This window comes from Neopsephotus bourkii, unplaced genomic scaffold (genome assembly GCF_033783945.1).
Source record: "Neopsephotus bourkii isolate Nb327-2 ecotype Australia unplaced genomic scaffold, CSIRO-AGI_Nbou_v1 NB_1638, whole genome shotgun sequence".
Classification (NCBI taxonomy): Eukaryota; Metazoa; Chordata; class Aves; order Psittaciformes; family Psittacidae; genus Neopsephotus; species Neopsephotus bourkii.
In genome coordinates, this window is record NW_026902113.1 from 5,212,786 (window position 1) to 5,275,238 (window position 62,453).

Below are 62,453 nucleotides of genomic sequence, written 5' to 3' on the forward strand. Positions count from 1 at the left end.
CACCACCTTCACATCTCTGTTTCAAACATGCAAATACTTCCTGTATCTAAGTGCTACTTTTGTCAGAACACTTAGAAGAGATCCTAGGAATTACCTGTAATCATCTCTCATGTAAAGCTGCAAGATCTGCGCTTATTTTACCTTTCTGAAGGTTCATTTATCTGAGTTAAGGTTGTTGTTACTCAAAGGAGCAACTAGTCAAGACAAAGCTATGTTCAAGTTATTTTTTACAAGAATGGGTGAAAGTAGGGGGGAGAAATGAGCAGGGTTCAGGAGGAAGCACACTCAGAGACACACACAGACACACAATCATGAAGTCCTGGGAACTGACTGGCCAGCTCAAAAGGTCCCTGTGGAGTCCAGATTCCTGGAGCAGGCAGCATCCTTCAGCTTCAGCTCAGTGTGCACAAGATAAATCTCTCTGGCAGCTCCTGGCTGTGCCTTTTACACATTCTGGGCTGCCAGGCTATTCCTCTGCTGGAAGCCTCTAGGGTCACCTGAGCAAGTCTGTCAGGGCCAGCCACATGTGCATATCACAGCCAGACTCATTCTGGGGCTGGAGGACATGGTCTCCTGACTGGTGCATGCAAACCCCTCTTCTCACTCCACCCTGCATTTGGTCAGGTGAAGGCCAAGGTGCCCTTAGTCTCTCTCATCCATACTGCAAGGTCTAACCGAACTTAGAGGGCAAAACTGACCATGTAACACATTGAAGTAACAACAAAACCAGACTCAGGCAATAAGAATACTCATCATAACAAACTGCTTCTCACAGTTACAAAACAAATGTGGATTCAGGTATGCCCCTAAGCAGCCACAGGCAGTTATGATTTTAGTTGCATCTGTGCCTGACTTTAACAGAGGGAAACAGCAGGCTGTGTGATAAAAAATGTCACGCATCTTCTCTCCCTGTCCTTTCCAGTGTCAAAGTGCCCATTCATATGAGTGTCCACTTGCTGATGACCTGCTAGCAACAACCTACTTCCCAGCTCATCCCAACCTACTCTGCTGGGTTCTCAGGCTCTCTGCCCCCGTGGGGCTCCCTCACCACAGCCCAATCTGCAGAAGCAGCTGCTGCAGTTCTGTTTACCAGAAGTCCTGGGATTTCTGCTTATTTGGCTCTAATGCATTTACCAGCCATCTGAGGGCTGTTAGTGATTGTTATCCCATGTGGTTCTCAGACTTCAAAAGAAATCTGAGGAATCTATTGCTCAGCAGATTTGTCATAACATGATACTTGGCTAAAGCTCCCAGGAGGGGCAAAGACATTTCTCCAGCAAGCATCTCTACTGACAGAATTGTTCTATTGCCATAGATAAAGGTACTTTCACAGAGGCCTGATACATTCACTTTGTTCCACTGGGAAATGAAAAGTGTGTGTCCCTGTCATTTCCAGTATTATGCCTTTTCTCAAGCCACTTTGCATGGTTCTGTCTGGGAGTATCTAGATCACTAACACTTTTCCCTTTCGCCACTTGCCCAGCCCAACTTTACCGTTTGGCACGTTCCTCTGCTTGTTGGTCTATCTGTTTTCCAGCTCGAACTCCAGCAGGCAGCCTCTCCCCATATCCCGGCCCCCGGCAGCTGCCTTTCACCTCCTTGCCCCTTTGTCTCCAGCCGATCTGATTCCTCCACTCCTTCACCAGTACTTCCTTTGGCCTCCCACTTTTCTTCGCAGATCTCACTCTTTAACAGCCCGGTTCTTTCTCACCCGATTTTCCATCTCGGCCTGATCCGCCACTCCCCCAGCACCCCCGTTCTCCTGGACCATCCCTACACTTGTTGCCCGCGGGAGGAGCTGTTCTGCTGGGTGAGCTGGACCCTGGGCACGGGCGGCAGCCGCAGGGCAGCGTCCCCGCCGCAGCTCCCTTCCGCAGAGCCCGCCGCGATGCGGGGCCGAGCTAACCTCGCTGTCCGCCGCCGCGCCGCGGGAGAGGGCCGGGCTGGCCGCGCCACCGCAGAGCGGGAGTGAGGGGCGGGCAGACCGCGCACTCCGCGGCTGGAGCGCCGGGGGCAGCCGGGTCCGGTGGCGGGAGCGGGGCAGCGCGGTGCTGAAGGGACAGCGCCCGCGGGCACCGCCCGTCCCGCCCCGCCCGGGCCGCCAGTGGGAGCCCCAGGAGCGGGGCGGGGGGACCCGGCCTCCGCCCGCCAGCCACCGCCCTGCCCGGCGCGGCCGGCCCCGCGGCCCCGTCCTGCACCCGCGGGAGCAGCTCCCCTGCGCCCGCTGCGCCGATGCCGGGCGTTGGGGCGGTCGGAGCGCGGTGCAGGCACCGGCCGCGCAGGAGCCCCAGGAAGAGCCCCAAGGTGGAGCCGGGCCAGGCCGGGGCCGCCATGGACGCGGCGATTTGGATCTACCAGTTCCGGCTGATCGTGCTGGGCGACTCCACCGTGGGCAAGTCCTGCCTTTTGCACCGCTTTACCGAGGGCCGCTTCCCGGGGCCGCTGCACTCCGACCCCACCGTGGGGGTGGACTTCTTCTCCCGGCTGGTGGAGATCGAGCCCGGCAAGAGGGTCAAGCTTCAGCTCTGGGACACAGCGGGGCAGGAGCGGTTCAGGTACAGGAGCCAGGATTTCCCCCCTCCCTCCCCCCCCATCCTCTACCGTCGCCCCCCAAACCTGCTGGACCCCAGGCACACCCCGTCCGCAGCCTGGCCCGTATCCTCGTCGTCCGGCACACCTCCTGTTCCCAGGACTTCGCCTTGTCCCCGGCACATCTCAGTACATCCACCTGGCTGCTGTGCCCCAACAAGCCCTGCACCACCCCACTGCCATCCAGCCTCACTGCCTGATGGTGCCCCCTCACCCCCAGCCAGGAGCTTCCTCCTTCCCTACCCTTTCCCTTCACACCCACCAGGGAACAGCTACCCTTCCCCTCCCAGCTCACACGAGGGGGTAACAAGTGGCCTTGTCCTGTTTCTCCTTCCCTCCCCCATCTCTGCCCTGAAGCCCTGGACCTAGGGTAGCAATCCCTTCTCCACATTTTCTTCCCTCTTTGCAGCAGGAGGCCCCTGCTTCACTCTGCATTTCTTACTTTGTCATCACCTCCGAACTTGGCCTTCCCTGCAGTATTTCCCTCTGCCATTAACTCTTCCTCCCATGTGATCTGGAGAGAGCAGGTCACCTCCCTGTTCTTACCCCTTCCAGCACAGCCTCCGTGGCCTGGAAACCACTGCCCAGCCAGCTACAGACCATTGTTAGTGCCTTATCTGCCTTCTGCACCTGCTCTGCACTGATGGTTGCCAGAAGCCTTCACTAACACCTCTGTCATAGTATAGCTAAACTACCTCAAATGCTGCACTGAGTATTAAATCCTCTCCTTTCTCCTCACTGTCTCAAACAAACCCTTTTCCTGCTCTCCAAAGAGTCGTGGTCATTCCCCAACATGCAAACTGGTACTACCACTCCCCCACTCTTGTGGCTCTGCTCTGTCTGTGGTGCTTGTCACCTGAGGCAAGTTGTGTGTGGATTTCATTTTGGGCTTGTGGTTCTGTAGATATGAGCTCAGGTGGAAGGCTAATGCGTGGTACCTGACCCACACACTGTCTGGGTGCTAGCAGGAGGGCTGAAACAGGTCTTCTCACTGGCCAGAACTGGTTCTTTCGTGTTCCCTGTGTTCAGTTGCAACAGTTGTTGAACAACTGTTCTCACACTCAGCTGAGGAGGTGGGATTTGGGATTTCACTGTTTTACCAGGGCACTCCAACCTTTTTGTTTTCCAATAACAAGCATTGCAGTGAAACAACAAAAAACTTCCCTGAGCTGGCATGAGTCACAACTTTGTAAGTCTTTTTGTATGAATGCTTTTGCAGACAGGCCTCTGAAGGGTTAGCAAAGTAATGAACGGTGATAATACCAAGCTCTTAGCATTTTTCACCCTCCTTGTGCTTTCCAGCAATGTAAGTAAAATAGTTACAAACAAGTAACTAAGAACATGTGACCTCTTTAGTTTGAATTTGCTGACAAATAGTCGGGGTGGCCAATGACAAGGCACTTGATCGAAAGGAGTTCAAATGTAGAGTTTTGCATACAATTAAAATCAAATGATAGCCATCCTTTAACCTGGGGATGCTCAGGGGATGTGCAGTGATGAGTCATGCAGTCAGTTGCTTTTAAATTTACCATTAGTAAATGGTAAATCATCTGTGTTTTTTTCTAATACCCAGACCCTGCAAACTGAAAGAAGTAGTTTTAAACAATTGTGTTTGTGTTTCTGCCTAGAGTTTCTTGTCAGTTGCTGTATCAAATATCAGCATTTATTGTGTAGTCTGTTTTACACTTAGTCCAGTAAATTATAAAAATTATACTAAGTTACACACCGCAGGTTAAAATATTGCACATTCTCCTCTCTGTTAATGGAGAAAACTACAGATCACCAGCAAAGATGATCTTGGGGAAGAGCTAATTATTCCAAGAAGTAATCTAATTTTGTGGAACACCAGGCATACTGCAGTTCTGTTCCCTGTTCTGCTCTGCTACTTGCAGTGGGACTTCATAGGAGTTAAAAACTGGCTTTAAACCTGCCTGTGGAGTTCCTTGCATCCAGAACAAGCTACTGGCTGCATAATAACTCCCTTCGTTTGATTCCAGGCATTAGTGACATTCCCTGGGGACAATTAAGGTGTGACACACCTGCCATCATGCTCTTGAAAGAGTGCACTTATTTCCTTGGAGAAATTGTTTTGGAAAAATTCTTACATGTGTGTAGTTCATTGCTGGTGCTGTAGTTGAACTTAGTTTGGTCTTAGAAATCATCTTTAACACATACTGTTTACGTTACTTCTCAAACAAGGTCATTCTCACCACTTCCACAAGAAGGATGAGTAAGCTGCAAATGCTGGTGCAGAACAGTTTGTTTATTGTGAGCCCAGACAGGGCAGTTAATGACTGTATTTACTTTGGTATGGGTAGACATCACTAAGCAGCATCTCCCATTGGGCGAGGTGCCATATGGACACCAACAACATAATCAACAACTTAATCAAACACCTTTCTAGAATAAGAACCTGCAGATTTGCTTAGTGCAGACTTAGGTCAGCAATGCAGGCTAAGGTAAATGAGGGGGATACCCTATGTTTCTTTCTGTCTTGTGGTTAGCTGTCATTGAGAGCAATCTACTGCTTTGGCTGTGTTCCACATTTTCTACTTTGCTGTGATTTATTTGTTTGTTTATTTTCCTGTATTTAAATTCAACAATATATTTAAATTATAAAACTCTCCAAAGGCTATGAAGTGCTTGGTAGTGATGCTAAGACTGAGAGCTCATTTCAAGAACACAGGGAAAAAATATTGTGGGGATGCCTCAATTATATTAACTAATAGTAGACTGTGATATTGGGTATGTTCCGTTCTAAAACATGGCTTGAAAGTAAAACACTGTCCTTATTCTTTTGGAGTAAGCAACATGTATTATCAAAATTGTTACCATTATGATGTAGTCTTTAGTCATAGTACAAAAATAAGTCTTCAAAATTAGATAAAGCTTTTAGTGAAAGTTTGATTCATCTGGTAAAGATCAGCAAGGTCATATCAAGAAAGAAACACTGTGACTGGTTTAAAGTCACCCTCAAGCCACAGGCTGATGTGATTAGTACACCTTCATTTTCAGAAACAGTTGTTCAGTGGCCATCACTAAGGCTTTTCTTGAGAGTATTCATTAGGGTCTTACATCTTGAACCTGACATTAAGCTAAAAGGATGACTTCTGTCCTAGACAGTATTTTCCCCTTCCATAATGGTAGTTTAGGCAGAATTAATTAGTGGAACCAACACGTACTCTGCATGGAAAGCCATAATTTACAAAAGAATTTAAGATCTGCATTTAACAAATATTCCCAATTAAAGGTAGAGACTTCAAAGCTGTCCTTTGGAAGAACGTTCTAAGTATCATTACTGCACATCATAAAGTACAACTTCTTAAGGACCAGTCTCACCTCCAGCAATTTCAAATATAGAACCATCTGGAGGAACCTCACAGCATTCAATATCAAAGTGTTGTTGTACCCTCTTAATACTTGGTGCGGTCTTACCTTTTTAGCATGTTGTCATAGGGAAAATATGATTTTTTCCAACCCTTTATCTGTATTTACCTTTCATTTATTACAAGTGCCAAGCATTATATGAAATGAGCAAAAATGTTATTTATACAAGTATCCTTGCTGAAAATAAAAACTTAAGATGGTCTTAAGGATGCTGGGACAGTCCATACTTAACAATATCTCAGGTAAGGAGATTTGTAATCTCTATTTATGTGGAGTAGCAGAGAAGATAAGAATTACCTTTTCAATAATGCTTACGTCAGTGTTTGTGATTTTCAGTCAATGATGTATAATAGTTCACATATTTAGTGTGGACATGCTGGAGGCTGTAGCACACCCATCATCAGTTGCTCTCAGGACAGCTGAGAAGAGGAGCTGCACAGGCACTGTAGGCCTCTGTTTACAGTCACCTCTATTAAGTAGGAGGATTGTTTCCCTTCATTTAGTGTAGCAATGGGAAGTAGGCAAACTCCCTCCTGAAATACAGTGTGCACCTTAAACAAAGGCCCAGGCAGATACACTGGTTTGGGCACTTCCATTAGCTATAGTTCAGGGTCTTCTGTGAAAGAGTGGCTGAGAGAGGAGGCAGCAAGAAAGTACTGGGCACAAAGGAATAGAAGAAAACCAAAAGTTTAGGCAGAGGTGTGAATAAAGACAGGTGCAGGGATGGATTTCATAGCTCAGTCCCCCTTTCATTCCAGGTCATGGACAGGTTTGCCAGGTTCTAAATCTGAACAAAGTTCTGCTTCTCACTTCCAGCCAGCACCTCCTCTGAACAGTTTCTTGGAAGGAGATGGCAGGCTTCATTGCTGTCTCCCCAGTTTTAGAAGAAAGGCTGCTCTCTGACCATTACTTCTTCACCCCAATCCCACCCTTTCCCTAACTTAATGTTTTCCCTCTTTAAAGGAAGTACTTCTCTCTTCCTCCTTCCCCACAGAAAATAAATCATGCTGCTGCAAGTAACACATTCCCTTCCATAACGCTAGCCTAACAACAGTAATGACCTGAATCAAAGGTTACAGAAGAAGCCATTGTTTCACAGGAATTTAGGATCTGCATGGGGATGATTTATAAGTGGAAATTTAAATATCCTTTATGAATATGTTGGACTACATCAAACCTGACCCGTCACCAGTTCCTCATCCTGACTTGAAAACCTTGCAGGACCCTAGGATTGTTTTCCTTCTGTTCAAAAAGGGACAACAGTAAAGGAATTAAATGCTTAATTTTACTTTTAGAGTCCGATCTTGCAACACTTCCAAAGTGTGTATGAAAATGCAAGTAGATTCCCTGCTTGTGAAAGAACACAAGAAAGGCCAATCAGATTTTGTGTATGGTCCATGCTTGGATATCTTGTCTATGACAGGATGTTTGAATTTGTTATCTTCTACTTTCACTTGAGGGACTTCTGGAAATTGATGCATTTTGTCTATTTGCTAGAGTTCAGCCAGTCTCTTGTTCAGGAATTGTTCAGTCTTCCATGGAATAGTGATAAACTCTCTATTCATAACATCTTTCCTCAGGAGAACTATAAGTTTACCAGCTGTTGCATGATGAGCCTTTTACAGCTAGTTAGCCTTTATCTCCCGTTGGCCACCATGCACTCTTATCATCAAGCTTTGCAGTGAAGACATATGCCTGTAAAGTCTATAAAGCTTTACGTCTTCTGAGCAAAACCCCTCAAGCAACCTCTTGTACCATGGGCTCCATGAACACTGACTTGTGCCTTGTGAAGTAGCGTACAAGGAATCTGTGTATAGATTAGAAAGATAGGTACCTCCACTGTGCTAAGAGAAAGTTCTGCATTTTGTGAGGAGCTTGAACCCATCTGAGCGTGCTGACATGCTCTTGGGAAGCCCTCTCAGGCAGAACCCTTCCAGGCACTCACCTGGAGCAGTGGTTTGTTTTCAGCTGAGCTAAGAGGGAAGGCAGGGCTGTCCCTGGTGAGCAGCTCGCAGCCTGCACAGGGCACAGTGCTCAGGTCCCAGCGGAACTTGTTCAGGCACTGAGGTTAGATATGCAACTGAGTGGGGCAAAACTTTAGGTGTTGGTGTTACAGTTATGCCTTGTGGAAGACACTTAAAAGCCCTATAATCTTTAGCAACCACCACATTCACAGGCCCAGATGTTTTTCCCAGTTGATGGGCAAAATTTTCTGCTTCAAAATTTTGTCTTATTTGTCAGGAATATGTTCTTTTAAAAATATATTTTATTATTTTTTAGCAATAAAACTGTTGACATATTTTTCAATCATATTTTAATAAATATCATCCACAGGGATCTGGACAGGCTGGATCGATGGGCTGTGGCCAATGGTATAAGGTTCAGCAAGGCAGAGTGCCAGGTTGTGCATTTGGTTCACAACATCCCCATGCAATGCTACAGGCTTGGGGAAGAGTGGCTAGAAAGCTGCTTGGTGGGAAAGCACCTGGAGGTGTTAGTGAACAGCAGCTGCACATGAGCCAGCTTGTTCCCAAGTGAAAACCAACAGCATCCTGGCTTGTATCAGAAATAGTGTGTCCAGCAGGTCCAGGGCAGTGATCATCCCCCCCGTGCTCAGCACTGGTGAGGCCACACCTCGAATCCTGTTTTCAGTTCTGGGCCACTCAGGACAAGAGAGACATTGAGGTGCTGGAGCGGGACCAGAGAAAGGCAATGGAGCTGGTGAAGGGTCTGGAGAACAAGTCTGATGAGGAATGGCTGAGGGAACTGTGGTTATTTAGCCTGGAGAAGAGAAGACTCGGGAGACCTTATAGCTGCCTACAACTACCTGAAAAGAGGTTGTAGCAAGGTGGGTGTCAATCCCTTTTCCCAAATAACAAGTGATAATATGAGAGGAAATGGCCTCAAGTTGTGCCAGGAGAGGTTTAAATTGGATATTAGGGAAAAATTCTTCTCCAGAAGGGTTGTCAAGCATTGGAACAGGCTGCCCAGGGAAGTGGTTGAGTCAGAATCCCTGAAGATATTTAAAAGATGTGTAGGTGGTGCTTAAGGGACATGGTTTAGTGGTGGACTTGGCAGTGCTGGGTTAACAGCTGGATTTGATGATCTTAAAAGGTCTTTCCTAACCTAAATGATTCTATGATTCTTTTCTCATATTAGACAATCACATAACTGGTATCATAGGTATCGTAGGTTTCTTTAAAACTTGTATGTTTTGCTGGTTTTCTTTTCTTACTGTTTTCTAAGGCCTCTCTAGTTTATCAAGCTTCTTTTTTTGGTAATGAGAAAACTGGGTTCAAATTATACATGCCAAAACCACAGAAGGAAAAACTGCTGTCTCTTACATATATTCATCCAGTTTTTGTGATGTACAACCTGAAATTACAAATACTTTTTAATCATCTCTGTTACAGGCAATATAATGACTTAGATTGTAAGTTAGTGTAAATTAGCATATCTCTGCAGAAGTGAGTTACAGCAGGTGAGGCTACTGACTGCTGTGTATTAGCACCCAGCAACACACGGAGTGCTGTTTTTCAGTACTTCAGTTCATAGATACATGATATAACATTATTCTAGATAGATATGCTTGGTAAACGATGGACTGCATTTTCAATATTAACCTACTTTCTTCCCTGGATAATGCATTTCTTTGGCATAATTGTTTTCAGGATTATTTTTTTAATGCAAATCAGTTGTATTAGCTTCCACTTGTCCAAATTGAATCCCATTTTTGTCACCCACTTCCACTCTTTCTAGAACCACTTGAATTATTTTAATGTACTCAGTTATGTTTGCAGCTGCCCTACAGGAAAAAATGCTTAAGAAAACCCAAAGCAGATATTTATGGCAGCTTTATTTAATACTTCACAAAATGTGACACCCCTTATTTATGGTCTTAAATAATTTTTCAAAACCATGTGTCATTTTTCATATCCAGGCTACTTGGATTAATCTGAGGGTAAGATCCTGTTATCTTCACTTTCAGACTGTTCAGAGAAACACTCCATGGACTTTATTGCTGGGAATGTAAAAAACATCTTTCTAAACATTAGTACAAACAACCCCTCCTGTTATCTAAATAAAACCATTTCAAATGTTGTTTGCTGTGGCTAGATGAATTTATATATGCCAAGAAACCTAAGGCTTATCCAGCTGTCCACTTACCTATCTGTAATATGATGACTACTCCTAATTATATTTCTGTGTTGAAACTGTTATAAAACACTATATGAAGCATGATGAACTATAAATCAGAAGGAGCTACTGCCATGGAAAAGTATGTTACTGTGTACAATTCATCAAAAAAAAAATTTTGAGCCTGCATCTTCTTCATAATCATAAGATGAAATGCTAAATTGGCTAAATTAGAATTTCAAATAATGACTGTAATAGAGACTGTGCATATCATTTCCACTGGAGAATCATAGAATCATAGAATAGTTAGGGTTGGAAAGGACCTTAAGATCATCAAGTTCCAACCTCCCTGCCATGGGCAGGGACACCTCCCTCTAAACCATATCACCCAAGGCCTCGTCCAACCTGGTCTTGAATACTTATGGATACACTGGCTATCTGTGCTAGTAGTGAGTGCTTGTGTCCATTTGTTGGTAGGCTGTCACTTCCTTTAAAATGCCTCTTCTCACGGTAGAGTAATTTTTTAGTCCCTGTATCTCTCTCTATCTCCATTCTAAGAATCACTTTGTCTAGAGCATATTAAAAATCTTTTCAACTCTTCCAAAATTCCTTCCAGTGGATGCTCTGAAATACAGAGGGCTCAAAAGTAGAAAATACCTGTTGCCAGTCCTGGAATTCTCATGCCAAAAAAAGAGTAACTGCAGTTATAAAGGGCTCTTGGACCTCTGTGTGAGATTGATTCTAGAGGTAGAAGTGTTCCTTGCCAATGCTGTAAGTAGTTTGTATTTGCCCAGCTCTGTCCCTCTTGGATAGTTTTGTTTAGGGAATTTCCTTTCTGAGTCTGTTATTTGTTGATTTCTGCAAGCACAAAGAATTATGATCATCCTTACAAGCTTTTCTGTCTAAGAATTTTTCTGCAGGGAATGCAAAAGGATATGCTTGTACATTGGCAAGCTTAGGCTCCAGGTTTCTCATTATCTGCCTCCATATTTTGGTTTGAAATAACTGATTATAACAAAGCAAAGTACACATTTGTATAGAACTGAAGGACTCAGACTTCAACACCAACAAGTATTTGACAAATATATATTTTATTCTGTGAACATATGCCGCAGTTTGCTAATGCAGAGTACTTTGCAGAATAATTCAGCATTCAGAATTTGCACTAGAGGGGTTGGCTTCAAGAACATTTAGAAAGTGACTTTTGAATGTACAAACAAAATGAAAAAGGAACATTTTGTGTGTAGAAGGTAAATTAATAAAGTCAAAGTAGTTTTAAAAAAGCAAAGGTATTCATAAAACTTATAGTAGATAAAACCACATTGCCATTTGGAAAAGTGATCCATTTATGAATAAAGTGAAAATGTAAATCAATTTTCACTTTTTTTTTCTTCACAGATCGATAACACGCTCTTATTACCGCAATTCAGTGGGTGGCCTATTAGTGTTCGACATCACAAATCGACGATCTTTTGAGCACGTGAAAGACTGGCTGGAAGAAGCAAAAATGCATGTGCAGCCCTTTCAGATTGTGTTCCTGTTAGTAGGACATAAATGTGACTTAGTGTCACAGCGTGAGGTTACAAGAGAAGAAGCTGAAAAACTGTCATCTGACTGTGGTATGAAATATATAGAAACTTCAGCAAAAGATGCCACGAATGTTGAAGAATCCTTTACAATTCTTACACGAGACATCTACGAACTTGTAAAAAAAGGAGAAATCTCAATACAAGATGGATGGGAAGGTGTCAAGAGCGGCTTTGTTCCAAATGTTGTGCATTCATCAGAAGAAGCTGTAAAGCCCAGAAGACAGTGTATCTGCTGAATCTGTAGCATGCCAAGGAGCACGTCACGTGTTCAGAAAATGATGCTAACCTAAATAACAGAATAATAATTTTGAAACAATATTAGATCATGACATAGCTGAATCATAGAATGGTAATCTGTTTTTTTTTAATCCGTCTGACTAGATCATCATTTCATAAAACTTTAAGTGCTTGCTTTCTTTTCAGAGTATAATAACTTCGTGTGGTCTTCAGGAAAAGAAATTATATCTTACTAAAGGAAAAACTAATCCTACAGCAAGACACTGAGAAGTGCAATAATCATCATGACAGCATCCTTGCCTGGGCTTTGTATTTTGAATACTGTTTAAAATCAAAGCTTGCTAGGTGAGGATCAGAGGAGCTCATTACTTTTGTTCATCCTGCCTTAGTTTTGAACAAAAAAATACTGTACCTTATACTTTTTAAATGTGATTCTTTACTCAAGTGCAGGGTTGCTAATGACCATTGAAGTTTAGAATGCTGTAGAATTTCATAATAAAGGTAACTCTAAAGAAAGCAAACTGGAAGACTGCTCCAACAGCAAACACTTTTGATATGACTATGAATACGAGCCTTACTAAAGAAGAATGTTTCAGAAAAGATGACTTTTTGTATATGAAAATGGGGAATAGATGCAATGAAATTTGTTATGAAATATTTTCTCAATTGCCAATGAAACTAGATGTAACATTACATATGATCCAACTCTTGTGTGACTCATGCACAGAACAGATTTCCCAGCCACTGGACTGGACTCTCAGCTGGAGGTGGCCGGACTCTCAGCTGGGCAGTTATCACAGCCACACTGATGCCTAAGGGCTTATGTTAATTTACACAAACAAATTCCATATTAGCTTTAAAAAATAAATCTACTTCTAACAAGAAGTAAAAATAAGTCCAAAAGTGCTGCAACCAATGGGGACCCAGGCCTTAAATTTGACTAGAGCAAGGACTTGTTTATTCTCAGGCAGCAAATGTTAAACTGTTGTCTCAAAAATGAAGGTTTTAAAAACCAAAAGTGTTATGAATAGAGAGAAGAAAATTTCTAAGATTATGCTTGGCTACAGTGGGCAAAGTAGGAGCACCTCTATTGTGAGAAAGCAACATATAATAGCTTTTAATAACAATAATAGGAGAAATCTGTGATCATGTAGCATTTTATTGGGCGTGAGGTCATCTTCCTACTCCTCTGAATATAACAAACACTAGCTTTATGCAAACTATGCCCTATATGTTTAGCACTTAAATACCAAATAAGTCTATTTCTTTTATTGTAGTAGTGTAACAAGATGACTTGATCTCCAGAATTGGTAAACATCTACAGTTTATCTGGGCATACTCACAGCCACCAAACATCAAGCCAGTTATCTTCATACTAAGGTGTGTTACCATGTTACAATTCTCCATTTTCAATACCAGGCAACAAGTCTGTCTAATCTAACTTTTTCTTCTTTTTTTTTTTTCCCTACAAGCATGTAACTGGTTTTCCCTGAGGTTACTTTTAGGAACTTTTACAATATTTTTTGTAAGTATTCCATAGTTATTCCAGTTATTTTATTCATTTAGAACCACTAAAATTATTTATTTCAAAGGGAACTGAAAAGTTAATTACCTCTAGCCTGAGTCTCACTTGTACTGAGGCACAGTTAACACTGTCATAGAAGGATTCAAAGGCCTTAATATAAACAGGAGTCAGCCTTAATTCAGTTAATTCTAGTCTCATCATGTGACAAAGCAACAGCTGTGAGCCTGATTCTCTATTAAACTACATATATTAGTCATTTACACCAACTCAGTTTTGATTTGAGGGCATTTTAGGCCCTATTTACAATGTAAACGTGACTACAGATGCCAAAGGTAGTGCAGAATCAGGCTGTGTGCTGATTCCCCCTATGATGCTAGGCTGATGTTGCATATCTCAAGATCTTCTCTTAGTTGACAAGAGGACAAAATGGGTCAACAAATAAATTGGTGGCTGGGGAGTCAACAGCCCTAAAGTCTGCCACTGCTTCACTGTGTGTTTCTGAGCAAGGCATTTGTACTTTTTGTGCCTCACCTTTTTCTGAATCTCAAAAATAGAGATTATCATTCTTCCCCAAATTCGCAAAGACTGCTAAAACCTAATCTGACTGTATGATCTTCAGTCTGGACTCTTTTCTCTGTGTGCAACCTGTTGTAGAGTGTTTAGCATCCTGGGATGTGGATATTAATTTCCTCTGCCACACCAAAAAAAAAAAAAAATCAAAAATATTAAAACAGCTTTGTAAGTATCAGGTATTGCTATTACTGTGAACCTGCATTTCATTACACATTTCAGTACTTTCAGGTTAAAATATTTTATCTTAAACTTTTCTTCCTGAATACTATGGAACCAATGAGCTTTTCATTTTGTATGAAAACAAAATCTGGTGTGTTGAGTGGGAAGGGACTGGGAGAAGAGGGGAATGGAGGGGAGGTACACACAGAGAAATAAACAGTCACCAGAACAGGGCCTTAATCATCTCTGCTGTCAATGTTGTACCTACAGTGTCACATTTATTACACTGGAAACAGAGCTTTTAACCAGATTCAACTGTGTAAGGAACTGGTATTGTCAATGCAACTAGAAGACAAGTTCGTTGTACATATAGTTGTCTTATTTGTAATTCATAAAAATGTAGATTAACATGTATATTCAAACATTGTCTGTCTTCATGATATATTAAACCATTACTGTACCTTTTCAGTACACACTTGCAGTTAATAGAAATATCTGATAGATGGTTTGATAAAATATATCATTTTGTTCTCAGATACTTTGCAGTACAATATATAAGTAACAGCTCAAATAGGCTGTAGAATGGATTATATTTCAGTGCATGTATATTCTTTTTTAACTCAATGAAGGGCAAATACTGATACCAGAATGAAATTTCCAGAAAACACAGAAGTTAGAGAAACCTCTTCAGGCAGTCGAATCAATAAGTAGAAATTATTTATTAAGAAAACACCACAGCTTTGCAAATTAAAGTTTGGTAAATCCCAGTTAGAAAAAGGAAAAGCCTGTTGAAATAGTAAACAGTTTGTATTTGGATTCATAGGCCTGACAAATGGATATTAAGTACTGGTTTGGACTCCTAAAATGTTTATTTTTAGTTTGATAAGAATAAATATCTTCCTCTACTCATTTAAATATTTACACATTAAGATAATATTTGCACATGAAGAAAGTCTGGCTTGCTTATAATTGCATCTGTCCTGTACAAGAAGCAGAACCAAGATAAAAACTTGAGGAGCCTATCACAGAATCATAGAATGGTTTGGGTTGGAAGGGACCTTAAAGATCAGCTAATTCCAACCCTGTGCTATGGGCAGGGACACCTTCCATTAGACTGGGTGGACCATATGTTCGTACTATTCATTTCTACCTTTAGTATGGCATAGATTTACGCGTCAAGCTGGTGACTGTCCTGTGCTCACAGAAAATAATCCAGGTTTGACTGATCATGCAGGTACACTGCAACTGCTCTCTTCTGAGATCCCTTCTGCCACAGCCAGGGTGTTAGTACCCAAGTTGCCTATCTTAAAGCAAAGATAGGTGATGCATGATGCTCACAGGTAGTTCAGTCTCAGTGTGCCTTATAGAATACATGCTTCATTTCGTCTTTTGACATCATTAACATCCATCTGTAGATCAAAGCACATGCCATCAGCTCCTCCAAGCCTTGCCTTTCACCTGAGCTGGCACAGCAATCTGAGCAGCCTTTATTCAGCCTAGGAGAGAAAGAAGGAAGGCTGAGGGTTTATTCTGTACATGAGCATGGAACCATACCACAAACATGCTGGATTGTATAAGAAATCATTAAATACCACCACACAGTTGTCATTAGCGAACATTTACATTGCTCATTTCTCAGAGTCCAAAGACAATCTTCTTAAAAAAATGAATGAAATGAAAATTCTAAAAGAGGAATCTGTAAAACATAGATCTGTCTAAGAGCCCTGATGGGTAGGAGTGCAAACAAAATAAACAGATATGAAAGAAAAAAAGAAGGAATAAACTCCAAGTATTTGCATAATGATCCTTCACTCTAGGCCTTAGCTGTGGAATGATCCTTTGCTGTAGCACACAACTGTATGCAGTAGTACCTATAATGCCTGAGTTTCTTAAGGATAATAATGGTATCATTGAATGTGCTTAAAATTAGAACAATTCAATAAAAAAATCATCTGCCTGATCCTCTGAGGGAAAAAATTAAAAAAAAAAAGAAAAAAAGACTGAATCATATGTACTTGCTTTCCAGGTCATTGCTAGTAGTAATTCTGTGTCTGGGTTTAGTGTTACATATCATGAGCCTCTCCTCTGAAAAACAACCACTACATATGTAGTCATTTTACTCTGCACTATTTTCTTCCCTACGAAGTGAATACAGCTATGGAAAAGCTGAATTTTACTTTTGAGTACAGCAGGATTGTTTATTGCTTTTCATTGCACGTGCAAAGCCAATGAAAGTAATGTGATTAAGGATGTGCCAGTTGAGCATAATATAAAGACTATGGAGTTGTACAGGTTCTTGAAGACAATTTGCCTTGCGTAATACTTCATTAGTGGGAGTGTAGCCTATGTGTGAAGAAAACTAAGTTGGTTCTGCAAACCCAAAAAGTCTTTGCTAAGCAGCACTTCTAACATGGAAGAGCCAGCTCTGAAGACACAGGACTCCATAGAGCAATTGTTTTTCTTCATGGAGTTGCTGCTTCCATAAGCAACCAGTAGACCAGCAAACACAGCTAAAATGAATCCAGGAAAAGAACTTGATAGCACAAATCCTCCAAAATATAATATATGCTCTGTGGGCTTTTTGCCCCTGGGGAAACAGGAACAGTTGTTTGGAAGCAAACACCACCACAGCACTTGCATGACATCTCTTCCCATGACTGCCCTTCGCTCACAGAGGCCAGCAGGAATGGGGAGCAGCAAGCTCTTTATGTAAGGGTAGGTAAATCTTCTTTTAAACTCAAACTGAGGAATCTAAAATCCCAGTCCCAATCTGCTAGAATGGATTTGATATTTCATTCACTCATTTCTCTGAGAAAGTCACGTTTTATGCTGGGCCTGAGCTACACAGGTATGGACAGTCCGTATGTAACCTGCTGAGAGACTACTCCATGGCAGCAATGCTGTAAACCAGCTGACATCAACTTTCAGCAGCCTCCCAGGCAACTCAAACTAAGAATAATCCTGACTGCCTTCACAGGCTGCTAAAGGCCTAATTGCACCTAAAGAGCTTCTACAGAAACGTAGAAGTAACAAAAAGAAATTCTGTGTAGTATGAATGAAATCAATGCTTAGGTAAACAAGATGAAGTTTCAGCTATAGTCCAATTGCTGTGATGCCTTATTGCTGTGGCTTCAAATCCGCCTATGTGCAAACTGATTTTTCCTGCTCCATGAAAATTGTGGAGGGACAAACTGAGCCTCCAGTAGCAATAAACTCAGTCACCAGGGAAATGAATGAAAAAGATAAGGACAAAAAGGAAGACACAGATGATTTCTTCCATCCCTACCCAGCCCCAGGGGAGCCATGAGACCAACCATTGCCAGAGGCCTTAAGACCCTACAGAAATTTCCATCATTGTTATGGGACCTGTGGGATGAAGGAAAGCACCAAGGACCTGGAGTCAGCACAGCTTCTCAGGCTATTGACTCCCCAACTTCAGCAGCTTCCCAAGGGCTGGTTGATTCAGTGGGACAGCTGCAGAAGATGAAGTTTGCTGTACCTGAAGTTTTGCTGGCACTAAATCTACACTGCAGGCTTCCTCCCCTTTCACCTTCTCCCCTGTGTGGCAGGAAGGGACTGCCAGAATTCATATTTGGCACCAAGGTCTGACAGTGAGCAAGGCGATAGTTTAAAATGTTAGTGGTAGTTGCTAAGTATTAAGGTACTAAAACTGAAAAGAGGAATTCTGGAAAATATTTCAGTCATAATCCTAGTAATAAAAACCTTGCAGGGCTGGCACTGCTCTGCAGCACTTTGGAGAATCGTATGTTTTGGTTTTCAAAGCTGAGCAAACACTCAAGCTATTTAGTCATAACTTATATTAATTGGCTATTTTTAAGTAATTACTGATTATTATTCAGGGGGGAAAGCCTCCTCTGTGCAGATCATTTTTCTCATTTCCCTGGCATACACCCAGTGTTACATGCATTAAAAGAGCAAGCTATGCCAGGACATAAGTTTAGAAGATGTAAGTCTCAATTCCGGTCAGTCAGACTATTGACATCCACAGTAACACTGTTCATTTTCTTGGGATTTTCCTCTGCCCAGTTCTCTGTGGAAAAGAGAGTCTGACTCTCAGAGAAACTTTTAAAACAAACAAGAGATAAGACTTACTGCACATGTGAACAAGTGTCAGAAAAGCAGAACACTCATTTTTCATGTTGTAGACTCTTTCACTCTACCATGCTTTGCAGACCAGCTATAGCTTCATGAGTACACAGAGTGAATGGAACAGTAAATTTCTAGCTGTCAAAAAAAGGCTAGAACAGGAAAAATTAGATCAGATGTAATTCGTCGCAGCAGTTCTCTGCAGCTCTGTGCCTGGGCATGGAACAATGGACACATTTTGCCTAATGCATGCCATGTGCTTCTCCGTGTCCCAGGAGGAATTTGGTCTCAGCAAAAACTCTCCTGCAAGTTCTGCCTGCAAACTGTTGCCCTGCACCACCCCTCAGTGGAATTCAGGGCAAAAAGTGCAGTTTTCCAGCTAGGAAACTGTGAGGGAATAGGACTGTTCTCTAAAAATACATCAGAGAATAATAAACACTGGGGAGAGAGAAGTTCTTTAAGCTAAAGGACAATGTTGGCGTAAGAACAAACAGGTCATCCTCAGATGCACAGGATAGGCGGATCTGGTGATGCTAAGATACCAAAACTTTAAACAACTTTAAGTGAAGTTACTGTAATTTTCACTCCCATACAGAGGCAATGTCTCCAGAATGCGATTGTGACTTGAAGTGAGGGTGACATGAAGCCCAGACAGTAAACACCAGAAATTTAGATGTTTGCTTTCTTGTTGAAACAGAAATAAACACAAAAGTTTTGTGTGCAAAGTTTGGTCACTGACAGTGCTTCTTTCTTTAACTACAGGTAGATGTCTGTGTGTCCTCACCCTTTTAAATTGGTTGTCTTTAATGAGTCATGGCATGGTTTGTGCATGCGATCATCATGACTGCCCAGGGCAGTAAATAAAAGAGACTTTAGTGTTGGTAACCCTATTGAGTATATCTAGTTTGATTGGAGAGCAGTCTGAAACTGACTAATCAACTATCACATGATTTTTCCATCATGGACAAAGTGAAGATTAGAATAAACTAAACACATCTTATTTGCACCAGGTGTTTCATTTGCATTAAGAAGATAGCAGCACATATTTCTGTCTGAGGCAACTCATTCAAAGCCAACAGATTTGCGCCCTGAATCAGTTCACTCCAAGACAACCAGGATATTATGCATGGCATTAATTTCACTGATCATCCAATTCTGAATGAGCTGTCTCTTGCAAATCACTTTGAACCCACAGACAGCTCTGGGATTAAATGTACACTCTGCCTTTTAAAATCCATGCAAAGGATATAAAATGTGGGCCAATGTAGTACCATATAATATATGTAATATGCTATACATAACATATATATCTTCATTACCATCACAATTTGGTAATAATCCATTTGCAATAGAATCAAAGCAAATAAAACAAGATTATGTAACACTGTGTACTGTCAAAGCACCCTGAAGCGGTGCTAAAATATTACAAAACCTTGAGGCTCATGGATGTCTTCCCAGAAAACTAATGCACAGATCTTCAGCAAATATTAGAGTCATGCAAAGCCATGTAAAATGCACATTACTTTTAATGTCAGTAAAAAGTACCACTGTTTCCTTGTCTCACTGCTTCTCAGGTGCTCAAGTACCTTATTCCTTGGCTAGCACTACTCACAGATGCTGCACAAGAGCATATTTGGGCAGGATGTAAAAACTCACATACTCAGTACTTCCATTGGTGACACTTCCAGGCCGACTGCACAAATGTTACAGCAGTGCTACTGGGTGCTTAAGGATACTTAGATAAGACCATGAAAGGTGCTCAGGTACTGCTGCGTCCTGTGTATTCTTACATTTGGTAGGTTTGTGTGGAAAGTGCAAGTATAGGTAAATCCATCATTTCTAAACAGCACTTTAAAACATGGCCCAACTTCTTTGAGTTTAAATGCTGGCTAAGCAAAATCTGCAATTATAACGTTCTGATAATGTGTGTTGTGCTTTCGCACTCTCAGCTTTGCATTAAAGGGAACTGAGATGAAGTTCTCTACAGTTAGTTTACTTTCTGGATGAATGATGTCTATTTCTCAAAAGAAGTTTTAAAAAAATCACTGAATTGTGGCATTAACAGCAAGCATATATCAAAAAATGAGTGGATGCAGAAGAATTGAAAAGAACAAAAGGTCTCAAATAATTTGAAATAATCACATTTTTAAAGGGTTTAGGAAAAGAAGGATAAATCAGTTCATAGTGTAGTGGCTTCCAGAAATGACTGCCTCTGTATCATAGTCTATCAAATGTTCACCTGTATCTCAGTTTCTCTAGTAGTTACATACCTGTAACATAACAAGCAGGCTGTGGAGTGGCCAGTGCACAAATACACAATGCACGTTTTCTAACCCTGGTGGAGGCCTTGTAGCTTTAGCACTATTGTCAAATACATACACAATGGACAGTACCTAATGCAATTAGATCCATACTGCATAATTATGTGGTATACATACAACTGTATAACTGCATGCATATTTGCAATTAATAGAAGCATAGAAGTATAGAATGGTTTGGGTTGGAGAGAACTTTATGATCCTCTAGTTCCACCTTCACACTAGACCATGTCACCCAAGGTTCTGCCCAACCTGGCCTTGAACACTGCCAGGGATGGAGCATTTACCACTTCTTTGGGCAGCCTCACCAGTGCCTCACCACCCTTACAGTAAAGAGCTTCTTCCTTATATCTAACCTGAACTTCCCCTATTTAAGTTTTAATTCATTACACCCTGTCCTATCACTACAGTCCCTAATGAAGAGTCCCTCCCCAGCATCCTTATAGGCCCCCTTCAGATACAGGAAGGCTGCTATGAGGTCTCCATGCAGCCTTCTCCAGGCTGAACAGCCCCAACTTTCTCAGCCTGTCTTCATACAGTAGCTGCTCCAGCCCCGTGATCATCCTCGTGGCCTCCTCTGGACTTGCTCCAACAGTTCCACATCCTTTTTATGTTGAGGACACCAGAACTGCACACAATACTCCAAGTGAGGTCTCGCGAGGGCAGAGTAGAGGGGCAGGATCACCTCCTTCAACCTGCTGGTCACGCTGGTTTTTTTTTTTATTATATACTTAAACATAGCATAGAGCACACAATATATAATAACAGCAAAGAAAATTATGAACTAATTTAAGCATTCAGAAGCTGGAAATTTTGTCAACACAGGAAATTATTCAGTACCTCCTTTTTACTGTTCAATTAAGGAAAGTTTTTAATATGGCTAACCTAATTAATTAATACAGCTGCAGACCATATTTAGTCAGCATTATCAAAACTTCTATAGTGTACAGATTACTTTATTGTTTTATTACAGCTTTTCTAACACCTCAGGATCCCTATCCCCTATAACGTGAATTGATCTTCAGACCATGTCCCTCACCGACTACCTAGAAGAGATGTGGGAGCACTGTCATCCCCAGCGGCAGGCAGTAGGGCTGTCCACCCAGGTGACATGCAACAGGGCAGGTAAATTGGATGGCATCACCTTGCAGGTTTCCTAACCTGTAAGAAAAAGCTCCTTGGAATGCTTTCCAAGACATATTTTAGATGGAGGCTAAACATTTTAATAGAAAATTCTTTTTTTCCCTATATAAATCCTGAAAGTTTCCAAATCCCTCCTAAAAAGTACCTAAACCCAAACTTTTCTTACTAAATTGAAAACTTGTGTGAACTGGCAGGAAAAGTGATGTCTTAGCTGGAGATTTGGGTGTAGGGAAAAGACTTGGTGTCACAAAACACAGATCTGTGCCAGTGAGTGTTTGGTGCTTTCTGCTGGAAGCACTCCCAACAGCCAGGCAGATGGAGCAGGTGTGGCATCAGCCGCAGCCTCACAGCAATGGGATCGGTGAGCTGGGGTGGGGGCCATGCTTGCCAGCCTCTGGCAGCGAAGAGATTTATTTCGCTGCTTACAAACAACATTATTCGGCCACACTGAATTTCATAGAATCATAGAATGGTCTGGGTTGGAAGAGACCTTAAACTTCATCCAGGTCCAACCCCTGCCACGGGCAGGGACATCTTCCACTAGACCAGGTTGCTCCATGCCCCGTCCAACCTGGCCTTGAAGACTGCCAAGGATGGGGCAGCCACAGCTTCTCTGGGCACCTGTGCCAGTGTCTCAACACCCTCACAGGAAAGAATTTCTTCCTTGTATCTAACCTAAATCTCCCCTCTTTCCGTTTAAAGCCATTCCCCCTGTCCTGTCACTGCATCCCCCTGTGAAACCTGGACCTCTGCTCACGTCTCCCAACTTCCCGTGTGTTTGCCGGCAGGAGGCACTGGGATCAGATGGCGCCGTTGGCGGGGGGATGTCTCTGAGGGGGGCAGAGCCGCCCCGCACGGTCGCCGCCCGCTGTCTCCCAAGGGCACTGCCCGGCGCCCTCCGCAGCTGCGGGGCTCCGCACCAGGGCGCGTCCCCGCGGGGCCCTGAGGGCAAAGGCCCCCTTGCGGCTGGCCGAGCTCGGCAGCGCAGGGCGGGCCGTGACGGCGGCGGGCCGCCAGGGGGCGCTGCAGCCAGAGCCCTCAGCGCGAGCGGCCGCTCTTGGCGGCGGGGCTGGCTGTGCGGCGCCGCATCATGTGGGCCGGCCCCTTCCATGGAGTCGCGGTTGCTGCCGAGCGCCTCCTGCGCGGACTCCGCCATGAGGCTCTGAGGGGCGGCTGCGTGCGGAGCAACGAGCCGGTCCTGCTGCCGAGCGCCCTGAGCCTGTCACCGGCCTCCTTCTCGGGCAGGGGAGCCCAACGCTGCGGCCGCTGCTACTGCCGCCGCCGCGGGTCTGGCCGGGCGGGCGGGCGGCCCGGGGCCATGTAAAGCGGCAGCGGCCGGGGGCAGCCCAGCCGAGCTCGGGGAGAGGAGCCGCCGCCGGCCGGGGAGGCCCCGCGGGGGGGATCATGGCGACGTCTAATCTCTTAAAGGTGAGAGCGGGGCCTGGCCGATCCCTTCCTGAGGAGGGGGGCGGGCTGCCAGGTCTGCCCCACCGCCGGCTGGGCCCGGCGTGTGGCTGAGGCGGCCGGGCTGGGCAGACCATAGGAGGGGGACAGGCCGCGGGCGCCGCTCCCCGAAGTTGCCGCTCCCGGGAGCGGGAGCCGCGGCCCTCCCTCAGGTGAACGGCCTCGGCCCCGCGCTCAGTGCGGGACCGCCGGCCTCGGCTCGGTCCGGTCCGGTCCGGCCGGTGGGCTCTTGGCTGCCGGCACCCCGCACCCCACCCCTGCGCTCTCCTCCCAATCACGCGTCGTTGGGAAACAGCGTTGCGTCGTGCAGTTAGACAGGGTACGGAGTCGTCCCTTTGTTTATTTAAAAGACCTGGGTGTACGGAAAATGAGTTTTAAGTTTAACAAAGAGTTGAAAAATGTCTTCGCCGCTGGCAGGTGGTGGTGTTTGGAGTGTCACCGTATTCCATCGGTTATGTTAACTACTGTTTTTTCTCCAAAGGAGAACTCCTGGAGGCCTTTCGCTTATGTTAAGCAGCTTTGCTCTTATAGTCAGACGTTTTGAAGCACTTTCCCCACTGTCGGTGCCATATCAGTCACCTCCAGTAGGTTTGAACAGGAGTTTTCAGCAGGACAGTCCAGCACTGGAGCTCAGGACTGCCTGTCCTGGTATTTGTGGCATGTGTGTGGAGAGGACTGTATGTGGCCTTTGAGGCCATGCCGGCATATGGAAGACAGGCCTACTCTAAACAACTGTTAACTAGTGCATGCAGAAAGTGTTTCTAGAACATCAGGTTAAGGTGAAGAGCCTTGGGAAGGCTACCTGCTTCCCTTTATCAGTTAGCAATTTAAAATATGTGCGAACATAGACCTATCATGTGGTCACCACTATGTTTTGTAGTTAAATGTGTGTCCGAAGGAGTGCTGCTTACATTTTAGCAGTCTGACCTATATTGAATGTACAGCTTTGGCCTGAAACTGCTGGTTGTGTTACTCAGAGATACTCAGTGTGAAGAAATGAGAAATAATTGATAACCTTCTTTCTTCCTGGTATCCAAAAAAAAGGGGTTAGTATTAGTAAGATATTAAAAGTCTTTACCGAAATTGAAAAGTAATTGAAACGAATTTAATTTCTCCATATTTTTATGTCTAAGTAGTTCGATTTTTTAGGAGATAAGACTTACATGAAAAAATAAAATTGAAGAATCCAAGAACACTGGTGAAAAGAATAATTTCCCATAAAAAGAAATGTGCTTTTTGTGGAAAAGCATGGTTTTGGAACAGGGAACAGACAGTTTATCTACTTGTTAATGATTTAGTCCATCTCTTTGCTATCTGTTTAAGGATCTGTGGAGACAGCAATGAGTGCTTTGACCAGACACATGTAGTTGTATAGCCCATAGGAGACAGAAGAAACAGGCCTGGAGATATGTCAGCATTCCACTGCAGCTGTTTTGAAAGAATAAGAAGCGTACACTGAGTGAAAATAGAGTCAAAGTCCTTGATTCTGTGAGATTACTCTTGGTGAACTCTTGCCTTTGTGTTGACTAGCCATGTTTTTGCAACTGGCCTTTGAATCATGAGTATTTTATGTTGACAGCAATATATATATGCACAGAGTGTTTTGGGAAAAATGCCACAGGGATACCTATTCTAAAACAGGGCTTCCCGGTCACTTGGGGTGTTTTAAAGCACTATAACTTACTAATTAGTGAGTTTTCTAGCAACATTAATGTATGAACCCTGCATTATAAAAGGAAAGATTTTACAGTGATTTGACTTCATTTATAATGACACAATAAAGCAGTGCATTCGAACTAGATGAAGTCTTTTGTTCCCTAATTCTGCTCATCAGAGTGCTCTCAGAGAAGCTGTTGATTCCAGGTTGGTGTTGATTGGCAGTGCTTCATGTGTTCTGCTTTAATGTTTAGGGAAAAAAAGCAGTGTCTCAGCATGTAAAAATCCCTGGCTGAGAAAGGAGAGGTGTTAAAATCTGTAACGTTTATAATCATTTAATATAAGGTTTAGAATCATATAATTTACAAATGAGCCTGCATAATCAAATCTAAGTTTGGTTTAGACAAGTCTTGGTTTTGCTAGGATAAACAGGAACTAAGAATTTTCTGGTTTTTACCCATCCTTGTTTGACTTCCTGCATAGTTGAGAAAATGAAGTGTAGTACTCTTCTTATTCAGGTAATGGGTACTAGCTGAATCCAGACCTGACTGATGTTATTTTAAAGGGCATTGTTTGAACTCCACTAGTGCGTGACTTTCCTAATTGTAAATTTTTTTTTTAGTGAGAAGCGTATTCTTAGAGAACATTCTCTTAAATGCAAAATTAAAATGACCTATCATATGCTGAATCCTGGTGAGATACAACAAGTTGTAATGTGGTGAAAATGTTGAAGTAGTTAGTAAGAGCTAGCTATGACAAGGTAAGCTAGTGTGAACCCTACTGTGCAGAACTGTTCTCCCACACTGAGGTCATGGCTTTCCTGTAGATGAGCCATTATGAGGTGAGTCCCCCAGAGTTTCTTCTCTCAACATACCTTTGACTTGGGCACTTTTAAAGTGGGGTACTTCATTCTGGGAGGTGTGTTGGATGAGTAACCTGTTGTGTTTGCAGTGGCAAGGTAGTCTAAACCAATTCACTCATGTGATGTGAAGATACATGAGTGTTTCTGCAGTTTGTGGTACGGAGCACCTCAGTTTATCGCAGCACAAAGAAAAGCCATAGTTGTATCCATGCTGGCTGACCTTTACATGTCTGTAAAGCTTTACTGGAGATGCCAGCAAATGGAAGAGTCTGTCCTTGCAAGATGACTTGCAGCTTGAGCCTGGCGTTAGGAGGGAAGCAGCAGAATTTCTGTAGGTTTAAGTGAAATGAGAACAGTTATTTACCTCTGCATTGGTTTAAAGTGGGTTTGGTGGGATTTTTTAAATCTCATATCTGTGTCACTGACAACTGGAAACAGATCTGAAGTTTCGGAATTCTTCAACTTAGAGTAAGTATTCCAGATCTGTGTTTTAACATTGTCTGCTTCTTCCTGGCTCTTTCCAATTAGGATATCTGCTAGAAGTTGCACACCGGTTATTTAAATAGCAGAGCTTTTTCTCTGGAGTTTTTCTGCTTTGTGTAGTAACTTCAGTGCTATCATTACACTGACGTTAAAGGTGCTGGTAGCAGAGATTAATCAGACAGTGATTTTTCATGCTTATTTCAGTCTAGGGCCTCATACTTCCTGTTTCATCCCTCTGGAATTAATCTTAATATAAATCTATCATCTGTAAATGGTGAAGTAGTAACGGTGAAGATGTAATATATAGATAAGATGTATAACAAGAATGTTTGGTTTCTTACAGTACGGTTTAGAGAATCTGATGGGGATCAGGGCTGAATTTGTATGTGGCCTGAAAGTGTACTGTGTTCTAGAGTATACACTGAAGAGACCTGAATGTCCAAATAGACATTTGAAGGTTCAGAGGGACAGTGGCTTAGAGGCCTCATCATACTGCCTTGCTTTATTACATTCCACGTTTATTTAGGCTCTTGTAGCATATTCCATGCCTGCTGTGCTGCTTTTCAACTTGCTTACAGTTAAGGTGAGGAATTTTGTGTTGTGCCATAATACCCAAGTCAGAAAAACTGGTTAGTGGAACAATTCCACTTGCATCATTGTACTAATTCTATGTAATACGCACCAACAGGTTTCTTACCTGCTATCCTAAAATGCTATGTTTAGGTGCTTCTGCATAGAAGTGAAGAAAAGGGGAAAAGTAAGTTTAAAGAGTAAAGTTGTAATATATAGTTCAATGTAGTGTTTTAAGTAGTATGTATTTCAAGTGAAGTTTAGTGTTAAAATTGAACTTTAAATCTCTTTGATCCAACTTAGTGAAGTGACTTTGGAAACATAAAATATTTACTAAGTGGAATTATTTTGCAAAGGATTACATTTGAAACACCTAGAAATAGTCACTTAGCAAGGGTATGTCTATCAATCATCATCCTTGTTTTCAGAGAAGATTGGGTAAGTGGAGTAATTTTATTTTGTTAAGGTGTGAATTCCTTCCTTTGGGAGCTGCGGTTTGAGGCAACAAGCTAAGAAAAACAAATTACCCAGGAAATACAGCTCAGAAGTTGCATGGGTTTGCAGGAACCCATGGGTTCCTGGTGTTGTCTGTGCCACTGGTGACTTTGGTCACAAGTAAGAGTTACCACTGTTTGAATTCCTCTGCCGTTATAAATTCTGTTTTCTGATGCACTACTAGGGGTAGAATTAATGAGTGTGAGTGGCACACAGTAGGTGGTACTATGCACTCTTTCTTTTGTAATTTCAGCACAAGAATGGGAGGTCAGGGAAACTTGAATCTTATCTAGAAGATGCTGAATCCTTTATTGCCCATAAGTAATAGTTTGAGTGGGATTTTTAATCCATTAGTTTTATTTCCTCTTCTATGTAATATAGAGGGAAGTGGAAAAAAAAAAATATTTACTCCAGTGTATAGAAAACAGTTCTAAACTTCTCTAATGACATTTTCTGCAAAGTTTTATTTGAGGAATTCTTTTTAAGTAGGTACATGCTCATTACAAGTGCACATGGAGTTTTTACAACTGAAACAAAGTTTTATGTGTGCCTCTTTAGAATGAAGTAGAAGACACCCTAATGTCTCCCCCCCTCCCTTCATGTTTTACTAGTCTTATTCACAAAGAGAATTTAGTTTTTATCTTCAGCTCTTTTCAGCAAAGGGCTGGATTGCACTTCTCCATAATTGCAGAACAGGCTTTTTACCTCTTTCAGAAAACTTACGGGATCTACTCTGAAGTTTCACTCCAAAGGAAAACTTTGGAGGAAGTTGGTTTTACTTATTTTATAACGTCTTTTCTACAACTTCTAACTGTACAGTAGCTGGTCTTTCAAGTTCATTATCCTGCAAAAGGGGACTGGGAACAGAAGCATCTACAAGTAGAAACTAACCATCTTCACAGGAATAGGAAAGATGAGAGCAACTCCTCAAAGTTTAGGGAATAATTGTAAAGCTGGCTCTCTGGGGATGAAGCATGTAGTTGAGCATTTTCAAAGATAATGCATTCAAATTTGTTTTACAGTGGAAGGGAATAGGCAAAACTCTCTATTTGGAAAACAATTTATTTTCTTTTTTTTTTTAATGTTAAAAGAATTATAAGCTTCATCAAACTGGGTGCTTCTGTGAAGCCCATGTTCAGTACCTACTGAAATGGTACCATAATGCTGTGAGGCCTCCAGGTGATGTTGCTATAAAAATTGTTACTGTAATGCCTGTTGCATCTTTTTAACTGAAAGATGAGATATCTTTGCACTTCAGAGTAGCAGGGGATACAGTTTCCAAACTGTGCTTATTCTGAATACTAAATAGCAGATTTAATTGTAAATTTCCATGTAGAAATTAATCAGAAGATGTTTGAGAGAACGTGTGGTGCTGCTTGTGCTTGTTTATCTGAAGAGCTGTTAGTGGCAGAACAGCACACTTGTCAGAATTTCAAGTAGTTAGACTGTATTATTTGGTGCCTGTGAAGTGAATTGTGTCAAATGTAGTAGTACTAGCCAAGACAATGATCTGTTCAGAAGTAAACAGTGCATTGGAAGATAACATTGCAGATAACCAGTAGTATTTCTGACACAGAGCTCTCAATCAACTGTTTATTTTTTAATTGCAGGTTTTTTCTTTTAAAAATGTAGAGCTGTAAGCAAATAGTGATTTTTTTTTTTTTTTTTTTAAAGCTGTTGGTTGGGGGGGGTTGTTTATTTTTTTTTAATAACGGAAGCCTGTCTACTACAGTGGTACTTTTTTGAAATACTCAGAATTATATTGGAGCATTTAATTTCTGTAGTTTTGCCTTAATTTTTATCATAAGATTGAAAAAAATCTACCTTGGATTAGAATTTTCAGAATGGTGGAAACCATTTTCATCTGCATCAGCTGTAGTCTTGGCCATCAAACTGCCTACGGCCAGTTAACCCACAGGAAGGGAGTCTGTAATACAACAACTCCTACATCACTCTGCTTACTTCCTCCCCCTTTGCTGCTGATGCCAAATGCACAGCGGAGAAGAAAGGTACATGGCAGCATCCACAGGTGCTATTCCTGATTCCTGGCTGCCATTTTGGCAGTGATAATTTATTCAAGACAGATTTCCAACTCTGCCTCATGACTTTCACTGCATGTATCCAGGCTGGGGCAGTGAAGCTGACTATCGTTTATGTTGTCCATTTATAACTCCATTAACAGGTGAAGAACACTTGCTAGAACTTGTTGCATTGTAGCTAGTGCAGTGAATAAAGCAAAAAGTTGGCAATCTGGCTTCTGTAAGAAACAGGTAATAGCTCTGTCTCATTTTAAAGTAATAAACACCATGAGAAGTGCTGTTCAGCTGTGGTGGTGTAGCTCAAAGGCTGGCTTATGGGAGCCACCTCAGAAGATATTTTTAAGCTTACCATAGGAAGTGCAATCCTTAGAGATAACTTTAAGAAAATGTTTTATTAACAGTTTTTTTTTGTTCTTTCCAGAACAAAGGTTCGCTTCAGTTTGAAGACAAATGGGATTTCATGCGCCCTATCGTTCTGAAACTTCTTCGTCAGGAGTCTGTCACAAAACAGCAATGGTTTGATCTGTTTTCGTAAGTAATTTTTTAGTATTATCTTTCTGCATAACAGGAATACAGTTACGGTACTTCTTCTGATACAGCAGTTAGGTGTGTCATGGTCTATGTGGGAACACACAGAACAAAACCATGAGTTTAAGTTCTGTTAAGTGGTAAGTGTGCCTGCATCACTGTAACTGTGCAAAAGTAGAGTTTTTTTGAGATTCAGATCCTTGCAAACAAGTTGGAGAAAGAACAGCAGAGCTCTTGACTTAAGCTGATCATAGTAAACAAGTTTTGTACCTACCCACAAACCTTTTGTTAGTTTTAGAGAGAAAATGTTGTTTACTGCTTCGGCAGTTAAGTTCATTTAAAGGCAGTTTCCTGAATGTCACATTATTCTGACTTGAATGGCTTTCTTCTAAAATAAGAATGCTACTGAAGTAGCAGGGCAATGCAGTTTAACTGGTATAATTTGAATAGCCTTATACCCTAATAATATATATAATATTTTTCAGACAGTGTTTGCATTATTGTACTTTGTAAAATCCCTCTCATTTTGCTTCTTCCAAAAAGCGAAGTTGCTTCCTGATTTTTTTTCTTACAATACATCTTGTGACCTTTGCCAACATAATGTGGAAATTAACAACATATATTGAAAGAGTATCTAAAATAATCTTTTGTCTCAACGCATAGCTATTTTCCCTCAGATACACTTGTAGCTTAAATCTGCAGCCTCTCCTTCTGCTTTTTAAAATCTGTCACAAAAGTGTTTTTTATTCAAACACAGTCTGCTGCAGTCAGCCTCTTTATTGCTCTTTTTGATGAGGACAGTGCAGTGATTCTTTTTACACCCATCCTGCTGCACCTGTCACGCTTCTATGCCAATCAAAAGGAAAAGTAGTTTATCATGTAATGAGTTTTAATATCTGATGATGTGTCAGCTATAGTAGTTGCCAGGTACATGGTATATTTCAGGTATAAATTCAGTCCTGAGCCATTAGTTTCATTTTTAATAGCAACTTCAGTAATTCTGCATTGGTATTGAAATTTTCAGTTTATTTTTCTTGTAGCTGAACTATTCAGCATAACTGAAGTAACTCTGTGGCTGAATTCAGGATACAGAAGGAAAGGATCCCACTCTCCTAGGGTTTTATTTTTGGACAGTGGTGTTTGTTAAGCTCTTTAATAAAAATTCAAATTAATAGGTGTCTTCTACCTGCCATTTGAGTATCCAGCATTTCTTTTTCCACTCCTGTCAGGAAACAATGACATTCTAAATACAGTAACACCTTCTCTGCATGTGAACATTGCGTAAGTCTCACAATTTAGGTAGACCTCTGTAAATCCTGGGCCAGCACCAGGAACTTTCTACCTTATAAGTTTTGTCTTTTCAATTAAAAAAAAAAAAAGCTGCTTTTAAATTGAAAAACTGTATTGATTTAATTGGAACAAAGTTATGCCTTTAGATTATGTAGTTGCTTTTCTGCAAAGATGAGGCCTTATTATTGAAAGGAAGAATAAAAACCAGAGGAAGGTAATGAGTCAAGAAATGGCTTGCTAGTCCACATTATGTATGATGTGTGGTTAGAAGTGTAGCTTGCTTTATTTAGTCTTTAGTAGGGAAAGAAAGTAGGAATTAAGTTACTCTTGCTGAGCTGTAAGCTAGGAAAGAGATTATTTGGACGTTGTTAAAACTCATAAATAGAATTTTGCTTTACGCTGCTGTTTGGGAGCTTTTCTGCAGTAGGTTTTCACTTTATAATGCTGTCACTGTCATGAAACATTTCAGTGATCACATTAAACTAATTAAAACATCTTTTAAATTACCTGATGCCCCTGAGCTCAGATTTCTTATATGTAAGGTCTCTTTTCCTCTGTAGCACAAGAATGATGTTGTGCTTGGATTGTAAAACTGTGAGTGAAGGCTGCATTGTAATAAAGAGTATTTTAGAATAATACAGGCTGAGTAGTAATGCTTCTACTGGCAAGTGGTTTCTGTCTTTGTCAAAGAAAAGCTTTAGAAATTGTCCTTAATATAAAAAGGAGTATTGAATGGATATTGAAACCAGGATTGGCTTCTACATCTCTTTTGTGATCATACTATCTCCTAGATAGGTTGCTGTTACTTGGTTCAAAGACTTTCAGTCTTAGCTTCAGTCTCTTCTCCAAGCATGTTTTCTAGCACATGTCACTGGGAACTAACTGTGTGGTTTTTAACAATGATAGATTAAAAGTGTATTAATCTCTTAGACATAGTGAAATTATGGCTTTTTAAACCTCATGGTCTACAGCATTAAACTTTGAGTAGCTGTTACTAAAAGATGAATTGTTTTCTAGAGATGTACATGCAGTTTGCTTGTGGGATGATAAAGGTCCAGCAAAAATCCATCAGGCTCTGAAAGAAGACATCCTTGACTTTATTAAACAGGCACAAGCAGTAAGTTCTTAATGTTTCATAACTTCTATTCATATTGTTAGAAAAATAACCAAATAGTTTTGACTTTCATTGGATCTAAATGCATAGCTTTTTTGTTCGAAATTTCGTGATGTCCTGGAGATCTTAATTACCCTGTGATTTTCTATTGACAAAAGTAAGACTTAGCCTTGGGCATTTGCCTTGGCTCATTGTTTTCTCACAATCCTTGAAATTGGGCTGGGCAGTGATTTTTTTTTTTTTTGTGGTGTACTAAAAAACAAAACAAAACCCCAAAATCCAGCATTATTTTTGTTTATCCAACAGTACTTATGGTATCTTCAGCCACTTGAAAGGTCTTGAGGCAAAATTTTATATAAGAAATTACTGTCTGAAAAAGAAATGTTGTTTGTCTAGCTTCAGTGCAATGCTGACATGTTCATGGATGGCTTTAAAATAAGCCATATGTGTGGTGTACTAGAAATAGCCCTGCTATCGACTCAGCAAGCTGAGCTGTCCAGTTTTATGGGCTTCCCCCCAAACAGTTGAAGTTGTCAATAGATTCCAAGGAAATATTTGTGTTTGTAAAAAGTAGAACAAAATATGTTTTCTGTAATAATGGATTTAAAAGAGGGGATTGTTGAGAAATAAAAAATGAAAATAAAAAAGAATCTTATGACATTGGAAAGGAAAAAATGAGAAGTCTGTAAAATCTTTCATGAGGAGACTTACACCACTGAGGCTTTGCTTAAAGGAATATAATTTCTTACAGAGGCCTTTGTATAACCAGGCTTATACATGTTGATTTTTAAATTCCATCAGCTTGCTTACATACATAAATGCTATGCTGAACTGAGGCCTTCGGCATGGTCTGCATTGGCTATTGAGAGGCGTCTTTTTAGGCATTATGATAGCCATTGTACAGTGTAGTTGTAGTTTCCAGGCTTTAATAAAATATACATGTTAACTAGTTGTCTGGGTCTTATGAAAAGTTGGTAGGTGCCATTGAATTAAACTTTTCACTGCATAGAAGAGAATGTAGTGCTTACAGGTTACTTATTTTATTTTTTTGTATACATGGCTGTAGCAGGACATGTTTTTAGACCAAAGGTGTTTCAGTCTTTTTGACCTGCAGATGGCTTAAAAATAAAATAAGGTAAAAAAAAGCAGTTTCATTTAGAAAATTTAAACTTACTACTACTTGTTGTTACCATTCTTTACCCTTTAGAAATGGTCCATAGGGTATGGGTTGATAACTGCTTCCTTGAAATAAATGGTACTTTCTTATTCTGATATATCTGTACATTTGAATTTTATATGGGGAGTTATTTTCACTATAAGCAAAGTATTGTATTTTGTGCAAAAATTTGTTTATGAATTCCATCCTCTTCTCCCTTCTCCTCCAGAGAGTGCTGAGTCATCAAGATGATACAGCTTTACTAAAAGCTTATATAGTGGAGTGGCGCAAGTTCTTCACGCAGTGTGATATTTTGCCCAAGCCATTTTGTCAGTTAGAGATTACTTTAATGGGCAAGCAGGGCAGCAACAAGAAATCTAATGTAGAAGACAGTATTGTTCGAAAGGTAAGGTATAAGAGTTTAGTTGCACGCTCTTCTGCCTGCAGTAGTAGTACAGAAGGGATTCTGTAGCTGAAGATGAAATAGCACCAATCACGGAATATGATGTATCACTTTGCTTCAGTGTGAGGGTAAAAACAACCGTACAACTCTTCTCTCCAGAATGGTTTCACTCTTGTTTCTCCAGTTCTGCTTTGGCTATTAACAATTTTGTTCAGATGATTAAAGCACTTCTTTACTGGGCTTTGGGTTTGTTTGCGGGCTTGCTCAGGGTGTTTTGGTTTTGTCTTTGGTTTTGGTTTTTTGCTTGGTTTTAATTATGCCTTGAATCCTGGGGTGGAGGCAGTTGTATATTCACCTACTGTTTCTGTACTTCTGAGTAGCAAGTACTTGTATATATAAGCAATTAGTTTTCCTACTCCTGTTTTATTTGCCAAGGATATTTTATTTTAACGGGGGCACATCTCTGCACTTTATAAATGACCAATCAAGTGCTGTCGAGTTAAATATAGCTATTGGTCTCTTAATTTCCCCTTTCTCCTCCACATTGTCAGCATACCTATGAAAAGATTGGTCATGTATAATCTTGTGAATATAATCTTTTTACTATTTCATATCCACATAAAGAAAGTCTAGGGTTTTGAGTATGGAGTGCTCAGTGTCCCAGACCTCATGAGTAATGGTCCTTGAAATTGCTTTAGTCTTTATTCTAAGAAAAACGAAGCACATCAGTTGTAAAGTGTTCAGTCCTTTAGTTTAACGTCATTCATTATCCCTTTCCATTGCAGATAGTATCTGTAAGGAAATTAAATTTCTTTAGCAATCTTTCATTTGGTGGTGAAAAGCATCTGAACTGTCCCCCTGCCTCCAGAATGGGAAGAACAAAATAGATTGAGTGCATTACTTTGGGCAAGGTTTTTTTTCTTCACCCTCCTGTTTTGATGTCTGATCCTCTATTCCTGTTGAAGAAAGGGAGGCGAGAATAGCAGCAAAGAGAGGAATCTCCAACTTAGCTCTTTTGCTTCCATTGTTTGTTGGAGAAAGCATGTGAAAAATTACTTGACTACTGAGGACTGTAGGAATAATACAGAATTATGGAATTAATATATGAATCAAACACTGATTAGCTGTCTGGTTACACTGAGTAAGCTTAGAATGTAAGCTGAATATTACTTCCATAACATGTTCAGAGCAAGATCAGGTTCTAAGGTAGTTGAACTGCTGTATATAACCTGAGAAGTGCATTATAAACTGCTTGATTTCTGTTTCTGATTCCCTGTATTTCTTTTGCACAAACTGAGATCTGCATGTACCTGTCTCACAGGATTTTTTTTCTTCCCAATACACAGCTTATGCTAGATACGTGGAATGAATCCATATTTTCAAATATAAAAAACAGACTTCAGGACAGTGCAATGAAGCTAGTTCATGCTGAAAGGCTAGGAGAAGCTTTCGACTCTCAGCTCGTTATTGGAGTTCGAGAATCATATGGTATGTTGTACACAGACCCATCTATGTTGCCTCCTCACTTTACTAAATGAGTTTTCATCATGCAGAGTTGACAGTTGTGGTAGGGTTGGGATGCTTATCTCAGCATTTACATTGATGTTGATATGTGATACCAATTCAGTTTCAAATCTAACTTCAAAGTGGCTTAGCTGTGTATCAGTTACTACAAAATGGGTGTTTTCAAAAAGCAAACTATTCCTTCACCTTTTGGGTTTGCAGATAATGACTTTGTGCTTTGTACTGTTCCTGATTCTTCAGGCAGTTTGGAGAAAAAGTGCTAAACAGGCTGTATCTAAGACTTTCTTCTTTGAAAAACACATCTGTGTATCTGAAACTTCTGTGACGTTTCACCATTGCCTGGTGCTTCTATATCACTTTGCAGCCTGTTGAATTAAACTTGTGGCTAATACTCTCTCAGATGGTTTTATAGTGTCCAGTTCTATTTTTTTTTTTTAACATACTCCATTTAAAGTCTGTCTTTATTCATCTGTAACAGTTGAGAGGAAGGGGGAAACTTTTTTCCAAATAGTTCTAGCAGTGCAGGCGGCTCGCTGTCAACATTCTGGTAAAAGAGGGAAAAAAGCCTTAAGACACTGGGAGTCTAAGAACAGTGTCTAAGAAAAGCTGTTTGCTCAGTCAGGCGGAGAGTTCTCACTTCACTAGGCATTATGCTGAACTGCCCTTATTTGTTTTTTCTTTTCTTTCCTATTTTGCAGTTGTATGTGTATTTCTGGTTACCATGTTTGAATGTCTCTAATGTTGGTGATAACTATGAAGTTCTCTCCAGTTCCTTATCATTAATCTAAGTATTTTTAGAGCAAGGACTGGACAATTTTGGTTACCTTTAGGGGTCAGAGTACGTTTATAGGGTACTTCAAGTTGTTCAATGCAACCTTTTAATACAAGACTCTCCTTAATGAGAGAGATTTGCTTATTATTAGCCACTTAAGTTTCCAAGACTTGAAAGTAAGTTTGGACTTTCTCTTTGCAGTTAACCTTTGTTCCAATCCCGAAGATAAGCTTCAGATATATCGGGATAACTTTGAAAAGGCATATTTGGATTCAACAGAGAGATTTTATAGAACACAGGCTCCTTCTTATTTGCAGCAAAATGGTGTACAGAATTATATGAAATATGTAAGTAAAACTTCTGTTGTAACTTTATTCTGGAAGTGTTAGTACTTAAAATGATTGCTGTTCTACTTTTGCACAGGCAGATGCTAAACTAAAAGAAGAAGAGAAAAGAGCATTACGATACTTAGAAACAAGGCGTGAATGTAACTCAGTAGAAGCAGTAAGTATGATGTGCTGAAAACTTTAGTGTATTTTGTGTTCATATAGTATTACTACATTGCAGGTTTTAATTTTGTGTGTTAAAGTATTACTTAGCAGTAGATTGAGATGAAACTGTTGACTTTATGTTTTCTAAGAATCCACTATTTTTCCTGCAAAAATCTGTATTCCTTTCCAATCTGGCAATTTAAAATTTCTGCAGATATTTTAATAGTAAATGTGGATCAGAAGTTCAGATTGAAAGGCTGGGGTTTAGGTAGGTTGATTTTTATTCTTTCATTTTAAATCAGGTTTGGTTTTCTTTTTCTTCGTACACTTACCAGTGGGTGAGAATATTTGAAAATAAGTTGTCTAATCCATTAAGTAAAGGGTTTTTCAGTTCTCATTTAGAATACCTGAAAGAGGTACTGTTCATTGCAGTCAAAAGGAGCAATAGAAGTTTCACTAAAACTTCTGTAGCTTTCCTCTTAGGCTGGAGTATGTTCATTTAATATAAAGGAGGATGCTGCTTTTTTTAATCCCACCCCCCCGAGCAATATTTTACACAGTTAAGATTCTGGAGAAAGATTTAACTGCAACGAATCATTCATAATAGTGTGTGTTGAAATTGGTTCAGGAAAAGGGTTATTTTAAATACGCTTTAAATCTGGGAGTTTTGTTTGGGGTTTGTTGTTTTTTTTTTTTCAGTGGATCAAAATGTGTTCTATGTCTTTCGTTGTTATAGACCATTCATTTTGAACAGCTATAAATTGTGACCCATATCAAGAGGCTGACAAAAGAGACAAGCAGCTTCTGTTCTAGGTCTAGCCATAGTGTCTTGTTCAAGTAAACCAGCCTGGTCCAAATAGGGTATGCTGGAATGAGAACTATTCTTAGCTCTTGGATATATATTTGGAAACTAAGTAGGGTAGTTGGTGTTCTGAAAGTGGTGGCTCCCTTGAGAGAAAAGAAGCAACAGAAATATTAAACTCATTACTGGTTTGGGAGGGAGTTTACCATATTTACTAACTTATATGTGTTGAAGAAATATGGTTTCCCATATAGATTTTAATCAAAGTACACAGATTTTTATGAATCAGTGGATGAATGAGTTATTTCATAGAGCACAGTTGTTGGGAGCAGGCTAGACTGTGTGTCATGGCAAACTTCAGACAGATCAGACTTTGGTGGTCAGCTGGCTAATGGAGCTAACTGTGTTTAATGTGTTTCAGCTAATGGAGTGCTGCGTCAATGCCCTGGTGACATCTTTCAAAGAGACTATTTTAGCTGAATGCCAAGGCATGATCAAACGAAATGAAACAGAAAGTAAGTGAAGCTGCAAGACCAGTGCAGGATGAACTCAGCATCCACTGTGTAAAAATAGATTTGTTTGTAGATGTATCAAATTACTGTTTTAAATAGATGGTGACAGTGTTACGTAGACAAAATATTACTGCATGTGGGCAATTTATATCACTTCTGAAATCTGTATGTACAACACCCTGATTTGAATAACTGGATAGTTCTCATCTTACTTGAAAGAAAAGAGTATTTTATTTTGTTTTCTTTAGTTTTCTTACAGCTTATTTTCCTTGTGTTGAACAGCTCTGTTAAGTTTTGCATATGTATTATTTTCTGTTTGAATAGTTCAGATACAAACACTGCCCCTTCATTCTACCCCCACTATGCCCCTTTCCATGAAAAAAGTGAAGCATCTGTTTGCAAAGCTGTGTGTGTGAAAAGCAAGGAGAAAACTTTCTTATTCTGATTATTTGTGCAGGACCAATAGGTAATGAACAAAAACTCTGCAAGTTTTTAAGCTGGTTTTATAGCCAGTATGTCAGCTGTGAGTATTAGGGTTAGCTCTGCATGCCTTGGTAAAGTTTCAGGGTTTTTTTAACTCTGCTTCCATAACTGAGAGGTTAGTGTGATTCAAAAGTCTTGTGTTGGTCCTGTATGATAAACCAAACTAGATAAATCATTAAATTGTCATAATTTAAGCAGGGAAACTAAAAACAAACAAACAGAAAAAGCTGAAATCACAGGTTTTGGGGCTGATTTTTCTTTTTCCTCTTTTTTAAAATATCCTGCAGCCAGGGAATATATACTAATGTCTGTATGAAGTTTTCATTTCTATGTAAATGTGAAAATTTTTTTATGACTCAGAACAGTGTAGAAAATACTTCTAAATGCTAGCATTTCAGAAAATATTTGACCTCAAAGCTATGTCCTACTGATCTGTTCATCTAGCAGCGTGATTTCTGGCAATAGTCCAGAGCTAAATCTAGAAAGCCACCAAACTTCTTATGAGTATATGTTACAGCCTTAGGGAGAATACAGGAGGCTTATTGAAATGCAGAGCTTCAGAAAGGTTCATCTCTGTAGCATCCAAAGCATCTGTCTTTAGAAACTTGGTGAAATATTCACACAGTCCTCTCTTTCTTTGTGGCTATGTCTGCCCTGCTCAGTTGCAGAATACTTCTGTTTAGTGTATAAGAGCTCAAACATCAATTTCAAGCCTTTTTGTATTTTCCTAGGCCTACCTGTGCTCTTTAAAATGTTTTAATAGAGGATGCAGGTGCAGGTGATTAAAAAAAATTATTTAAAGATTGGAGATGTACATGTGAATGCATACATCTAATAGTATCCTCTGCTATTCTTCACTATTGTATTAACCAGATGGGAAAACACCTTTGAGATCATCAAGTCCAACCACTACCCCAGGACTGCCAAGGCCACCACTAACGCATGTTGCTGAGGGTCTCATCTACACAGTTTTTGAACACTTTCAGGGATGGTGATTCCACCACTGCCTTGGGCAGACTGTTCCAATGCCTGATCACCCTCTCTGTGAAGAATTTTTTCCTAATATCCAATCTAAACCTCCCCTAGTGCAGCTTGAGGCCATTACCTCGTATCCCAAAGCTCTTCAGGACTGGGTTTTTTTTTTATTAAACAGCATCTGTCAAAAAAAGACTGGTTTTTTTTTGTTTTTTTTTTTTGTTATGAGCTGGGTACTGCTTTAAAATGTTCTTAAATATTAAGGACTTAAAATTTTCATGCCATGCAAAGGAAGGAAGGCATCATGTTTTCCAGCTAAAAACTATTGAAGATGTCATAACTTGCATACACTCTCCAGAACTGGCTTAGTGCATTTTTGTTGGCTTATAGTAATGGGGATGGGAGGCCTAAATTTTATTCTTGAAGTACTTCATGACATAAACAAAAAGTACATTTGGCTTTTTTGAATACAAAATGAAAACAGGAATTTTGAAGTGCCCCAACAACAAACAGGATGGGTTTCTTTATTCTCAGTGTCGTGTTTTCTGAATGAAGTTTCAGTGAAATCTTCCTTTTGCTTTTGTTACTTTGAAATCTGTCTTTGAAGAATCTGGGTTTTTGGGTTCTGACAGTTTTAGGGGAGGCACCTGAAGTCTTCCTTTGCCACCATTTATTAAGAGAAACCACTGAATTATTTTTTGTGTGAATTATTCACGCCATTACTAGTTTACAGAAACAGATGTTGAACCCTTTAATATATCATTTTCTTCTTTTTTTTTTTTTTTATCCCCACCATCTCTTTCTCCTTCTTACCCTTTTTAAAGTACATGTGGAAAGATTCAGTAAATATTGAGTGAGATTTTTGGACTTATCCTGTGGAAAACGGTGCTGCCATCATTTATGGTACTTTTAAATTGCACTGAGAATACCTCTGTCCACATTTTCTGTCTGGTTCCTGAAATCTGAGAAACACAGAGTGGTTTGAGTTGGAAGGGACCTAAAGATCATCTAGTTCCAACTCCCTGCCATGGACTGGGACACCTTCTACTAGACCAGGTTGCGCAAAGCCCCTTCCAGCCTGGTCTTGAACACTGCCAGGGATGGGGCAGCCACAACCTCTCTGGGCAACCTGTGCCAGTGTCTTACCACCCTCACAATAAACAATTTCTTCCCGATATCTCAGTCTCCCCTCTGTCAACTTAAAGCCATTCCCCCTTGTCCTGTCACTGCAGGACCTTTTAAAAATGTCTATCTCCAGATTTCTTGTAGTCCCCTTTAGGCACTGGGAGCTGCTCTAAGGTCTCCCTGGAGCCTTATCTTCTCCAGGCTGAGCAAGCCATCTTCGTGATGTCCTCTGGACTTGCTCCAGCAGGTTGACATCCTTCTTACACTGGGGGTTCCAGAGCTGAACACAATACTGCAGGAAGGGTCTCAAGAGAGCATAGTAAAGGGGGGAGAATTACCTCCCTCAACCTGCTGGTCACGTTCCTTTTGATGCAGCCCAGGATATGGTTGGTTTCTGGGCTGCAAGTGCACACTACTTGGTTATGTTGAGCTTCTCGTCAACCCGTACCCCCAGGTCCTTCTTCTCAGGGCTGCTCTCAATCCATTCTCCACCCAACTTGTAGCTGTGGCTGGGACTGCCCCGGCCCAGGTGCTGGACCTTGCACTTGGCCCTGTTGAACTTCATGAGGTTTTCATTGGCCCACATATCAAGTGTGTCAAGGTCCCCCTGGATGATGGCCCTCTAGCATGTCAACTGTAGAGAACTTGCTGATGGAGTAGTGAGTCACACTTCTAAGCCATTTTGTGTGGTCTTTAGTAGAATTGCAAGTTCTTATTGAGGGGTTTTTGTAGTTTCCATTCTTAAATTTGCATTGTTACATTATATACATTTAGATAAACATAGAGTAGATTTTTTTTTTCTTGTTCTTCTGTGTGCATTGCTTTTCTATTTGATTCCTACAACAGTTGTTGGGATCCAGAAGTTGATAACATCTATTTCCTCTTCAGTGGGTTGCTGAGAAAAGTATGGCAGAGGGTAAAATAGATGGGCATCTGGCTTTTGTCTCATTTCACAGTAGATAACAGCATTGAGGAACTAAGCGAATCCATCACTTTTCTTTTTTTCTATAAAAAAAGAACCAAAGTCCATGATGTGTTTGTTCTACTTCATTAAGCAGAGTCCTTTGCTGTGTTTAGTTCAAATGTCTGCGGTCTTTCTAAAACAATCTGGTGACCTTAATCCAGGTGTTCCTTTGTAAAAAGCTCTTATGAGATGATTATTGATGTTTCAGTACTTTTGAAAGGGTTTTTTTAGCAGTCTTGAAATACCAAATACCTCCACAAAAAGCAGACAAATAAACCAAATCAGTTTTTAAAGTCTTTGAACTGGTAACTTTCAGAAAAACTAAATAAACTCTTTGGGAAAAGAGAAAGGAAGAAATGTTCTTTACCTTAGTTTTGGTTACTTTAGAATTTGGCATGCTTTTAATTAAAACGTTGTAGGTGGCATTGAAAGATATGGAAGACAGCTCTGTTGGCCCTTAATTAAAAAAAAAAAAAAAAAAAAAAAAAAACTTGAATCCATACAATTTCCTTCATACACTCCTGTAGGCTTCCAACTGAGACTCCCATTTTGCCAGGGTTTTTTAAGGCAGTTATACTGAGAACCTGGAGTAAGTCCAAATTGCGATTGACTTTAGTGGGTTTTATTCAAGCTTATGATGATGCATGCATAAGCAAGTATTAATGTTGTAATAAATACCTCTTTTTGCCTTCAGAAGAATTTCCTTGTGGGTCCAGATTTAGAACACTGTTCAAAGCATCTTTCCTTTTAAGGGATGAATTGGATTATCTGTTGTGTACATGTTCAGTGTTCTGCTTGGGAGATGCTTTCAGAAATGCAGTATGTTTGGTTTTTATACAGGTCTTTGACTGGTGGCTTTATCAGTATTTGTATCTTCCAGAGTTGCATTTAATGTTTTCACTGATGGATAAAGTTCCGAGTGGCATAGAGCCTATGCTAAAAGACTTGGAAGAACATATTGTTAGTGCCGGACTTGCAGATATGGTAGCAGCTGCTGAAACTATTACTACTGTAAGTGTATTGGTTTTTAACAAAATAACAATGAAAAACCAACATTTCAGAAGTTAAATACTCTCTATTTTGGGGACATAATGTGAATTGAAATATTTTTTTAAGATTTTATGTTTTAACTTCAGATTTTGACCTACTGAAAGTTTTAGATGTCTGAAGAATCATCCTTTTGTTCTCAGTTGTAGCTTTAAAGCATGAATCAAATTTGTAGTATAGAAAAGGTTATAAATGAAGCACATGTGATATTTACATAGCAGGATCATGTCAGCATCTTAATTAAAAGCATTCTAACTTCCTGATGAAATTTGCAATTTACCTTCAATGTTCGAGAGGTTGTTCAGTGTGGGTATTAGACATTTTTTCCTTCACTGTTCTTTTTCAGCCTTTTATCATCTTTTTGTCTGGGTCTAGGAGGCCTGAGTATGTACAGTAATTAGGATATGCCTTTTATTGGTCTGTGAAAACAAGCTTTATTTTAGAAGTCATTACAAAATATTTGAAAATTACATATTTTTTATATATATGCTTGTATGTTGGAATACTATCCTGAAAGCCTGTGTTGACACTTAGATGCTGTAAAGCTCTTCAATACAGAGAACCAAGATAAAACGCTCATTTGTAGTACGCAGGCCTGAGGATACTACGTTACTACAGATTAGGGCATTATATGAAAGCTCACCCTGAATTCTCTAGAGCTTGTTTTTTTTAATTTGATTTTTGCCACTCTAGGATTCTGAGAAATACGTAGAGCAATTGCTCACACTATTTAATCGATTTAGTAAGTTGGTTAAAGAAGCTTTTCAAGACGATCCGAGGTTTCTAACTGCAAGAGATAAGGTATGTGTTCCTGCTGTTCATTTGTTTTCAGTTTAAGAATTGGTGTAGTTCATATTATGATGTCTCTGAAATCCGTGTGCCCATTCACTGTTAAACTTCATGCATGAAGTTGCATTTGTGTTCAGCTTTGTGATGTTGTAGAGCACAGCAGATGACCTTTATGTTGAGCACTTTAATGTCTGATTCAGCAATATATTTATGTTTAGAACTTACTACATGTTTGGGTGTAGTTTCATGACTTCAGATATGCAACCTGCTCTATGCAGTCACTTCCTAAGTTGTTCCTTAAAGGGAATTGGATGTTAATGGAAATGAGGAAAACACAGAACAGCATTTAATAGGAAATTAAGTCAAAAGATTTAAACTCTCATGTTGAAAATTAAATCTGCAAACTTTGAGCTAATTAAAAAAAAGTAATGTTATTGTAATCTAAAAAAGATATAAAACCTTTGTGATTTGTATATTTAAGAGAGAAATTGAGTGAAGCACTAATAATCTGTAATTACTTTTCAGGCGTACAAAGCAGTTGTGAATGATGCTACAATATTTAAACTTGAATTGCCATTGAAGCAAAAGGGGTAAGACATGCAAACTTCAATTGAATCGAGATTTTAAAGTTGTTAAAAGTTTGAGCTTCTCTTAAAATGCCTTCAGAAAGTAACACTGTGTTTAAAAGTGCTTTGTGGTTTTTATGTTATGGAATTTCAGATTCCTTATTAACCTCTGGTAAGACTCTTCACACAGCAGTGGATCAGTGAATAGCAGCCTGTTTAAACTCAAGTTTATTTGCAGTAACTAGGGATCTATTCTTTTATAGTAGAGTAATAAGTCAGCTTATTAGCTTAATTTAACAATACCTTCCCAAGTTATGAATTCCAAAAACCTGAGCTTTATAACTGCTGCAACTTCAGTAGAAGTCCGAGGGAAAATAGAGGCAGTAAATTTTATGGGAATAAATATAGCTGATAAAGCTGTAACTGTCCAGAAGCTGTTTCCTACCTCCTCTTACACCAGCTGTGAGTGTGGCCTGGCTGGGTGTTACATTTTTGTTTCAATGCAGGATTAACCAGGTTAGCTTAAACAACTTGCAGTAGATTAGCAGGCTCGTGAGACTCAAAAAGGAAAACCATTCATGCTCTGGCCACTCTTCTAACTCAGCCAAGAGAACGTAGCAGATGGTTATTTAATTGTTAACATTTAGTATGTGGTGTGCACTTGGGTAAGAATTTGTACATATTTAGGTGGTTGGGGTTGCTTATATGTATAGTCTGATTTGTTCAGAAATCCCTGGGAGCACAGTGTTTAAATGAGGGCTCTGACTTGTATTAACCAACAAGACCGGTGATCTGCTTTTACTCCAAATGGTATTTAGGAGGGCAGAAGTCACTAGCCTGCAAGCTGCTTCATGAATAAAAGGACAGGTTGTCTGAAGAGATACAGCACTGTCTACACTAGTTGATGGCAGGGTGGGAGAATGAGCAAGAACACCAGTTCCTGAGAATCCCTACAACTTGCCTATGATCTTACTTGCTGCCTTTGGTTTGGGTCCTTGAGAGCAGCAGTGTAGTTGGTGCCATCTGACTCTAGAAATAGTGATTGGTTCTTGGCACTGTTTTATTCACCAGTCTAGACACAGGTGCAGAACACAACCTTGTGCTTGCATGCATTTTGAGGAACAAGTTTGTCTACTGTAGCATCTTCTTGTTTAACTTTATCCTGCTTTTAATTTCCAAGCAGCCAGCCCGCTCTTATACCTGTTCTAAAACAGTTTTATCCTGTTACTATATGATAGCTGTGTTGGGCTTTGCAGTCTGTGAAATGCAATGCAGGAGGCTATTCTTGAGACTTTCCTTGGAGCATACTGACAGCATGATGCGAACATTTCAGTGCAGCATTTGTTAATCCTTTACTGGAACACTTACTACCATGCAATGTTTAGTTGTTTCAAACTGTAATTTCAATGTAATCCCTCATTGTTAGAGTTCTAAAATTAAAAGTTGTCTGAAAATGTTTGGTAGAATTTATTCTTTCAAGAAGAAAAGGGTGTTTTCCCTATTTTTTCATTAGTTTAACAAGGATATTAGTTCACCACCAGGATCCTTGCCAAGGTGATCAGTAAAGAGTGGTCTGTCTTGTTGGCAGTGTGACTACTCTAGAATAGCAAGATTTGATACGTTTTGAAGATATGTTGTTCTTTTTTTATTTAGTGTTGGATTGAAAACACAGCCTGAATCCAAATGCCCTGAGCTTCTTGCTAATTACTGTGACATGTTGCTAAGAAAAACACCACTAAGCAAAAAACTAACCTCTGAAGAAATTGAAGCAAAGCTTAAAGAAGTGGTATGTTTTTGCTTTCTACTTCTTGATTATTCTGAAGAATGGATTTGGGTTATTTCATTGTGTGGGTGGAGGCCTTGATCTTCAAAAACAGTTATGCAATGTGTAATAACAGGGGAAAGAGATTATTATGTCATTCAGCGTATGTGTGTTTAAATCCTGTAATGCAGGCAGTGTTTCATGTTGCTGCCAGTTCACAAACTGAATATGCTAAATTAATGCCTATATCAGACTGTCATGTATTACAGTAACTAATATTAGTCTAGAAAATAATACAGGAGACTTTTACATACCAATGTCAATGTCTTTTCTGATTTAAGAGAAGGCTCTTGATGGTTGGCAAATGAAGAAATTGGAGGTGTGGTGAGAGATTCATAACTGATGTCTCTGAAAAGTATTAACACAGTTGCTCTTAAGGCAACGTCAAGTAGCCTTTTTCTTCATAGTCTACAGTGGCATTAGATCAGCATTCAAAGATTTGTCTGATTGATAACACAAATATATTAAAATCTACTTTTTTGACAGCTTTTGGTCCTTAAATATGTACAGAATAAAGATGTTTTCATGCGGTATCACAAAGCTCATTTAACAAGACGACTGATATTAGATATATCAGCTGATAGTGAAATTGAGGAGAATATGGTGGAATGGCTCAGAGTAAGTAGCCTGACATCTTTCTTTGGTTGTGCCTCTTATTGTACTAATTCCCACTCTTGAACTCTGGATATCCCTCTTGCTTAGGCAAGTTCTATCTTAAGCTGCAGGCTACTTAGGACTACTTCTGTTTCACTGCAGTACTTGCTGAAAGCAAAAGTTTAGCTCTTTTCTAAAATAAATGCTAATCCTAATAGTGGTAGTGATAGATTTTAAAATATTTCACATCTGATTATCTGAAGGCTTTATATATTCTGTATGCACATGAGCAAAATGCAGAGTACTTGTGTAGGTGTGTAAATTAATTGGAGATGTGTTCTAATTGTGAAATTGAATGTAAATCAGAATGATTTGCATGCCTCATGATTCCTTCAAATCTCTGAATTCCTTGATTCCTTAATACATGCAGATGCTTTTCAGCACTTGGATTTCTTTAAAGGAATCATCATATGCCCTGAAGGGGTAACTAGCTATGACCCATGGGAAAAAAAAAGCCCTTTATTTTGCATTTCATTTGTATTTCTATTGTTGATACCTTTGTACTTTCATGCTCTTCATTTTTTTCGAGTTTATTTTTCAAGTAAAGCTTTTTGTTCGTAGTTGTCTGTGTCACAGTTCAGTGTTCTGTTTGTTTGTACAGGAAGTAGGAATGCCAGCAGACTATGTAAACAAGCTGGCTAGGATGTTCCAGGATATCAAAGTGTCTGAAGACTTGAACCAAGCCTTCAAAGAAATGCACAAAAATAATAAACTTGCTTTACCAGGTATGGTTTTCACATGATTTGCTAATTTTCTTTTCTCTTAGTGAAAAATAATTCTGTTGAATATTGAGTTAAAAATTAAATCAACCACAGGTTGACCGTAGCCTTTAGGGCATTGTTGCCCCTAGATTGTGAAAGTGTCTGTAGACTCTACTTTCTCTTACAGTTGACACTAGAGCTATATCATCATTTATCAGTAAGTTACTGTGGGTTTTCATTATAAGCAGTCTTGTAGATAGATTCCCTACTCCTGTAAATAAATTCCAAGCAGGGGCTTGAATCAGTATCAACCAGGTGAATGCCTGAACTACTCCCTTCTTTTATGCCCTCATCATTCTTCATGAGTGCTTCATGCTGTGCTCCTCCTTTATCTGGCAGCAGGAGACCTGAATACATGCTATGAAGAGCTTAAATCACATTTCTGAGATTAAATTTCCCTGATGAGAGAGGCTGAGGAACATCCAGGTTTGGGCCTGCTACTGCTGAAAACCATTGAGCAGTGCTTACAAGCATCAGCTATAAAGCTGCTTCAGGGCTTAAGGAGCTCTGCAGAGGCAAGCCAAAACAACAGAGATTCCAATCAGTGTTGCTGGCAGAAAGCCAGCAGTGATAGATGGAGTACCCTCATGTTTTAAGTAGGTGACACTCTGCGACTTTCTGAAAACTTGGTCCTCCATAATTGTATTTAGAGTAGGAAAAAAATGCATTTAGTTACTTTGTTTTGTATGTCTGTTATACCTGGAGAGTCACATCACCCAATGTTGTCTTACAGCTGACTCTGTGAATATTAAAATCTTAAATGCTGGCGCCTGGTCCCGAAGTTCTGAAAAAGTGTTTGTCTCACTGCCCACGGAGCTGGAGGATCTCATCCCAGAAGTTGAAGAGTTCTATAAAAAGAATCACAGTGGTAGAAAACTGCACTGGCACCACCTCATGTCTAACGGAATTGTAAGTGTGTAGGTTTTGGTTTATCAGTCTCAATGACTGTATTTTCTGTGTATTTATAATAGTAAGAAAGCTTGTGATCCAGAAAGGCTTATGTGTAAAATTGTCTTTCTGTTCACAGATAACATTTAAGAACGAGGTCGGCCAATATGACTTGGAGGTAACAACATTTCAGCTAGCTGTGCTGTTTGCATGGAACCAAAGACCTAGAGAGAAGATCAGCTTTGAAAATCTTAAACTGGCAACTGAACTCCCTGATGCAGAGCTTAGGAGGACTTTATGGGTATTTCCCTTTCTCTTCAAACAGATTGCTGCTTGGTTTTGGAGTTTTTTTCCAGTACTATGAAATACTGGATTAGTATTTTTAAAGCACTGTCAGATAACACTTTGAAACTGAAATGTGAATGCCTTTCATGCTAATTAATCAGTTGTGACAACGGTTCCTCACACTGCTGCTGAGCACACACAGCCTTTACATTAATGTATTTTCTCTACCCAGTATTATCTAACTTAAGTTTTTGGAAACAAAAGATCCTTTTGACCATATGCTGACTAAAGCGCACAGTTATGATTGTGGCTTGTGGAGTGGGACTGGTCTAACTCGGGGAAATCAGCAGCACCTTATAAATGTATGTTGCTTTAAAATAACTTCAGTGTTTGCTCTCTCAGAATTCTAATAATTTAGCTCAAAAATAAAGAGAGAAATCACATAAGTCAGACTTAACACCACTTCTGTAGCTGTGAGTTTCTGCATTTTGCTGCTTTTTGTGATTGTAATTTATGCTAACCTATTTCAGAAGGAGATTGGGTAAGCTGTGTCTGCTGTCTGGTTTTATCTTCATGTTGCCCTCTAGCAGCTGCAAACGGAGTTATGTGGTTTCCTCACTACAGTCTGCACAGCAGTGATCTATTTTCTTAAAAAGTAATTTTTCAATTTGGAAAGTCTGGTGTTTTATTTTCATTCTTTCCCCTTCCCTTTTCTCTGTAGTCTCTTGTAGCATTTCCAAAGCTGAAACGTCAGGTTTTATTGTATGAACCTCAAGTCAATTCACCCAAAGACTTTACAGAAGGAACCCTCTTCTCGGTGAACCAGGAGTTCAGTTTAATGTAAGATGATGTTTGAAAAGTAAAATAACAATGTATAATTTTATAACTAGAGGAATTCACTTAAAGTTAACCTTTGCCCTTGACATCTTCCAAGATTCAGGTAGACACACGCTTTGCTGCCCTGTCCTCGCTTAGTTTTGGCAGTAGTCATGCTTCAAGTAAGTGGCTGGACTAGCTGACCTCCAGCAGCCCCTTCAGACACGTGGTTCTATGATTCTATCTCTGAAATAAAATGTCTTTTAGGGTCACGTAGGGATCAGGTGCAGAGTTGGAGGTTTTGCTATCTTCCTGTTCTAATGAGTTTCCAAAGAAAATGGTATGTTAAAAAAAAGGAGTGAAACTACATAATAATATTTTATGCTGTCAAAAGCCAGGTTTTTTGGTGTGGCTTTCACTAGAGGAGTGTCTTTATTTCGGTGAGAATTGCAGTGCTCTCTTACTGGTGCTTTGAAATCCCTCAGAGCATAAGATAGCATAAAGAGAGAACATCTGAATGGTAAATACTACATTCAGCATGTTTTACTTTGATTTTTGCCTCTCTTTACTATCAGTGACTATGATTAGAACTGGCTCCTTGCTAGTAATCTTAGAATCTGGGCCTCATTCTCAGTAGCAGCTGGACCTCTGGATCTGTGGGGAGAGAAAGGGGTGACAAATCTGCTTTCTTGGGGTTCAGTTTCTTGCCCAGAGCCATTATGTTTGTCCATGTTATCAGGATCATGAGCTTTAGGAAATGATGGGATGGAATGACAGAAGAGACAGGCAGTAAAAGAAAGCTTGTGGGTAACCCCACAAGAAATGGTGTCAGCTCTCTTTGTTACACCTGCTGGGTTTTGGCCTTTTTTTCTTCTAGACAGACAGTTCTTTTGATGGACTGTTAACCAGTTCATTTTACTAAACTTGGTTTTAAAAACTTCCTCCAAAGAACCCTAGTTTTCTATCATTAAATCTAATTCTCTGAAATGTTGCCCTTTAACACAGTACTGGTAACTTTTCCACTTTACGTGCTGTCATTTTCAGCTGATGGATTGATAACTGGTATATTTAGGTTTTATCATCAGAGATGCTGCCATTGAGCTGTGATCCAGCCATCTGACAGTGGCAATGCCGATAACCTGTAAATATCTTACGTGTGATAGCACTTCTTGCTGCTACAATTTCACTTTGACAGGAATTCCTTCATTGAAAATGTATTTTTTGCTTATTTCCATACAATACAACTCTTTTCAGAAAAAATGCTAAAGTTCAGAAAAGGGGCAAGATAAACTTGATTGGTCGATTGCAACTTACTACAGAGAGAATGCGGGAAGAGGAGAACGAAGGAATAGTCCAGCTAAGAATATTACGAACACAGGCAAGTAAACTGCCAGAGGAATATAAAATGACCCTGTTTCTTTCGTTGTGTTATCATTCCTGCATGCTGTCCATGTTTGAATGTTGATGTATGGAAGAAATGCTTTTGAATCCCTTTGGAACTTACCTTTGCCATTTGGCTTAGAGCCTTTGCGAATACCAGATTTTTGCCTGTGTGTTTGTGCACTTGTAGTTGTCAGCCTCTTGCTCTGATGTGTGAGGGCATCATTTTTAAAGAGGACAAAGCAGATTCAAAGCAAGCTGTACAGCTGTGTGTGGTAGTGGGTGTCAGCAGCAGATGGTAAAGTTGACTGACCTGGGCCACCAGCAGGAGCAAACAGTCCTCCTGGTCTTGAGATCTCTGATTGCTCTGTATGAAGAGAGTCGAGTCATCTGAGGGATGGGATCACACTTTATAGTAGCAGTATGAGTCTTTGAGAGGCCCTGTCTTTAGAGGGAGGCTTTACAAGTCCATCTTAGACATAAAGACTGCAGCTTCCTTCTCCGTGGTTGGTTGTACTTGAGTCAGGTCTTTTGAGCTGACAGTTCTAAAAAAATGATTAATTTTTTTTCTAGACATCAGAGATTATTACCTACACTGGAGTCTCAAAAATTCATCTTACCTTCAAATGCAGGTCTAATCAATCAAATCAGATTCCAGGCCATGCACTGTGTGGATTGTACCACCTGAGTCAACAACTTGGCCATACTTGATGGAAATGGCTACTTCTGCTCAAAGAGTGAATTAACATTAGGCTTTAGTTGAGTAATTCACGCTCTAGGTATAAGATTTAACTGCAGATTTGACTGCACTTACATCTCTTGCATCTTGCAAGTGTTCATTTCTTTTCCTTTATCAACTTCTTTGAAAGCATATCAGTATCTACTTAGGCTAAGAAAGGCAGCATATGTCTGATTTTTATGGAAAAAATACAGATTTCCTTGCTTCCTTGCCTTACCAGGAGCTCTCTGGCAGTGTTCAAGGCCAGGTTGGACAGAGCCTTGGGTGGCATGGTTTAGTGGGAGGTGTCCCTGCCCATGGCAGAGGGGTTGGAACTAGATGATCTTACGGTCCTTTCCAACCCTAACTATTCTATGTTGTGGTCACTTTGTCACATCACCCAGGCATTTTGAAAAGCATTACTCATTTTTCCTGTTGTCATTTCCCCCCCCCCCCCCCAGGAGGCTATCATCCAAATAATGAAAATGCGGAAGAAAATTACTAATGCCCAGCTTCAGACTGAACTGGTAGAAATATTGAAAAACATGTTCTTGCCACAGAAGAAAATGATAAAAGAGCAAATTGAGTGGCTTATAGAGCACAAATATATCAGAAGAGATGAGTCGGATATCAACACCTTCATATATATGGCATAATTGGAGGACTCTGCGGGATGCTGAGGACACAGCCGGAAGGGTGCTTGGACAGACAGCCGCACCAGTTGTGCTGCAGAAGGACTTGTTTTGACTTTCGTTACGCATTAAAATCCCTGCCTTACCTTAAAGAGGACTATATTTTGCCAATCTCATTCAGCTAGCATGATGGCATTCCCTTCATGTTGCACACTTTTAACAGCATGCTGTTTTGTGGGAAACTTGCATTCATGAAGAGCCCATTGTGAACTTTTTAAAGTAGATTTGATTTACACCCACCAGGAAGAATACAGGTTTGGGTTTTTAGATGACCAGTACTTGCACAAGGAAAAACTATTCAAATATTCATGCACTGAGGAACTGCTATTAGTTTTGTTTTGGGTTTGGTTTTTTTGGGGGGGTTGGGGTTTGTTTTTGTTCTGTTTTTTTTAATGCAAATAGGACTAGAAGTAGCACTTTCACTTTTGTGTTTGGATCAAGAGAATAATGTACTGTCTACCTTTGATCCTTTTTATGTAATAACATTTGAGAGACACAAACACGTGCATCACAACTGATATGTATTTGTTACAGTTAAAACCTGTTGGCTAGAGCAGTGCTTCAATCTAGTAACTGGATTAAAAAAATTGACACAGAAGTGACATAAAAGTAATTCCAAGTCATGGGTGATGTTTTTCCTTAAGCAAGAGATTGTTTTTAAATTGTTTGCTGTAAACATGTGGATATACATTATTTGTCACCTGATTTGGACAGATATTTGCTACAGTCCTTTTTTGGGAAGGTAAAACTTTTTCTCTTCACTCTAAAAGCAGTTTTCATGGGTGGGCCTGCTATACCGAACAGAAATATTAAGTGTATTTCCTTGTACATTTAATATTTGTATTTCAGATATTTAAGTATGACTACATATACCTGAATGCATTAAAGAGTAATTGATGCACAACTACCCCAGAAAGAAAGTAACACTTGAAGATCTCTGGACTAATTCCTCATTGGCAACTTTATATACATGCAAGGTTAATGCCGTTGGGCTGGTTTCTTGCTTAGAAGTCAACATCTTTATATGAAAAACCCTCTGCCTTTTATTTTTGAAACTGGCAGGGTAGGAAATACAGTTCTAATGGAAATGGTAAAAAAAAACAAGGAAAAATACCTTGTTTAGTGTATGCAGAGAGAGTGCCAAATATGCATCAGGAATTTCAGGTTTTTAATGTTACCTCTTCTATTTTCAATCATCTGAAGTAGTCGTTTGGCACTGCCTTGCCTCTCTGCTCCTCTGAAATGTCCCAGCATGTACTGGACTGATAACACAAGTCACTGGAGCAGAGTTGCTGTCCTGGGACAAAAGGTAAGTTTCACTCTACTCAGTTCTGTATGAATATTCTTCTATAAATCACAAGTGTGCAGAATGTTTTTTAATTAACCAGTTCAAGTACAGTATCTAAAAGTCTCATCTTCTTCAGTGGAAAGGAGGAAAAGGATACCGTTAACTTTAGTCAAAAAGGAAAACCTTCCCGTTGGTTAAGAGGAGTTTTGCTTTTACATGGTTTCATTAAAGTGTACAGGAAGAGTGGTTGGACAGCAGATTCCGCAGGGGTGGCTGTTTGGACCCTTAAACAAGCTACACACTCCACTACTAATGTAAATGCTAGTGTGACTGCCCAAGAGCAGTGTGTACGTGGAGATCTATTTGAGTAGGAGGGGTTTGGTACTGCAGGTTTGAGAGAGTGAGAGATGGAGAGAAACTGAGACCTGGCCAGTTTCAGTTGATTGAAATCCCACAGCTTATGTTACATGCTTTTATGGTTACTCAAAAGTAGATGCTGTTTAAAACTACTGCATCTTTTTATGTTGACCCTATGGTGTTGCAGTTCAGAATCAAAAGCAAGTGGTGCTTTATGTAGTTAACTGGTAAAAACTGTTTGAACATTAGGAAGCTCTAATAAAAGACCCTGCTGCAAAACTTTCAGTCTTTGTAATTTAGAAGTAATAAATGCTTGCTTGGGATTACTGAGGGAAGACAGGACAGTCTGAGCACACTCTTCAACATAAAAATTCCAGCCCTTAACCAGAGAACAAGAGGTGGGAAATTGTCATGCAGAAAGAGCTGCAAAGGGGATGATTCCAATTTTGAAGCCATTGATTTAGATCTGAGAGGTGTTTAAGAGGCTGCATCTCATACAGCTGTCGAGGGAGCTGGAGTGTGTGCAGAAAGCAACAGGTTGCTAAAAGCTAAAGATCTGCATGTTCCCTCAACTGATAAGTATGAACCAATACAACCTAATCTCTACATTTCTCAGCACCTGGGATACAGGAATAGAATTGGTAATGTGCCTATGACAGGGTTGTTTTTCTTTATACCAGAAATAGATGTCGGGTTTTTTATTGACTCTGAGACTCACACCAGCAAATTTGTTCAAGATGCAGAATCATGGTTAGCATCATTCATCAGGTCACTTTCACCAATATGCACTTAAAACTAGTATCACCTGGGGCACAGGAAGATACCTGGGGTAAACTATTCTTTTGGGGAGGGCAAAGTTCAGACCTAAATGAAAAATGAACTATTGTTCACTTGCAATATGACAACAATGCACTTTTAAGGCTGCAATTTTTAGCTATGAATATATATGTCCAAAGACCTAGCTTAAAGAGGTGCTGCATCTGAAAAGCATGTTGCCATGCACACTGCCACGGTGAATAGCTATGGAATGAAATCTGGTGTAGAAGAGAGGAGCGAAAAAAATTATTTTTAATGGGTTTAATTAAGAAATACTGTTAAATCTTTCTCTGTCCCAACAACTTGATGAGGATCTCAGTTTCAATTCTGAAGTCTTCCATTTTCTCTTTCCACAGTCGATGGCCCTCCCTTCTGTTCCTACTCATCTATCTTTCATTTGTTATGACTGTAATGCCATTGCGTTTCCAAAAGACAATGTGACTTTCTCGTTTTCACCTTTTTAACTGATTCCAGATGTTCTGAATGTTCACATGTTGCATTTAGTTGCATTGGGAAGCCATTGTCCTGTAAAGTGCAAATTTTAGAAATACAGTTGGCACACAAAAAAAGATTTGATAGTTTTACCGAAAGATTTCCTATCTTGAACTCTCAACTGTTTTCTATTTTCATCTAAATGACTGGGATGCTATCTTTGTAATTCTTTGAGGTCATATTTGTGAAATAACACCCGAGAGCTCTCCTGTCATATACACTATATGTAGTCTGGAGTGTTGAGCAAATTTGAGTTCCTGAGTTGTAATATCTATCTACGTATGGTATTTCCAATTTTGAATGTGTGCCACTACGAAGATAATAATGCTGTATGATTTTGAATGGTGGTAGTTTCTGTATGGCAGTCCAGCTGAACTATTTTGATGTACTGCTTAATTTTTGAATTTTATTTTTTAAGTTGTATAATTTATTTTCTTGCAAAATAAAAATGTAATATAAAATACTGTTCATTTAGTGAGCTGGTTTGGTGTCTTCCCCTGCAAAAGTTTTAAGTCTAGTTCAGGTGCAGCTCCTGCAAAATGCCACTGTATGAAATTTGCCTGATTGCAAGTCCCTAATGATCAGAGTACTAAAAAGAAAGGTAAAGACTTCCAGCTCCTTTCTTGTTCTGAATCTTCAAGTACTTAAGGTTATATATAGAGCTATTTAGTCTTCCAGATTGTGTTTAAAGATGAGCTGTAGTCTTTCAACTCAAGCATATCACAGCCTGCCGTGCCAGAACAGTAGACAAGCAGCGATGTGAGGCCAGTTGATGGCCTGATGGGTGCTTTCAGTGTAATGAAATGTAATGTTTTTTCTCTGACTGTCCTTGCCTTTCAATGTGAATCTGTTCTTACATTTCAACTCCTTTTCGTTTTTCCAGAGTGCACCAGCTGCCCGCAGTGGTTTGTGCTTTCTGGTATATGCAAAGGCTAGAACTACTTGTACAGGGTACAAAGCTGTTTTTGAGTGACTGTTCCGTTCCTGCAGGCAGGACATTGATGGGAGGCTGACATTATTTTCAAAGGTGTGTTTAGTCTGTTAGGGCAGTGCAGTCTTTCTGAGCAATGGTTTTCCAGGTGGAGTTGTTCTCTAGAAGTACTCCACTTGCCACGGGAGTTCCTTAGCGGAATCAACTCCTACCAGTGTAAATTTATCACTATTTAGGTAGAATCATTGACCTAAGTATGAAAAAAAAAAAAAAACCCAAACCCTAAACCTGCTTCATTCTTCTGACAAACCATGAGCATGGCTCGTTTGATTTTTCTCTTTGCTTTACCTGTCAACATAGAATCATCAAGTCATTTAGGTTGGAAAAGACCTTTAATAGCATCAGGTCCAACCATTAACCCAACATTGTGAAGTCCACCATGTCCCTAAATGCCACATCTGCACATCTTTTTAAACAGCTTCAGGAATGCTAGCTCAGTCACTTCCCTGGGCAGCCTGTTCCCATGCTTGACAACCATTTCTGTGAGGAAATTTTCCCTAATTCCCCCAGCACAACTTGAGGCCGTTTGCCTTTGCCCTATGGCTTGTAATCTGGGAGAAGAGACCAGCACCACTTTGCTGCAACCTCCTTTCAGGAAGCTGTAGAGGACAATATGGTCCCCTCTGAGCCTCCTTTTCTTCAGGCTGAACAACTCCAGTTCCCTCAGCTGCTCCTCACAGGACTTGTGCTCCACTCACAACATCTCTCTCGACTTCTCTCTGTAGGTGTGGACATGGTGCCTTTATTTCACCCTCATTTATTGTAGTGATGGAGATCTGCTGTGTACCTTCAGTTGGATATTGTGCTCCAAGTCCCACATGTGATCTGAAATGCACCTGTAAGGGAGAATGGTTGGGGATGTGTAGGCTGCTGCTTTGAGCTGCTGACTTGGGGCACATCAAAGCAAATCTCCTGAGCTGAGGAAGAGCAGTACAGTGTGCTTGGTTTTAATAGTCTGAAAAACTGAACACTGAAAATTAGTGACTTTGAAATGAGGGCCGTTATACCTTTCTTGGTGCACAGTGCTGCTGAACGCATTAAAGAAGGCACTGCACTGTGGTTTTCGTTTTTAAGACCACAGTCTAATACTATACACACACAGCTTAGGATTTATCCTCTATTGCAGCCATTGATTTCTGCTGCTTGAAGGCACTCGGGAACTTACCACATCTCCTGTAGCAGGCAGTTGAATCGGCTGAGCCTGTGTAAAAGGCAGGATTTATTGCACTGAACAGGCAGGCCCTGGCTTCAGCCATCGCTTCTGAAGGTGTGAAATGAGCTCCTGGCTGAGGTGTGTCCCCCAGTGCTGCAGCCAACCGTGGTGGCAGCAGAGTGTCCGGTTGCCAGCAGCTATTCACTAGCTTCTGCACCAAGTGGCATGAAGGAAATGGCCAGGGCTTCAGCCGGGAGAGAATCCAAACATGGATGTGACTGAGCTTCACAAAGCAGAAAGGTAGAGAATAAGGCAGAAACATGTTCACAGAACCCTGTAACATCACCATTAGGGCTGCTTGGTCTAAAATGCTGACAGAAGGTGTGTTTCCAGGGGACACTGGGGATCAGTGAGGTCAAAAGGGGCTAGGCAAATTCATCACTAACCAGTGAAGGTGGACGCTGGGGAAGTCCAGAGAAACTGTCCGGACTCCTGTGCTCAGCCTCAAGTGGTGGCTGTAGGGGGTGCTCATCTCCTTAGATTCCAATCTAAGATCTGGAAATTCTAAATACGAACTATCCTGAAACATCTTAAAGCCCTCCCAGAGGAAAAGGACTACAGAGGAAAGATGGGGGAGATGGGGGAGCACACCCAACTGAAAACCCCAACCAACTGACCAAAGGCAGTAACAGATGCAGGAGGGGAGGAGGAAGATGTATGAAGATCACCAGACCAGGACTGAAGCTGTAAATCGCTGGGGAGCACCCAGCAGAGCACCCTTGTCAGTGATGACCCTCTCCTGAAGGTGAGCAAGCAGCCCCTGGCCACTGCGTTATGGGGAGGGACACAAATCCTACAGGAAAAAGGGTTTCTTCCCAATTCCTCCTGCCGTTTGGCCAGGATGAGGAGGAGGTTGCTCTGGGCACCCTGCTGTCAGTATGGGGTCATGGGGGGAGCCATGTAAAGAAGCAGATGTGGGGGAAAGTGCAGCCCAAATTGCAGGGAGATGGGCAGCACTGCTGTGTGTCCCAGTGCACTCCTGTGCGCACAGGGAATACTGGTGGCAATGGATTTTTGCCTGGCCTATGAAAGGCATTCTTTACCTCTTGGGGCTTTTTTCTATATGGGATTAAAAGATTTGTACCCTGACATGTGTTTACTGACTCTGGGGAGGGAACATTTCTTTTTTCTTCGCTTCTCTCGGCACTGGAGTTCTTGCTTAGCTTCCTTTAAACTGATATTATTTCAAGAATATCTGCTATCTTGGAGACTCAAAGTTGCAGAATAATTAGATCATTTTATTATAGTGCTGTGTTGCATCTTCTGAATTCCCATGGAGTCAGTCATTACCTTGCTGAAAACTGGTAAATTGCCCCTGCCCTTGCTCACCCTTTAGCCAGGGACAGGATGCTCTGTACGGTAGTCATATTTCAGCAGTATCCTAACCAGCAGACCATTGTACTCCAAGGAGTCAGTGGCCCACATATCAGTTAATCTGGGAAGGTGTAGGCTACCCTAGAGCACAGCTATGCTATGATGTGGCCTGGATGCAGTTTGGCTTTCTGGCCTTTGCTGTGTTATGCCTATCCTTCCCCTGAAAATACGTGGCCAGCTAATTGTAACTACAGGAGCTCCCTCCTGGCACTGGCAATTGCACCACCTGTGTGTTGTCTTTATCTGAAAACGAAGCCGCCTCTTCTCAGGTGAACATCCTTTGGCACTAGGAGAGATGACCAGAATTATTTTCTTCTCAGAAGATCCTACAAGAGCTCTGAAGACCAGAATGCTGGGGAACCTCTTCATGTAGGACCTGCACCACGGGCTGTGCCCCGACTGGAGATGTTGCACATCTGAGGGGTCACAGTGTCTGAAGGGAGGTATGATTCTCTTTACTTGCAGCATCTGCAAAGCAAGAAGCTAAACACACACAGACACACAGCTTGTGCTTACACACCAGTTCAACTTCATTCACTACAGCATGGTAATATATAGCATACAGATACGGGTCTGAGCTACGAAGCCAAACAGAAACCACATCAACCACAGTGACTGTGTTCAGTCACTATAAATTCCATTCTATAAGCAATCACTCCCCAGGCGGTTCTCTAGCCTGATCTTGCACCCATGCACACAAACACTCCTTGGCTTCCTCAAGACCCAGGTGCACTATCAGCAATTCTTCTTTAATTATCCACACAGCAGGAACAGGGCCACTTGCAGCTCTCACATCTCCCCCTTTTTGTTTTGCACAAAGTGGCAAGCACTTTGGCTTTGGTTCTTTGTAAGCTGGCAACAAGTCTGCAGGGGACATGGAGGAAAAGCAAAGCAAAGCAGTGATGTCCAGGCTCCAAAGACAAGATCTCACCAATGTGTTGGCCAGACAGACTGCGAGTCTTGGGAACCTGGAGATAGATGCTGCAAAGGTCCATATGGACTCAGCTCCTTTAAGTCCAAGGTGACTACAGGGTGTTTCTTTCTGCTCATCTTTCGTCATCTTTCCAAGTCTTTGAGGCTGGTGACACCCCTGCTATCTTCAGTGAGTGGTTTTCCAGGCTCAGGCATGATGTTCCCTTCTCCTTACTTCCAAAGACACAGTCATTCGCTTTCCTTACCCCCTTCTCTGCTTAAGGAGTCTTAAATCACACAAAACCAGCTTCTTGACATTAGCATTTGAGGACGGGAGGTTCAAATACAATAGTTACTTATTATTACTTATAATAGTTGCTTAAGCTAACTTTTGCTTTTTTACTGTGAGGGTGAGGGAACACTGGTGCAGCTTGCCCAGAGAGGTTGTGGAGTCTCCATCTGTGGAAACAGTCAAAACTCAGCTGGATACAGTCCTGGACAGTCTGCTTTAGGTGACCCTGCTTGAGCAGGGGATTTGGACTAGATCATCTCAGGAGGTCCCTTCCAACCTCTACCATTCTGTGGTTCGTGCCAACCACAGGCTTCTTGGCCTGCCCTTCCCTCCTGGATGTCCCTCTTGTAACAGTGGAGGCCATCCCTCACATCAAGGTCTGGCATGGCATGTGTCCCCACCGCTCAACACCTGCTGGGTTGCAGCCAACAGCAAAGCTAAAGGTTCTTCTTGGTGACAAACACAGAGGCCAACCCAGTCTTGCCATTTACTATGGTACGGGGCATTTGGCTAGCCTCGGTCCTTGCACCTCGTTGCACCTCGTTTCTTATTAGCAACTGGCTAGTAAATACAGGTGATTTATACACAAAATCACAGCCTCTAATAATAGCTACATTGCAAGCACACATATTTGAGTCGTTAAACACAGTCTGGTTATAGACTTCATTGATTTGCACGTATTTACAGCAGAATTAGCTGCAATGATTGCTAAGTAAGCCAGAAAAGTATTCATTGGAGAGGGCTCCACGCCTACAGCACTAATCATAGTATTTGCAGCTTGATGTAGACTTTTCAGATGCCCCCAGGTGATGTTTTGCAAATCATTCCTTTTCTCTTCCTCTGTCTCATTCTGCTCGGGGTCTTCAAGGTCAGTTCCTGCATCTGAGGCATCAGGTTCTTCAACTTGTCTGTCCAGCTTGTGGTATGGCTTGACAAACTTTGCAGGCAGCCACCGCGGACCTGTAGGTAGGAGGACACAAGCATACCTCCTCCCCCAGGTTATCAGTTCCATATGCCCTTCCTATTTCTGCAGGCTCAAAGGATCACGATACCATACCTTAGCACATTCAGTAGGTGGGCTGTCAGAGCCAAAATGTCATTGTACTGCAGTGACAGGAGTATTCATGGAAGATTGAGTGCAATTTAAAAAATTCAGGGTATAGATGGTGTTGTCTAATTGTTTTTTGAGGGACCATATTCCCCCTTTTTTTGTTTTTGTAGCATGGACTTCAGAACAGCGTGAGTTCATTCCACAATCCCCTGGCCTGTAGGGGAGTGGGGAATAACAGTGACGTGTGTGACACCCCATTGCTGTAAAAATCGTGATAAAGCTAATGAGGTATACACAGGGCCGTTGTCCGTTTTCAACTAGGAAGGAACTATTAAGGTAGTAAATGCACACGTTAAATGTCGAATAACATCACAAGCCTTCTCTCCCTTTTGGGCAGAGGCTGAAATCATACGTGAAATTGTGTCAACAGGCACATGAACATAAAGGCACCAAAGGAAGCAGTGTGTGTAACATCTGTTTGCCAAACCTCATTTGCCTTTAAGCCAGGAGGATTTACACCCATGGCAAGTGAGGATTAAGCCGTTGACTGACAGTCAGGGCAAGACCTGACGATTTGCTTTGCTGGGGAAGGAGACAGGTTAAACTGTTTCTTTAAAGCAGAGGCATTAGGATGAAAGAAGGAATGTGAAGCAGCTGTGGAAGCAAACTGCACAGTGTTAATGGTCAAGGAGTCTGCTATGTCATTACCTGCAGCCAAAGGGCCAGGCAGGTTGGAATGCAGTCGAGCACGTCCAATAAAACCAGAATAATTCCTAGTTTCCAAACAACGTTTTAGCTTCAGCAAAATGTCAGAAAGTGCATGGTTATTGATTTCTTTCAACACACTAAAAGGAAGGTGTGATAACAACTGAACAACCAATATTTAAGGATTTTGCGGGAACAACTGTAGCCCAAGTAAGACTGCAGCAATTTCAGCAAGACATGTAGAGCCATCCACATGTATAACAGAGGATTGCCAGGAGTCATTTTCAAACCAAACAACAGCACCTTTGCCAGAGCCATCAACAAAAATGGTTTTGGCATCCTGAATGGGTCGCATTTGAACTACAAATTGTTCCTGTAGATCAAAATCTGAAAAAGCTCTTAGCAATTTATATTTCAGAGTACCATAAAAAATTTTCCTATAAAGTCTGCTAACGCTATTTGGAAAGACACAGACTGAGCAAAAAGGAACTGAAAATCTGTTACAGTTAATGGTAAATACAATTCTGCAGGGTCATTACCTGGTGAATGTTGAACCCCTGTACAGACTTTGGTGATTAAGCCAGCAATCATATCTAATGGTTCTGTCACAGTCATTATTTGCGTATGTGGTAAAAAAACTCATTCCCAAAAGTAAAGAGTTACTGTCGATTTGACATATAACTCCTAATGGCCTTCATTGCATATGTGTGCACATTGCAGTGTGCGCTTGCAGCCCAGAAAGCCAACTGTCTCCTGGGCTGCATCAAAAGGAGTGTGACCAGCAGGTCAAAGGAGGAGGTTCCTGAGACCCTTGGAGAACACTTGCAGAAGAAGTAGTTTTCTTTCCCGATTGAGGTGCTCGCAGGCAGGCTTGAACAGCCAAACAGGCAGCTTGCTGGAATACCACAGCATTTAGATTAATTTGATTATGAGGGTGCAACCATTGCCTGGAACCTGTTAACATGTCAGCATCTATTGGTATTCCTCCTTGAACATTATCTAATACCTGTAAAGCCACCAAGTCACTATATTCCAATCTCCACACCAAGCATTGAGCGGGTGTCAAAATCAT

General features: G+C 40.7%; 2 protein-coding genes and 1 long non-coding RNA gene across 3 annotated transcripts; 2 read left to right on the plus strand and 1 right to left on the minus strand.

The window, feature by feature from the left end:
* The first annotated feature begins 2,232 nt into the window (after positions 1-2,232).
* Positions 2,233-12,682, plus strand: RAB39A (RAB39A, member RAS oncogene family). Its single transcript, XM_061374385.1, has 2 exons — positions 2,233-2,555; positions 11,512-12,682. The coding sequence occupies exons 1-2, from the start codon at positions 2,233-2,235 to the stop codon at positions 11,936-11,938; spliced, it is 750 nt and encodes a 249-aa protein (XP_061230369.1). The 3' UTR covers positions 11,939-12,682.
* Positions 12,683-15,499: 2,817 nt separating this feature from the next.
* On the minus strand, positions 15,500-22,563 carry LOC133223628 (uncharacterized). Its single transcript, XR_009728643.1, has 3 exons — positions 22,440-22,563; positions 21,661-21,782; positions 15,500-15,692 (listed from the first exon to the last, which is right to left on the minus strand). It is a non-coding gene; the product is annotated as an uncharacterized LOC133223628 (long non-coding RNA).
* Positions 22,564-22,872: 309 nt separating this feature from the next.
* Positions 22,873-55,304, plus strand: CUL5 (cullin 5). The gene is made up of 19 exons (XM_061374455.1): positions 22,873-23,192; positions 29,755-29,864; positions 32,169-32,268; positions 33,651-33,827; positions 35,171-35,312; positions 36,322-36,467; positions 36,544-36,624; positions 37,835-37,928; positions 42,353-42,483; positions 43,213-43,320; positions 43,834-43,898; positions 45,528-45,660; positions 46,183-46,314; positions 46,952-47,075; positions 47,845-48,020; positions 48,139-48,300; positions 49,006-49,124; positions 50,355-50,478; positions 51,660-55,304. Exons 1-19 carry the CDS (start codon positions 23,169-23,171, stop codon positions 51,852-51,854), a joined length of 2,343 nt encoding a protein of 780 aa, XP_061230439.1. The 5' UTR covers positions 22,873-23,168; the 3' UTR covers positions 51,855-55,304.
* Positions 55,305-62,453: the final 7,149 nt, after the last annotated feature.

What these genes read in the sequence shown, in the direction of transcription:
- CUL5 (XM_061374455.1), top strand. Translation starts at nt 23,169, where the DNA reads ATGGCGACGTCTAATCTCTTAAAG. An exon ending in TTATTAAACAGGCACAAGCA is followed by an intron (nt 32,269 to 33,650) that starts GTAAGTTCTTAA and finishes CTTCTCCTCCAG; the next exon opens with AGAGTGCTGAGTCATCAAGA. An exon ending in ATATGGTGGAATGGCTCAGA is followed by an intron (nt 46,315 to 46,951) that starts GTAAGTAGCCTG and finishes TTGTTTGTACAG; the next exon opens with GAAGTAGGAATGCCAGCAGA.
- RAB39A (XM_061374385.1), top strand. Translation starts at nt 2,233, where the DNA reads ATGCCGGGCGTTGGGGCGGTCGGAGCGCGGTGCAGGCACCGGCCGCGC. An exon ending in GCGGGGCAGGAGCGGTTCAG is followed by an intron (nt 2,556 to 11,511) that starts GTACAGGAGCCA and finishes TTTTCTTCACAG; the next exon opens with ATCGATAACACGCTCTTATT.